At 46.3% G+C, this 61041-nt stretch overlaps 2 protein-coding genes across 6 annotated transcripts; both read left to right on the forward strand.

Annotated features, from left to right (window-relative positions):
* The first annotated feature begins 3230 nt into the window (after positions 1 to 3230).
* tdp1 (tyrosyl-DNA phosphodiesterase 1) lies at positions 3231 to 17338 on the forward strand. 2 transcript variants are annotated; one of them, XM_015953917.3, is made up of 16 exons: positions 3231 to 3365; positions 4605 to 5186; positions 5389 to 5432; positions 5547 to 5602; positions 5735 to 5831; positions 7363 to 7397; positions 7507 to 7599; positions 7695 to 7865; positions 7973 to 8051; positions 11162 to 11338; positions 12082 to 12130; positions 12216 to 12282; positions 15517 to 15624; positions 15715 to 15817; positions 16082 to 16187; positions 17142 to 17338. In XM_015953917.3, the coding sequence occupies exons 2-16, from the start codon at positions 4607 to 4609 to the stop codon at positions 17213 to 17215; spliced, it is 1839 nt and encodes a 612-aa protein (XP_015809403.3). In that variant the 5' UTR covers positions 3231 to 3365; positions 4605 to 4606; the 3' UTR covers positions 17216 to 17338. The 2 variants fall into 2 exon arrangements, with proteins under 2 accessions (XP_015809403.3, XP_070410575.1); XM_070554474.1 differs by lacking the exon at positions 17142 to 17338 and having other exon boundaries at positions 15695 to 15817.
* A 15494-nt stretch (positions 17339 to 32832) lies between these two features.
* On the forward strand, positions 32833 to 59777 carry LOC107397336 (homeobox-containing protein 1). 4 transcript variants are annotated; one of them, XM_054734891.2, is made up of 10 exons: positions 32833 to 32991; positions 43409 to 43912; positions 49813 to 49898; positions 54117 to 54227; positions 54464 to 54620; positions 54696 to 54778; positions 55739 to 55834; positions 58906 to 59000; positions 59083 to 59166; positions 59234 to 59777. In XM_054734891.2, coding segments are annotated over exons 1-10 (1539 nt in total). In that variant the 5' UTR covers positions 32833 to 32989; the 3' UTR covers positions 59555 to 59777. The 4 variants fall into 4 exon arrangements, with proteins under 4 accessions (XP_054590866.2, XP_054590867.2, XP_054590870.2 ...); XM_054734892.2 differs by having other exon boundaries at positions 58909 to 59000; XM_054734895.2 differs by having other exon boundaries at positions 58912 to 59000.
* Positions 59778 to 61041: the final 1264 nt, after the last annotated feature.

The raw sequence follows: 61041 nt of genomic DNA on the forward strand, positions 1-61041 counted from the left end.
CTCTCTCTCTCTCTCTCTCTCTCTCTCTCTTTATATATATATATATATATATATATATATATATATATACATATATATATATATATATATATATATATATATATATATATATATATATATATATATATATATATATATACTCACCTAAGGATTAATACTACTAATATGGTGCTCAGAACTGCCTTAATTCTACGTGGCATTGATTCAACAAGGTGCTGAAAGCATCTTTAGAAATGTTGGCCATATTGATAGGATAGCATCTTGCAGCTGATGGAGATGTGTGGGATGTACATCCAGGGCACGAAGCTCCCGTTCCACCACATCCCAAAGATGTTGTATCGGGTTGAGATCTGGTGACTGTGGGGGCCGTTGTAGTAGTGAACTCATAGTCATGTTCAAGAAACCAATTTGAAATGATTGGAGCTTTATGACATGGTGCATTATCCTGCTGGAAGTAGCCATCAGAGGATGGGTACATGGTGGTCATGAAGCGATGGACATGGTCAGAAACAATGCTCATGTAGCCCGTGGCATTTAAACCATGCCCAATTGGCACCAAGGGGCCTGAAGTGTGCCAAGAAAACACCCCCCACACCATGACACCACCACCACCAGCCTGCACAGTGGTAACACGGCATGATGGATCCATGTTCTCATTCTGTTTACGCCAAATTCTGACTGTACCATTTGAATGTCTCAACAGAAATCAACACTCATCAGACCAGGTAACATTTTTCCAGTCTTCAACTGTCCAACTTTGGTGAACTTGTGCAAATTGTAGCCTCTTTTTCCTATTTGTAGTGGAGATGAGTGGTACTCGGTGGGATCTTCTGCTGTTGTAGCCCATCCGCCTCAAGGTTGTGCGTGTTGTGGCTTCACAAATGCTTTGCTGTATTTCTTGGTTGCAACAAGTGGTTATTTCAGTCAAAGTTGCTCTTCTATCAGCTTGAATCAGTCGGCCCATTCTCCTCTGACCTCTAGCATCAACAAGGAATTTTCGCCAACAGGACTGCCTCAGGGATGCAAGGATAATGTCCTGGCCCAAGTGGAGGAGTTTAAGTATCTCAGGGTCTTGTTCACGAGTACGGGAAAGCTGAAGCGTGAGATCGATAGGCGGATTGGTGCTGCATCTGCAGTGATGCAGGCGTTGTACCGGTCGATCTACGTTCCTACCCTCACCTATGGTCATGAGCTTTGGGTAGTGACCGAAAGAACGAGATCGTGGATGCAAGCGGCTGAAATGAGTTTTCTCTGCAGGGGGTCTGGGCTCTTCCTTAGGGGTAGGATGAGAAGCTCGGTCATCCGCTAGGGGCTCGGAATAGACCCGCTGCTCCTCCACATTGAGAGGAGCCAGTTGAGGTGACTTGGGCATCTGGTCAGGATGCCTCCTTGACGTCTCCCTGGTGAGGTTTTCCAGGCACGTCCAACCGGTAGGGGGCCTAAAGGAAGACCCAGGACACGTTGGAGGGACTATGTCTCTCACCTAGCCAAGGAACACCGTGGAATTCCCTCGGAAGAGCTGGCCCAAGTGGCTGGGGAGAGGGAAGTCTGGGCCTCTCGGCTGCTGCCCCTGCGACCTGACTCCAGAAAAGTGGAAGAAAATGGATGGATGGATGGATGGATGGATGGATGGATGGATGGATGGATGGATGGATGGATGGATAGAGGACTGCTGCATACTGGATGTTTTTCCCTTTTCCCACCATTCTTTGTAAACCCTAGAAATGGTTGTGGGTGAAAATCCCAGTAACTGAGCAGATTGTGAAATACTCAGACCAGCCTGTCTGGCACCAACAAGCATGCCATGCTCTAAATTGCTTAAATCACCTTTCTTTCCCATTCTGACATTTTCACACACACACACACACGCACACACACACACACACACACACACACACACACACACACACACACACACACACACACACACACACACACACACACACACACACACCAATTAAAATAATGCTGATAGCGTGGACTAGAAGCCAGGTGATGGTTTTATTTAAATGATGATCAGGCTGCTGTAAAATGTAATCTCCATCCACATCCAGACAGAATTATCCTCTATTCTTTCTCTAGTTGCTCTGCTCTTGTCTGGGCTGATCAGGTGATGGTGCGCGTGGCGCGCCTAACAGCTGATGCACATTTTACGCATTTGGAGAGGTGGGCTGCAAGCTTTGCTTTTACTGGAAGATGGTCCACTTAACGCACGGGTGTAGACTAAATATTAATGACAAATGAATGAAAATTAAATTGTGAGTTTTTACTTCATATTTTAGAAATAAAAATGACGGGGGAAAACATTTATGACGTCTTTTTAAACTAAATTTTCTAGCGCGACCTGCCTGCTTCACTTAAGTCACTGCTTATTAAGGTCCGTCCAAAATTACCGTGGCCCACCCAAAAATGAAAACCTGGCGCCGCGCCTGTTATAAACCTCTGCAAATTATTGTTCTTCACTTGATCAAACTCAGACTTTGTACAGCTAATGTCAAGATGTAAAATTAGGAATTCAGTCGAGCTCTTCCGTCCCTCCATCTCCTGCTCTCCTTGAACCCGACATCGGCTGTCAGAAGTGGAGGTGAAGAAGGAGATGAGGCAAACAGAGTGAGTGCGACCTAAAGAAACCAGACTGGTGTGGAGGTGAGCAAAACAGAAGGAAAAGTGTGGGTGTTGAATCCCCCACAGATGCGACGCCCATGTGAGCGACCGGTACCGGCTGCTGTCACCTGTTGTGGGCAGCTCTCTGCAGTCTGAGGGTAGGCCCCGCCCACAACGCTGCGGCCGCTGTGGCTCCCAGTGTTTTCTTTACTGTGGGAAACGGGTAATAATGGCTCTTTGATGGGAACAGGTTGCCAATCCCTGGTATAAGATCTGAGCTGGTAAAACAAAAATCCTCATCATCAGGCTTTTTTTAAAGTGGGGGGGACACAGCTGCCAATCATAAAATTTGCCGGGGACATGTCCCCGGCGTCCCCGGTTAAAATGACGCCTATGCTTATTGGTATATATTCTAGAAATATGTAAATATGTTCCTGCGATCTGCGATGGACTGGCACTCTGTCCTGGGTACACCCATCGACATATATACGATGGGTGTACCCCGCCCGAATCGATTGCCCATTGACCGCTGGAGATAGCCACCCCCCACCCCCACCCCCGCGACCCTATGGGCAAGCGGGTTCAGACAATGGATGGATGGCTGTTCCCGCTATTCAAGCGGAACCTTTTCAAACAGATTGAAGTTTCAACCCGGACTCGTGTTTCGTGAGCACCCTCCTCCTGCAGGCATGCTGGATGTAAACAACAGACTTTCTTTTCACAACAGAGTAAAACTGTAGCTGCGCACCTGTCTTGGTAAAGTAAGTGCCGCGGTTCACCGCCACACTTCAGCGGTCGTGTTTAGTTTATTATCTGTTTATTTTATGTATATAACGTGGTATCTGTCGCGGTGTTTTGTAGCTGTGCATGACTGATTTTTAGCTACTTTACAGCAGAAGATTCTGGCTGTTATATTTCTGTTAGAAATCGTTGTCAACTTAGTTCTCTCAATAGTTTTTAAGAAGATAAAATAGTATTATTTCATTAAAGACGCTAGAGGAGGTTTTAAAAACGTTTTTATCTCAGCTTGAACGCCAGCGCTGTGATGCTTCTTGTAAACAGCACAGCTGTCCCATCTTCTATCCCATAATAACTTTAATGCCACATTTTCTCATTGTTTTACATTTTTAACGGGAGCAGGTCCGATAGAGACCCCACAGGATCCTAAAGACTCATTTTTTTCTGCTTTGAGTTGTTTCTGCACGGCTGGGATGGGCTCGTGTTTCTGGCTGTTTGGGTTGTTTACCCTTAAATCACGATTAATCTCAAAGTTGATTCGCTGGTCATTTAGATTCTTCCCAGTATCACTGGAACAGGAGCATCCACACTGTTGGAGACGCAGGTCAGAGGGGTGAAGTTAAAGTATTTGTGTATTTAGCTGAATTTCAAGTCTGCTGAGTAAAGGCCAGCCAGGCTCTGTGGTTCTGTCTACCATTAAAGAAGAATAACTATGTATTTAACAGACGTCATTGGTATTGCACTTTAGCTTTTATATTTTAACAATATTTTTGTTAATGTGTTTTCTGTATTTTGAATTTTCTGTTCTGCATCACGTCAGACAAATCTGAATATAAACCTTTTTTAAAGTGCCGTCTACCAGCATCAACGCCTGTGCTGGATGGCCGAAGTTCCAACATTCTTGAATTAATAACAATAATGATTGATGCTTAATGACCCCCTCCCTGAGGGGCAGTGGACTGCCACTGTGAGGGGAAACTTCAGGTTTTCACGCTCTTGTACGAAGATGCTCTGATCTCCTTTGGCCCGTGGTGAAACGGCTCTTCCCCCCTACCTCCTGGCCACATGCTGCACGCCCAGCCCTAAAGGATCCAGAGTACCGCTTCAATCAGTTCCAGAACCATGGGTTTGGGTTTGTTATACGCCTGGAGGTTTTGCTCTGCTTCTGGCCTCTAGGGCGGCAGACGATCTGAGCTCCAGATTGTCTTTTTGTGACAACATGTGTCTTCATGTGCTCATCATGTTGCTCTCTGCGTCTTCAGGCATGTCTCTGGACAGTCATCATGGGAAGTGGACCATCTCCAGCAGTGATGATGAAGATGAGCTTCTTCCCCCTTCTGGGACTACAGGTGCCAGTTCCCGTCAGACAGCTGAAATCAGCCACAGCTCTCCTCCATCTGCCTCTCCGGTGACGCTGAAGGCAGAAGCAGCCAGGACACCGGTGTCCTCTCGCTCTGTTGGCTCTGAGGCTAGACGAACTGCCACAAAGAACCAGATAAACCCAGTAAGATACAAAACCAGCCCTTCACTGGCTGGGAAGAGAAAGAATGAGGTGTCAGAAGGTACAGGCTGGGCCCTCTCGGACAGCGATGAAGATGATGGAGCTGTGAAACAGAACAATCAGGCTAATCTGCCAAAGCGAGCTCCTCTGAAACCTGAGACTAAAAAGCTAAAAGCAGAGAGCGAGCGTCCTCCAAGTCCTCATGGACGACAGTACTATATAGATGAGTCGGAGGACTTCTTTGAGTCCTGCACTCCTCGTCTTGATGACACTTACAGATTCTACCTCAACAAAGTCACAGGACTGGACCGAGAGTACAACAGCGGAGCTTTGCACATCAGAGGTGAGTTTGGATGGAGGACACCAACCTCTAATGTTCTGTACGTCCTGCAGTGTGTCCTCATGTGTCCCTCTGACACTGACTCAGTGTGAGAAGAAGGTAAAGTTCTCGTTCTCTAGTTTTATGGTGGCTGCTTTCTGTGTGGAGGTCTCACAGGGGACCAGCCCACTCCTCCGATCAGTCTGATGTTCTTTTGTCTCTGCAGATCTTCTCTCCCCGTTGTTTGGAACGCTGAAAGAGTCTGTTCAGGTTGGTTTTATTCTGTTTTCTTTTTAAAATAACTTTAAACAACAACCAGGCTGTTGGCCCGTTCGGTTTGTGTTGTTTTAATGAACTAATGGTGCTCCTCTTTCATTTTTATAGTTCAACTACTGCTTTGATATTGCTTGGATGGTTAAACAGTTTCCTCCAGAGTTTAGGTAAGTCCTGCTTCGTCTTTGCCACCTCCCCGTTCTCGCTGCTCCGCTTCAGATCCTCGTCACACAGTTCTGAAGAACACAAAAGGAAGTCTAGTTGAATGAAATGTGTGTGTGTGTGTGTGTGTTTTTCAGGGATCGCCCGGTTCTGATCATCCATGGAGATAAGAGGGAGGCCAAGGCTCGGCTCCTGCAACAAGCCCAGCCCTTTCCACACGTTCGCTTCTGTCAGGTGCTCACTGAACCAACAATGGAAGCAGCTGTTCAACAGACAGCCCATAATAGTAATGCAGTGTCGAAAAAACCGGAAAACCGATTCTGAATTGATTCTTATAAAAATGTCAAGAATTGATTAGCATCGATTCATAAGTCCAACAATCGTGTTAAAACCTTAATTGTTTAACACAGTTTGCTGTTTTTACGGCTAAAATGGGAAGGAAGGGTCCAGATGGCCTTTTTGAGGTTTAGGTCTGAAAGGGTTAACACAGTTTCCCTCGGTGTTGCACCACATAATTATGGGCATACAACTAACAGTTTACAGCCATACTCTGCAACTTTTCCATATTTTAAATCATTTTCTCGAGCCAATATGTGCTAAAATGACCTTTACAGGGTCAATGAAATGTTACTCAGACCCCACTGCCCCCCCCTGGGCCAGAATACTGCCTCCTGTGGTTGAGCTGACCTACCTGGTGCTGCAGTCTGCTTCCAAACCATTTCCTACATGATTTAGATCACGAACGCAGCCGACTTGTTTGATTTAGTGATGAACCACTCCTGTAGAGACTAAGGAAGGCGGAGGACACATTTAAGCTGTTAGATTAAGGTGTTACGATGACAAACACACAGCGAGGAGGTTTCATTTTTGGTTTGACCACATAAAATTAATAACAGACACTAGGGGGTGCTAAAAGCAAGCAGAACTGCCAAGTGTGCCTTTTTAATAGCACTGTCCCATATCAATATCAAATTGGAACAGATTGAATTGGATCGGATCGCTATAATCGATTCTCACCCTTGAGAATCGGAATCGAATCGATTCTTGAATTTTGAATCGATGTCCAGCTCTACATGATAGTCCGTATGTACTATAATAAAACAGAGTGGTGTTGCAGAGAAGCACAGTTAAAATGATGGTCAGATTGAGTCCGTCTAAAGAGAGTGTTTGGAAATTTCTGACCAAATATAAAAAAATCGTTAAAGGGAAGACTGTCGTCTTCTGATTTCAGCATTACTTCAATGCGTGCATCACCTGAGTTTCAAACTAAAATCACCTGTTTTTGAAAAATGATGTAACTGATGGACGAGGAGAAGAAGAAAAAAAGATGAAAGCATTTAAATTATGTGAGAAATAAAGAAATGAGAAAAGCAGCAAAAGGAATCAGTAATGGGGGGAAAGCAGCAGCAGATGCCAGATTTGTGTTTTGTCTTTAGTAGACACCATGATGTGGGCTGATTAGATGTAATCACCATATTCTGAGATTTAAATGAAGATCATTCTGGTGATGAGACACTCACACACTCAGACTGGTCTCCTGTCAGAGACGGCTGGTAAACACAGGGCTGCAGTAACATTACGTCGCGTTTCCTAGTTGGATTGACGCTCATCATCCCACACAAACGTTTGTTTCCTCTTTCCTCATAAAGGAAGCTAACCATAAACCGGTCACTCTGGTTTAACACTTAAAATCAGGTATCTGGATGTGGTTCCTCTCAGTTTTGTGCGGCGACTCTTCCAATTACATGTGTTTTGCTTTTTACAGGCCAAGCTGGACATTGCTTTTGGAACTCATCACACGTAGGCATCACTCTTTCTCACCAGCCGACCAACCTGTTCTTTATTTAACTTATGGTTGATGGAATTACCGTTGAAATGAGGTTTTATTCTGCATCATGTCCGAGTGCAGGAAGATGATGCTGCTGTGGTACGAGGAAGGCTTCAGAGTCATCATTCTCACCTCCAACCTCATCAGAGCTGACTGGTACCAGAAGACACAAGGGTGAGTGTTTACTGGTTTTCCAACAGGGTTGGGGGCTGCAGCGCTTCATTTACTGTAAGGTTTTGTTGATAAACTCATGCTAAATCCCTGGCTAGGATGTGGATGAGCCCTCTGTTTCCACGGTTACCAGAGGGGAGCAGACCCAGTGCAGGTGAGTCGCCAACCTTCTTTAAGCGGGACCTGCTGGAGTACCTGGCATCGTACCGAGCTCCAGAACTTGAAGAGTGGATCCAGCGAATCAAAGAGCACGACCTGTCAGAAACGAGGTTACACTTCTTCTCATGTCATCTTCTACCAAGAGAACTGCAGCTATGGTTTCTGTCTGTGTGCAGTATTGGTAAAAAGGCCTGCTCTGGTCCTGTTTCAATATCAGGGTTTATTTGGTCGCCTCGACTCCTGGGAGGTACGTAGGTCCGGACATGGAGCGCTGGGGCCACCTGAGGCTGAGGAAGGTAAAGAACGCGCGCATGCTCTCCTCGGTTTGTGCAGGAAGTAGAGGTGGGTTTGTTCTGTGGCGTCATCAGACCAGGAGAGGTCCTCAGAGATGAACTCTGTGCTGGATGTCTGCACAGATTACCTCTCTGAGCTGTAACTGTAATCTGATTTCATGGATCAGTCGTCGTCGTCTTCCTCCGCTTATCCGGGTCCGGGTCGCTCATGACCATAGGTGAGGATTGGGACGTAGATCGACCAGTAAATCAAGAGTCTGGCTTTCTGGCTCAACTCCCTCTTCACCACGACAGATCGGCTCAGTGTCCGCATCACTGCAGACGCTGAACCAATCCGCCTGTCGATCTCCCGATCCCTCCTACCCTCACTCGTGAACAAGACCCCGAGATACTTAAACTCCTCCACTTGAGGTAGGACCTCTCTCCCGACCCGGAGTTGGCAAGCCACCCTTTTCCGGTCGAGAACCATGGTCTCAGATTTGGAGGTGCTGATCCTCATCCCAGCCGCTTCACACTCGGCCGCGAACCTACCCAGCAAGAGCTGAAGGTCAGAGCTGGATGAAGCTAGGAGGACCACATCATCCGCAAAAAGCAGAGACGAGATTCTCCTGCCACCAAACTCGACACACTCCACACCACGGCTGCACCTAGAAATTCTGTCCATAAAAGTGATGAACAGAACCGGTGACAAAGGGCAGCCCTGGCGGAGTCCAACCCTCACCAGGAACAGGTCCGACTTACTACCGGCTATGCGGACCAAACTCACGCTCCTCTGGTAAAGGGACTGAATGGCCCTTATCAGAAAGCCACCCACCCCATACTCCTGGGGCGTCCCCCACAGGGTGCCCCTGGGGACATGGTCATAAGCCTTCTCCAAATCCACAAAACACATGTGGATTGGTTGGGCAAACTCCCATGCCCCCTCCATCACCCTTGCAAGGGTATAGAGCTGGTCCACAGTTCCACGGCCAGGACGAAAACCAAATTGCTCCTCCTCAATCTGAGATTCAACTATCGATCGGACCCTCCTCTCCAGTACCTTGGAGTAGACCTTTCCAGGGAGGCTGAGGAGTGTGATCCCCCTATAGTTGGAACACACCCTCAGGTCACCCTTCTAAAAGATGGGGACCACCACCCCGGTCTGCCACTCCACAGGAACTGCCCCCGATGACCACTCAATGTTGCAGAGACGTGTCAACCATGACAGCCCTACAACATCCATAGCCTTGAGATACCCAGGACAAATCTCATCCACCCCCGGGGCTCCGCCACTGTGTAGTTGTTTGACTACCTCAGCAACTTCTGCCCCCGAGACTGGACAGTCCATCCCCAGGTCTCCCGGCTTTGGCTCCTCCTCGGAATGCGCGTAGGTGGGATTGTGTAGCTCCTCAAAGTGTTCCTTCCACCGTCCGACTATAGCCCCAGTTGACGTCAGCAGCTCCCCATCCCCACTGTAAACAGTGTGAGCGAGTTGCTGCCTCCCTCTCCTGAGGCGCCGGACAGTTTGCCAGAACCTCTTTGGAGCCGATTGATAGTCTTTCTCCATGGCCTCACCAAACTCCTCCCATGCCCGAGATTTTGCCTCGGCAACTGCTACTGCTGCACCCCGCTTGGCTATCCGGTACCTGTCTGCTGCCTCCGGAGACCCACAGACCAGCCACGCCCTGTAGGCCTCCTTCTTCAGCCTGACGGCTCCCCGAAATTCTGGTGTCCACCAGCGGGTACGGGGGTTGTCACCACGACTGGCACCGGCCACCTTGCGACCACAGCTAGCGACAGCCGCCTCAACAATCGCAGAGTGGAACAAGGCCCACTCGGCGTCAATGTCCCCCACTGCTCTCGGGATGCGGTCAAAGCTCTGCCGGAGGTGGGAGTTGAAGACTGTCTTGATAGGCTCTTCTGCCAGGTGTTCCCAGCAGACCCTCACTATGCGTTTGGATCTGCCAGGTCTATGGCATCTTCCCCTGCCATCTGATCCAACTCACCACCAGGTGGTGATCAGTTGACAGCTCCGCTCCTCTCTTCACTCGGGTGTCCAACACATACGGCCGCAGGTCAGATGATACGACTACAAAGTCTATCATCGACCTGCGACCTAGGCTGCCCTGGTACCAAGTGTACCGATGGACATCCTTTTGTTCGAACATGGTGTTCGTTATGGCCAAACTGTGGCTTGCACAGAAGTCCAATAACGAAGCACCACTCGAGTTCAGATCAGCCGGGCCGTTCCTCCCAATCACACCCCTCCAGGTCATGCTGTCATTGCCCAGGTGAGCACTGAAGTCCCCCAGCAGGACATTGGAGTCCCCTGATGGAGCACTATCTAGCACTCGTCCCAGGGACTCCAAAAAGGGTGGGTACTCTGAACTGATATTTGGCCCATAAGCACAAACAACAGTTAGGACCCTTTACCGACCCGAAGGTGCAGGGAAGCTACCCTCTCGTCCTCCGGGGTAAACCCCAACACACAGGCAGAGTCTTGGGGCTAACAAAAAGCCAACCCCATCCCTCCGCCTCTCACCCGGAGCAACTCCAGCAAAGGAGTGTCCAACCCCTCTCAAGGACTTGGGTTCCAGAGCCAATTCTATGTGTCGAGGTGAGTCCGACTATATCTAGCCGGTACCGCTCAACCTCTGCCACAAGCTCCTGCTCCTTCCCTGCCAGAGATGTGACGTTCCATGTCCCAAAAACCAGTTTCCTTGTCTGGAGATCGGACCGCCAAGGCTCCCGCCTCGGTCTGCCACCCGATCCACACTGCACTGGACCCTTCATGTTCCTCCTGCGGGTGGTGGGTCCACAGTTGGATGAGCCCATGCATCCGGTTCGGGCTGGTCCCGGCCGGGCCCCATGTGCGAAAGCCCGGCCACCAGGCGCTCGCTCTCGGGCCCCAACCCCAGGCCTGGCTCCAGGGTGGGACCCCGGCAACCATCCGGGCCGGGTACTCCTACTCTTTGATTGTAAATCCATGAAAGATCCTCTGAACTCAGTGCTCGATGTCTGCACAGATTACCTCTCTGAGCTGTAACTGTAATCTAATTTCATGGATCAAGGTTAGGATTATATCAGTGTGACTCTAATGGATTTCTTCATCCTGATTTCTTTCCTCTTTGAAGCTGTTGCATGAACACACAAATCCAATTCCTGGCGAGGAAAGGTGGCCCGTTATTGGCCAGTTTTCCAGCATCGGCTCCATGGGAGCAGATAAGACCAAGTGGTTGGCGGGGGAGTTTCAGCGGACCCTGACTACACTTGGGAAATCCTCTCTGCACCCAAGTCCTCCCATACACTTGGTACGTTCCGAACTGCTTTCCATACAGTTGGCTCAGTGTTGCTGATTTAAAAACCCACTGACTGTAGGTCAGAGGGTGAATTTTAGACCTTAAGTTGTCTTAGACATGCCAGATCTTCCACACATGGGCTCAGATTAGGTTTAGTGCCCCCGATTTTATTTTCGTCCACTGTTTGCTTCTTCTGTCAACTTTGTTGTGTGATATTTGAACCCACAGCAGCAACATACCAACTACAACAATCCACAGGAAAAATGTATCCGAGGAGTATTTTAGCGTTTAGTCGGGCAAATGTCTCATCTGTTCACAGAGAGGGGGCGGGGCCTAGAAGTAACCTTGCTGTCAGCCACTAGGGGGGTGCGTTTCTTCTAGTTCTTCATTTATGTTTATGTTTGCGAGGCTGTGGCAAAACTACAAAGCCCATGTTGCAACAGTGCTGTCAGAAGGTGTTGTTGTAGTTTATTCAGTTAAGTCAAACTTTCTAGTGACGCTTCATCATCAGATGGGATCTCGTGGGGGCTTGAAATCCTTGCAATGAGCTTGAATTTGATTTTGCCCCGATGTAAGAAGTCTGCTCATATTTAATAAGGTTTGGCTTCAGAATTACGATGCTGACGATGGTAAAAGTGAAAAATTCCTCCCAAATGAGCAGTTTGGTGTCAAATGTTCACTTCTGCATTTGAACACAGTTCATGCAGACTTCTGCGGCTGGTCTGGAGTAAGAGGCTCGCTTTGTTATTTTGCAGCTGTATCCATCAGTAGAAGATGTAAGGCTGAGCTTAGAGGGATTCCCAGGTGAGACGTTTTGTGCATAAATAGATTTGTTATACATTACGCGTTGTACGATTGATTGGTGTGTGTTGCGTGTTCTGCTCTCTAGCGGGGGGCTCTCTGCCCTACAGCATCCAGACGGCGCAGAAGCAGCTGTGGCTCCACTCCTACTTCCAGTAAGTTAAATACAGCTAATGAAACTTTCCTGCCAGTTGCTTCTGAGAAGCCTTTTGTTGCAGGCAGGAGTGAAATGAGCTGCTGCTGTTTATTATCAGACAAAACCTCTCGACACCAAGCTTCATCATAACTCAGGTTCAAACAAGCTGTCACACCCTGTCCTGTCTCTCCATTTGGTTCAGCCTGTGTCCCTGTTGATTGCTCCCACCTGCCTCTTGTTTCCCAATCACCCAAGCTCCCAGCCCTCCTGTATTTAAACCCCTCCAGTCCTTTGTCTCTTGTTGCTTCATTGTTTCCATGTCCTGCGTGCGTGAATCATTAAAACCCTTTCAGTTGTCCAGTTTGTCTGCCTGCCTGCTTTCTCCCCTGCATTTGGATCCTCACCTCCGCTCCACTCACCAGCGCACCCTGACAGAATGAAGCAACCCCCAGTTGAAGGACCCAGCGGGGAGATTCTCCCGAGGGAGTACCTGCTCCAGTGGCTCGCTCCAAGCCACCACCCGGCTTCTCCAGCTCCGCCTCGCCGCGGACGACGGCGTCAGCGTGCACCCTCGGCCTTCCTCTCCACCCTCCCAGCGCCTGATGAGAGACCGGATCGCGAGACGCGTTCGGATCACTCCAGTTACGTGGGCACCCGTCTGGCTGTGTGCTCCCCCGGCGTTGGTCCACGGCGTGGGGAGAGACGCCGGGCTGCCCCGCAGTCCTGTGTACCGGGATGGAGTTGTGTGCCCGCCGCTGCCCCTGCTCTGCGCAGCAGTTTGGACAAGCCCCCGGCCAGACCTCCGACCCAATCGGCGCCTCCGTCATCTGCTGAGGGAGGAGCATTGGCCGCAGCCCAGCTGACTGAGCTCGTCAGTCTCCAGGCGGAGCTTGGCCGGTTCCGCCAGCTCATCAGCTTCCAGGAATCCCGCCTGGACGCTCTATCCTCCTCATCTCAGGACCAGACGAGCGAGCCCGGTGTTCACCCAGCGGAGCTCGCCGATCTCCGGGCTAAGCTGGCCCAGCTCCATTGGACCCTCAGCCTTAAGGAGCGTCAGCTGGACGGTCTGTCCTCCCTGCTTTCACAGTTCTCAGCACCACCTGCTCTGTCGCAGCCAGCTCCAGCAGTGGCCCCGGTGGACGCTCCGCATCCAGTTCCAGCGGTGGTCCCGGAGGTCGCACCGCATCTGGTCCAGCCTGGCCAGGCAGCTCCTCCTGCAGCAGCTCTGCCTCCAGCCCAGAAACTGATGATACCGATCCGGAAGCAGGCGGTCCCGGCCCAAAAGCAGAAGGTTCGGGCCCCGAAGCAGACGGTTCCGGTTCCGGCCCAGAAGCCGAAGGTTCTGACCCCGAAGCAGATGGTTCTGGTTCCGGACCAGAAGTCGACGCCTCCGGACCCGAAGCCGACGTCCCCGGACCTGAAGTCGATGGAAGTCGACGCTCGTTCCTGTCCTGAAGTCGACGCTCGTTCCTGTCCTGAAGTCGACGCTCGTTCCTGTCCAGAAGTCGACGCCCGTTCCTGTCCTGAAGTCGACGCCCGTTCCTGTCCTGAAGTCGACGCCCGTTCCTGTCCAGAAGTCGACGCTCGTTCCTGTCCTGAAGTCGACGCTCGTTCCTGTCCAGAAGTCGACACCCGTGCCTGTCCAGAAGTCGACGCCCGTTCCTGTCCTGACGACGTCGCCTCCCAAGTCTGCTCGTCTGACGACGTCGCCTCCCAAGTCGGCTCGTCTGATGATGTCGCCTCCAATCCTGAAGTTGGCTCGTCTGACGACGTCGCCTCCCAAGTCGGCTCGTCTGACGTCGGCTCGTCTGACGACGCCGCCTCCCAAGTCGGCTCGTCTGAAGTCGGCTCGTCTGACGACGTCGCCTCCCAAGTCGGCTCGTCTGAAGTCGGCTCGTCTGACGACGTCGCCTCTGAAGTCGGCTCGTCTGAAGTCGGCTCGTCTGACGACGTCGCCTCGTCTGACGACGTCGCCTCTGAAGTCGGCTCGTCTGACGACGTCGCCTATGAAGTCGGCTCGTCCGATAACGTCACCTCCTCCTCCGAAATCGGCTTGTCTGAAGTTGCCTCGTCTGAGGATGCTCTCTCCTGTCCAGAGGTCGACGCTCTCTCCTGTCCAGAGGTCGGCGCTCCCTCTAGTCCGACGTCTCCACCGTCTCCAGTGCCAACGGTGGTTCTGGAGGTCATACCGTATCCGGTCCAGCTCTTCTACGAGTCTCCGGTCCAGCCCGTCCAAGGGGCTTTGTCCCCGGCCCAGCCTGCAGAGACTCTGTCCCCGGCCCAGTCTACAGAGCTCCTCTGCCATAGACGCCGGCCCCCAGGAGCCCGTCGTCGCCTCCTCCTCTGCCCCAGGCGCAGGCCCCCAAGAGCCCGTCGTCGCCTCCTCCTCTGCCCCAGGCGCAGGCCCCCAAGAGCCCGTCGTCGTCATTGCCTCCTCTGCCCTGGGTGCAGGCCCCCGGACTCTGCTGGTCCCTGCCTCCTGATCATCTGGCCCTCTGTTCTTCTCGGCCCTCCATCCGGGTCCCCCTCCTCCGGCCCTGTTCTGTGTTCCTGTGGGCTTCTGGAAGCCGCCCTTTGAGGGGGGGGGGTACTGTCACACCCTGTCCTGTCTCTCCATTTGGTTCAGCCTGTGTCCCTGTTGATTGCTCCCACCTGCCTCTTGTTTCCCAATCACCCAAGCTCCCAGCCCTCCTGTATTTAAACCCCTCCAGTCCTTTGTCTCTTGTTGCTTCATTGTTTCCATGTCCTGCGTGCGTGAATCATTAAAACCCTTTCAGTTGTCCAGTTTGTCTGCCTGCCTGCTTTCTCCCCTGCATTTGGATCCTCACCTCCGCTCCACTCACCAGCGCACCCTGACACAAGCAAAGCTGGGTTGTTTTTAAATTAGCTGAAAAAATGGAATGTTGCCTCAATCCTTACCTCTCAGCTGTTAAACAGAAGTTAGTAATGGCTCATAGCCTTTGAAAACTGTTTCCAAGCAAAAGTTCAATAATTTATGTTTTGTAATTAAAATTAATGGATAAAGACTCAAATAGTTTTTCTTCTCACCAAATGTCATAAAAAATCTAAATTGTTGCGTATCATAGGAACTGTAGCTGAATACTGGGGTTTGTCATTTTCTGTGTGTGTGTGTGTGTGTGTGTGTGTGTGTGTGTGTGTGTGTGTGTGTGTGTGTGTGTGTGTGTGTGTGTGTGTGTGTGTGTGTGTGTGTCTGTGTGTGTGTGTGTGTGTGTGTTGTTCTCCTTTTCTGTAGCCGTTGGAAGGCGGATCGCTCAGGGAGGAGTCATGCCATGCCACACATCAAAACCTACATGAGAGTGTCACCAGATTTCACTCAGCTTGCCTGGTTTCTCATTACAAGGTGTGTGTGTGTGTGTAATCTCATTGTGGGTTATGGTGACAACCGCTCCTCGTGTATGTTTCCACTGAAGCTCTTCCACGTGTGCATCAGTGCTAACCTGTCTAAGGCAGCGTGGGGGGCTCTGGAGAAGAACAACAGTCAGGTGATGGTGCGTTCATACGAGCTGGGAGTCCTCTACGTGCCTTCGGCTTTCGTAAGTTTAAATTCCGGATTATTTGTGTGTGTGTGTGTGTGTGTGTGTGTGTGTGTGTGTGTGTGTGTGTGTGTGTGTGTGTGTGTGTGTGTGTGTTCTGAACCTGACACAGTTCATCAGCCCATCACCGTTGTCCTCCTGTACAGCATTCACTTCCCGTTTTCTGTGAGATTTGCTTTTCAACCAACACAAATCAATGCTGGTCGGCTTGTTTTGGGCTAAGTACTGTGCTGATATGTGGTGCAATAATCCGTTTTCTTGCAGGACATGAAGACATTCCCCATTGATGAAACCCCCTTTCCTGTCTCCTCTTCTACCTCTGGTTTCCCTGTGCCCTTTGACCTCCCTCCTACAAGCTATTCTCCTAAAGGTACAGAGCTTTTTGTTTTCATCACAGCAGCACAGTGCGGTTTAAATGCAGTCTGGATTCATTTGTTTTGCTTGAACACAAACATTATTTCTGTTTGTTTATATTGAGTCTTTAAATGCATAAAAAGCAAAAAATAAATCCTTATTGAGCTGTCAGAAATCACAAATATGACCACCACTTGCAATACATTTCACGTAGTTTTATTTTAAAGTATCATTGCACCTGAAAAACCACAAACTTTGGTTCAGCAGCTCTTCTCTGCTTTTATAGCAGTGGTGACGGTCCATGATTTGTTCATGTGGCTGATCCATGAAGGAGATAATGGCCATTTACTGTGTGTGTTTCGGGGGGGGGGGGGGGGGGGGGGGGTGTCATGTGACAGGAAATGTATAGAATGTAATGTCAGTAAATATTGGTTATCGGCCATAATAGCAGCATTGATGTTGGATTTCAGTACAAATTTTCGTATCGGTGCAAATCTGGATGGATATCTATGTTTATATTTGGAGATATTCACTCAGAATATACAAATATATCAGGCTAGAAAACTCGGTAATGTGAATGCAGATCATACTGTACAACGTATTGCGCTCTACAGTGTGATGGTGGGACACTCTTATTTTGACAAGCTGAATCTCAGCATTTCTGGTGTGAGAAATAACTGCAACATATTTCTCAACTGAGTCAGAAATAATAAACTATGACAATGTTTGTTTCTTTAATCGAGCTGCCTTTGTAGAATGTAAAATTAATGAAATATAATAAAACTTATGTTTTAATTATTTGTCTTTGATTATGGAGCTAAGAGTAAAAAAAGAAACACAAACTTGATTTTAGCTTTTATCTAAACTGAGAACTAACTCACATGCTTCCAGTTTTCAGTATAATGTTGTTTTTATTGTAAATCAAGTATTTCTTTGTTTTGTTCTACCTCTGATCTGTCTCTGCTCTCAGATCAGCCGTGGATCTGGAATATCTCCTACAGCCAGGAGCCAGACACCCATGGGAACATCTGGGTCCCTTCCTGAACACTAGTGTGTCTGGTGCCCATCTGTTCTTTTACCTCTCAGTGCTTTGTTTTACTGTTAGTTATAGTAATTTCATTTTTATACTGTATTATCCCAGTCCAGTAATAAACTAGATTCACCTTTGTTAGCTGTGGTTCTTGTTTCTGAATGTTGCAAAGGGATTTTAATTTGAAAGGACGTCCTTTACGTTAGCTTGACTCTAAATTCTGATTCATATTTCTTATGGGAGAAACCAGCCCAGGTTAAATGGGCTCAAATGTTGTGTTTGTACTGAGTTAACCTGTAAAAACTGAGTTCAAGTGACAGCTCATTGTAAAAGTCTTCAAAATAAAACTCCTTCTCGACAAGTTTCAAAACTGTTGAATACGGTAAATGGTCTGTAATTGTATAGCGCCTTCTTAGGGCTCTACAACTCCCCAAGGCGCTTCACAACACAATCAGTCAATTCAATTCAAATTCAAAGATACTTTATTAATCCCAGAGGGAAATTAGAGTTTCAGTATACACAATTCTGAGATCAGACATATATACACAGGCAAAGACACATGACAAGAATTGGTGACTGTGGTCATTCGCAACCCGAGTCGCGCTACCATAATAGAGATCAGAGGGTTTACATGAGTATTGGGTCAGATGGAGGGAAAAAAGGCACTTCAGAGTTACCCCCCACAGGGAGGGCAGCTTTGCTATGTAAAAAACACCTCAGACAGAAATGCAACAGACTTCAGACATTACACAACATAAGTGTCCACTAGGTGGGGTGGTAGGGTTTTGGGACTCTCCACACGTCAGCAGCAGCAGCCGCGATAAGCAGCGCTCTTCACCTCAGTCTGGAAAGGGGTGGGAGGTCGTTGGGTTTAGAGGGCACAGTGACTTCCTGGAACGATTCAGTGGCCTTCACAGCTTGCAGTCCCACCCAGGCCGGGATAGGGAGACAGAGTTGCCATGGCGACGGCAGCATTCCACATTTCTTCTGAGGGCGGGGTAAGTTTTTAAGCCTCACAGGCTCAAGGGCTCCAGATTCATATAAGAAATTGTTTTGGGGCCAGACAGAGATAATTTCCTCTCTTAAAGTTCCACTGGTCCTCAACCTCTCAAAAACCAATAATGGCGTAGATTAATCTATCCCAATCCGTGCTTATTCATCCACTCGCTCCTTGATCGCATCCATCTTTTGTGCCAACGCATTAATCTCAGCCAAAGTTCCAAGCTTATGACTCATCGACAATTATATGAGTCTGTGAATTCACGGCACTGTGTAATCCATCCCTGAGCTCCGGGAGTGAGCCAATATTCCTCGACAGCTCGTTAATTTTCTGGTAAGTCAGGTAACCTCCAAGGCCAAAGAGCAGGAAACCTGACACCAACACCACGAATATCCAGACGTCTTCAGAATCCTCTACAGACAGCTGAGATAGGCAAATTAGGTTCCACTGTTTCCAGGAGTCCATGATGTGCCCAACTGGATCTGTCCCAGAGGGGCACCCGGGAGCCCCTTCTCCCGTTCTCATTGTTGAGAAAATTTTGTCAATCGTGTTGAGTAACCAGCTGACCAGGTCCATTTTTAATAATTTCCAGTTTCCAGAAAAAATGTAGAAGCTCCGTACACCCAAAGAGCCTTGGGGATGAGATAGGGAGGAGAGGAGGGAAAAAGCATCTGTAATCTCCAAGAGCCGTTCACACACTGCTGGGGATGAGCTATGATGTAGCCACAGCTGCCCTGGGGTGCACTGACAGAAGTGAGGCCACCAGTCCCTCTGACCACTACCAGCAGGCTAGGAGGGTTAGGTGTCTTGCCCAAGGACACAACAGCAGCATTCAGAGGGGTGCTGCCAGTCATTGTCTCAGTGCCTCTCTCTGTCCTCCAGACAACACCCTTTTCCAGGTATTTTTCTACGCGGGAGTCTGGTTGAAAGAAGTACCGGTAAGTACATTTTATTTATATAGCACTTATCACAGACATAGAATCACAAAGTGCTTCACATTTATTAAAACAAAATAAAACAGTCATATAATCATAATTAGATTAACATCAGAAAAAATTAAGTCACAAAATTATAAAATTTTCATAAACAGATGAAAGACTAAAAATTTGAGTTAAAAATAATAAAAGATTTATGTAAAATCAGCTTTAAATAAAAGGGTATTTAGCAGTGTCCAGACTGTCAACGCTGCGTAAGGATAAAGGAAGATCATTCCAGAATCGGGGTGCAACAAGAAGCGATCACCTCAACTTTTATATCTGGTCTTTGGAACTTCTAGAAGGTTCCGGTGTGTGGACCTGAGGACTCGAGTTGGAGCATAAGGCTTTAACAGTTCAGTAATATAGGGAGGAGCTTGACCGTGTAGAGCATGTAAGCGTCATTAAGGAGGCTAAAATATTCTTTTACTGTATACATTTAGTTAAAGTAAGATTTTAGGAATTATTCAGACATTTATTGTGAAAATTGGAGGATAGGAACTGTTGTTGTGATAGAGTGGGAACTCTGGAAGTTATTTGCTGATCTGACAGTATCTTCAAGATAAGGACTCCGGTCAGAGAGCAAGGCACGGAGAGACAGTTTTACGTATTTAATGACAGTAGAAGTATGGACATCTATACATTTCTGTGGTTCCGTGTGGTCTGGAAAATAAATACAAAGAATGATGTAAAAGGACTTTACAAATGGATCTTCTAGAACTGCCATAACTATAACCCTTTCTGACATAGCCGCCCCCGAATTTAGTTATAAATTCAAAAACTAGAGGAAAGTCTTATCAGGTGTTTAGCCAGAGTCATCTTCATCTTCCCAAGCTGGCAGTCGCACCAGGCGCACAACTGGTCGAAGATAAGTCTGTCCCTTTATCCTCACTTCAGCTGCCCTGACTCGACCGTCCGAGCCTGGATATGTCTTGACAATCCTCACGATCGGCCACTGGGCCCTAGGCAGTTGTGAATCGACCACCATCACAATGTGTCCAGCTGCAAGATTGTCTGTATTCTTGTGCCACTTGTGTCGCTTCTGTAGGTTAGGAAGATGATAGCGAATAAAGTTGGGCTAGAAGTGGTCTGCCAAGACCTGGCTGTGTCACCATTGCCGTCTACCCAGGAGTTCGCTGGAAGCGTAAATGGCTTGTGGAAGCGATGCATCACGACGTCCCATGAGTAGTAAGTTCGGGGTGACTGGGTCTGGATCAGCAGCATCTGAGGAAATATATCCCAGTGGCTTTGCATTGAGAATTCCCTCCACCTCAATCAATTTGTTTGGAGATGGGCTTCCCCACAGCAAGGAGTTTCACCTCTTCCTGGAAGGTCTCACTTTGGGATTGTCATAGGAGATGTAGTTCAGCTTCTTGTACATCTGCAGCTGTCATGGTGGGGCTCACCAGGTCTTTGGCCGCCCCGTGAAGGCTCATATGAGTGGCTCTAACGAGGTCATCCCAGTTGTCGATGTTAGTAACATCCACTTCATGAGAAGGACGGGTAGCTGCTGCACAAAACACTGTCTTGCGTAGCTCATCCTCATCTTCTTCCTGAGCTACTTCCATTTGTAGCTCTGGCCAGGTGTCAGTAGGCTGGTGAAGAAATTGTGGGCCCTGACTCCACCGGTTGGGCTGACTGAGCTGATGGAGTGTCTTCCCGCGGGTAAGGTCATCTGCTGGATTATCAGAGGTGCTGACATTCCGCCAAGTTGACCCTTCAGTAAGTTCTTGAATTTCAGCGACCCTCGTTCCAACAAAAACCTTGTATCGACTTGAGTCTGATTTCAGCCATGTCAACACTGTAGTTGAGTCGGTCCATAGTGTTATCTGCTGGGGAGAGAATGACAGCTCTGTCATTGTGACCTTAGCCAGCTGAGCTCCGGCTAGAGCTGCACACAATTCAAGGCGTGGTATTGACAGCTGTTTTCAAGGGCAAACACAAGATCTAGCCATCATAAATGCAATGTGAACATTGCCCTGGTTATCGGGAGTTTGAATATACTCGACTGCTCCATAAGCTCTTTCGGAGGCATCGCAGAAGATGTGCGCTTGTCTGTTAGGCACTTCAGGGGCCAAGGTTTCTGGAACATAGCATCTTGGGATTTCCACTTGTGGGAGGTAGACCAGCTCGCTCTCCCATTGTGTCTATATTTCCAGTAGAGCCTTGGGTTGAATCTGCTCATCCCAGTCGACTCCCACTTTCTACAGGTCCTGGATGAGGATCTTGGCTCGAGTGGTGAATGGGATAAGATACCCCAGTGGGTCATACTGCATGGCTATCACCTTGTAGATGTTTCTCAGGGTTGGCTGAGAATACTCTACCGGTTGGTGTCTGTAGCCGAGGCGATCAGAGAGGCACTTCCAACGTAGGCCTAAAGCTGGTTCCTCTGGGTCTTGTCGGGACTGGGAAAGCCACAGCTCGGAACTAGACGCTTTGGCTTCAGCAGGAAGGTGTTCCAAAACAGTTGGATCGTTGCTGGCCCACTGCCTTATATCGAACCCTCCAGCAGAGAGCAGACTGCGCAGTCGGTCAACTAGGGCTTTAGCTTTGTCAGCAGTGGTGATGCTTGTTAGACAGTTGTCCACATAAAATGCACCTTCAACTGTATGCAGGATGTCTTCATGCCCCTTACTGTTGTCCTTCACGTGCCTCTGGAGGGCATACGTTGCACAGCAAGGACTGCACGTTGTTCCAAATGGCAGAACCTGCCACTCATATACAGTCAGTTCCTCCTCTCTCTTCATACCTCTCCACAAGAAACGGAGCAGCGGTTTGTCTTCTGGTAGTAAGCGAACTTGGTGGAACATCGCTTTGATGTCACCGCTGACAGCCACACTGTGTTCTCGAAACCGAAGAAGTACGCCCAGAAGTGAAGGACCTAGGGTCGGCCCGGGCAGGAGCTGGCTATTTAGACAGTGTCCATTGTGTTGGTAGGAACAGTTGTAGACAATTCTTGCCTTTCCATTATGGTGGACAACATGATGAGGCAGATACCATGACTCCTGGGAGCTGTCTACTGTAGCTGAAGGAAGAGGTTTGGCATAACCTAACTGTTCAAGTTTATGGATTTCTTGACAGTAGGTATCTGCCAGAGCTGGGTCTTTAGCTAGACGACATTCAGTACTACGTAGCTGTGGGAGCAAAGTGTTCTTTGATGCCCAGAGGAGGGGACAACCCTTGCGCCTGAGAAGTGGAGTAGCATATCTAGTCACTCCATCCACTTCCACTTTAGTGGTGCATTGCTCTAACAGGTCCACAGCCTGTTGACCCTCTTTAGAACGTGTGGCAGTCGTTCACATAAGGCGAGATGTCAACTTCCCACAGACGTTCTACATGGTGCTGGAGCTCTGAGTTGGGAGACATGGTGAAGTAGCAGTGCGGGTGGTCAGCAGAAACAGGACTGAAGTTGGCTGGGCCTTGTAAAGTCCAACCAAGAGGAGTGCACACCGCTAGGGGACTCCCAGGTGGGCCAGCTATTACTGGTTGCTTAGGGATGAGTAGATGAGGTAAATCGGACCCAATAAGAAGTAAAGGCTGCACTCTGTCCACAAGTGGAAGTGGAAGTCTTCCCAGATGGGAGTACTTTAACATGAGTGACTTTACAGGGTAGCTGTGTTCTGAGAGACTTAGTTCATCAGCAGTGAAGGCATGGTGAATGCTGTACTTTACTTTGGGAGTGTGAACTGGAGATGTTTCAAATGAAACTGTTGCTCCCTGAAGGTGAATCACCTCATGGTGGACAGTGCGCAGGGGAAGGTTTTCAGGCTCTTTAGTCAGATGGAGGCGTCGCACTGCTGATGGGAGGATAAGAGTCCTCTCAGACCCGTCATCGAGGATAGCAAAGCCTTCCAGGGAATACTCAGAATTGTGTAGACATACTTTGACCAACTTGAGCATGACTTTATTTGCGCGGTTTGGACGGTCGATGTACACTGTATTGGAAGCAGTGTTGACCATTAACACCTTTTTCGGTTCTTGAGGGCACACATCATGGAGCACAATAAGATGTTGTTGCTTACATAATTTACAGGGCTTCTTTGGAGTGCAAACCTCAGGTGCATGATTCCTGCCACACCGCCAGCAGCTTCTGTGTTTGATCCATGTGGCAATTTCAGCTGCTGAAAGAGCTTTGAATTTAGGACACAGGCTCAGGTAATGTCCTCTGATGTCACATAAGGGCAGTAAAGTTTAGGACCTGATTTAGGCATAGGTGATCCTATATGGCCAGCTGGATCTGGAGGTGTGGCTTTAGCCTGGCTCTCTGTGTTGTAGTACACGTTGGATGAAGGACCCTGAGGTTTCTTCTGATTCCTCAGCTTTGGTTGATCTTGACACATGTAGGCTGCTCTAGCGGAGATTCGCTTGGCTTGTGAGTTCAACTGGAGCCATGTGGAGAAATCTGACAGGGTATAAGTCTTATCAGTCCCAGTTGTCAGAATGCCACGGTTCAAGCTATACTCAACAAAGCTGTCTCTGTAGTTAGCGGGCAATTTGTTAAGTAACCTATCAACATGAGAGCCACATTTGAGTTCGTAGCCATTTTCACCCTCTAGCGATCGGAGCATGCCTACTAAAGCTTGTACTGAGAGGGCAAAATAGTCAATCCATCTGGATCACCAACCCTAACTGGAGGTAAGTTTAGGATGGCTCCTAGCTCACTTTGCACAAGCTGGCGGGATTGCCCGTATTTATCTTGAAGTGCCTGTAGTGCCGATGTGTATGGTTTCGGGTCATAAAGGCTTGTGCTAGTTTGTGAGCACCAGGCAGCTTCAAATGTTGCAACAACACTTGATATTTAAATGGTTCGGTGAGGTGAGCATGTGAGCTTAGCACGTTATCTAGAGCCATTTTGAGCAGTGCAAAGTCTGCCTCTCTTCCAGATGTGAAGTAGGGTAAAGCAGGCTTAGGAAGTCCATATGATGTAGCTATTAATAGCTCCATTAAGTCTGTACTAGGTGCAGCGATTGAGCCTGGAGGAGGAGCTGTCTCTTGTGGCAAAGGTGGTATGCTGGGAGGAGAGTGATGCTGCAGGGCTGCATCAGGTTGTACTGGCTGTTGTTGTGAATAAGACCAGGGTAAATGCTGATGTGGAGCCTGGTTATAGACTGCTGGTAGCTTGTTTAGGGGAGCAGTGGACTGCACTGTTAAGGCTGGTGGTCCAGCACGAGGTAATATAGCACCAACTGATAGTGTCGTACCAGGCTGAGGGATGGTATTATGCGCTGTGGTGGGCAGAGCTATCGTGGAGTATGTGAATTGTGGCTGGGTCGGCAGGTTTACCATGGCAGGAGGTTGCGGTTGAAGGATAGGCGAAGCTCTAGTTGTTAACTGGCTTGTTGAGACAGGAGGATTAGTCACTGCTGCTGTAAAGGCTGGTGGAGGGCCAATAACTGTAGGTGCAGAGTGTGCAGGTCCATGTGCACCTTGTGAGGGTGGTGGTACTCTCATGACGTCAGCTGGGGACCCTTTGTTGGATTCATCTCCACTTTGCGGTCTCGAGGCAACAGAGCTACTCGTTTCCTCCTTTAGGAGGGATGTAATGAGAGTCGCTTTCTCTAACTCTATTTCCTTTTCCTTTAGTTTACGTTGCAGCATTAGCCGTCTGGTAATAGCCTCTTTAGCCTTTAATGCTATTTCTGCGTCTTCATCAAGCTTACGCCTCTGTATTTCTTGTTCTCTTAGGAGTTCCTCTCTTCTTCTGAGGGCTTCCCGAGCTTGGTGGTCCAGATGCTGGTACTGTTCATCCATCAGACTTTCCTCCGTTATCTGTCTTTGCACCTCTGCCAACTCCATGCGCTTTATTCTCTCCTCCAACATGGCTGTCTGTATGTCAGATAACCCATCGATGATTGACCTCCTTGTTGACGAACTGGCACTGTCCTGGGTCTTAGCTTTACTGCGTTGAGAGACAGATAGGCTTCGATCTGATGATGCTCTCCTACTAGGTAGGCTCAGTATGGCTCCCGTGATGGCAGCTGTCATCATTGCAGGTTGATCTGGAGGATGAGCTTCATGCCCAGCTGGAGCTTGGGCTGCTGGATGATGGAGAAGTTGAGGTTGATATCCAACTTCATAGTCCTCCAAATAAGTTGGTAGTCGGCACTCCCGCTGGGATCTAGCATGCACTGCTGGGTCTGCAGATGGTTGTCCTAGCTCCTCCATAATATCTCTAGATGACTGTGAATCCGGCTCGAAGGACCATGTGATAGAGTGGGAACTCTGGAAGTTATTTGCTGATCTCACAGTATCTTCACGATAAGGACTCCGGTCAGAGAGCAGGGCAAGGAGAGACAGTTTTACGTATTTAATGACAGTAGAAGTATGGACATCTATACATTTCTGTGGTTCCGTGTGGTCTGGAAAATAAATACAAAGAATGATGTAAAAGGTCTTTACAAATGGATCTTCTAGAACTGCCATAACTATAACCCTTTCTGACAGTTGTATATTAATTTGATTCAGATGGTGCACCTTAGATTAAGCAGCAAGCTGTGTTAAAAGAAAAGGATAAAGGAAGTTTAAGGGAGCACAGAAGTACCTGAAGTTTTCCTTTCTACCGCTAAGCTTGGGTCAGCCAGCGAGGTGTGTTATTTTTATATTTTCCTGTTTTAATTGAATTTTTGTTGTATTTTAGTTTTACGATGGCATAGTATTTTGACGAAGATAACAATACCAACTTGAAGGTCTGTAACAATACCAAATTCAAGATTGTTCAGCTCACATTAAAAGTAAACATGCCATCAGTAAAAAGAACTCTTTGTTGACTTTTAAGAGGCGGAAGTGATATATTCTCTTCTAAATGGCTAAAAATAACAAAGTGTAGTACCAGCTTTCAGAGATAGCAGCATCTCACAATCTTCCTTTCTATTCTTTAACAAGCGGTCCATTTTGGTAGTTGACCAAATGGCAGGCAACAGCAAAAAGCTGATTGATGCTACGAGTGAGGGAAAGGGGAATGAGTGTACTGAACAGTTTGTGCTCCTTCACCCTCCGAATGACTCGCTCAACGTGAACTCTGAGCCTAGCAATGGACTGCGTCTTTCTGACTTCTGGTCCAGACAGCTGGGTCTTTCTTTTAAGAAAAGCAGGTATATGGACTCTGCAAGGTACAATATCTTCAACCAGTAAACCTTTGTCAACCATGATAGCCATCGATGGGTTCAGCAGTGAGACCAGACCAGACTGCCTCAGAATCTCCCTGTTACTGATGCTGCCTTCGTAGAGAGGAGACACAAACATCACCGGTCCATGAGGGGCTATTCCGATCAGTCCCTTGAATGTGCAGTGTGACTTGTAGCTGGAGAACACTTCGCTCTGCAGGAGGAGAGAATCAGGGGTTTGACAGCGGAGCTCAGTGCAGCACAGGATGACCTAGGTGTCTGCATATTGGTGGAGGACCTCTGGCATTTTCTCTTTGATGGTCTTCTCATCCAGCCAAATGCCCACAGCTCCAAGCACATTGTAAAGGAAGTTAGCCCAGGTGTTGATTATCCGGCTCACTGTAGTCTGGTGTATTCCAAATCTGTGTGCCAAACACTTTTGCATCAGCCCCAAGGACAAGTAGTTCATGAAGAGGAAAAACTCATTGATGGGCTGAAGTGACTGCAAAAACAGTAAGAATGAATATATTACAACATGCAGTTGTGTAATCAGATCCATTCGTTCAACTCATATTAGAGCTTTATAGTTGAACGAACATTAGTTGAACCTAAAATCAAAATCAACTTAATGTTGTGTTCACAGCTTGACGGAGATGATCAGCTTGGGTTGCTGTTTGAGCTCTTGTCACACGCACAATGTCATGAACCGCTGGCTCTATCTGGCACCAAAAGGACATCAGGTGGGCATAACTTGCAAACCTGTGTTTGAGACATTTAAGTTATTGACCAATCCTGCAGCTCCAGGAAAATCCTCAAATTATACAATTGTTCTTAGTTTGGCCTCTGGATGGCACTATTGAACCACAATGTGACTTATTTAGTCATCAAATGCGCAAATCAAAGGCTTTTAAAATATTTATCATTTATGATGGATTACATAAGGACACAAAGACCGTAAGGCATAAAACTACCCAGATATAGAGTGTATATAGGTCTGTGGTCTTCAGACCCACTACAAAAGGCAAAGCAGCTCTAGGCAGCCGCTGAAATGTAACGGAAGTTACGGTGTAACTATGGTTCTGTGAGTTCCTGGATGACTGCCAGTGGCAGTAAACAGAGTAGATGTATCTCCTCACCAGTGGCACGCCTTTCATCGCCGCCCAGGATGTAGTAACACTCCTGGTGGAATGGCACACGATCCCAGGGGGAGCCACTGCACCCACTGCCGCATAAGCCATCGCAATGGCATCCACGACCCAATTCGACAGCCTCTGCTTCGAAAGGGCTCGACCCCTGTTCACTCCTCCGTGACAGACAAACAGCTGGACAGTGTTTGTGGCCACAATATAGAGCTGCAGTGCCCGAACCGGGCACAGCAAATTCGCCCGCCGTTGTCCCTCCGAATGAAATGGGGGAGGGAAATATGCCCCCAGCTCGATTGCGGCATTTACGTAGCCAGAGGGCAGAACTTTGGGAAGAAAGGTAACGTTGGGCCACAGCGTCACCCCCGACCCATCTGCCTTCCACCGCAGGTAGGCGGGGCTGATGTCCAGTGCGTGCAGCTCACTGACCCGTTTAGCCGTTGTCACTGCCAAAAGAAAGGCGGTTTTCACAGACACCACTTCCAACGGGGCGGTAGTCATCGGCTCAAAGGGTGGCCCACACAGGGCCTGCAGGACCAGGGGAAGGTCCCGAGCAGGTGCCGGCCTGCACAAGGGAGGACGCAACCTTCTTACGCCCCGCAGAAACTGGGTCACCGAATAGTGAGCCCCAACGCTCCTGCCATCCACTAAGAGGTGGTTGGCCGAAATAGCCGCTAGGTGTACCTTAAGGGTCGAGGCAGTCCGGCCCTTGTCAAACCGGTGCCTGAGGTACCGCAGAACCTCATGCAGGGAACAAGAACCAGGGTCCACGTCCCTGAAGGAACACCAGGCAGAGAACCACTGCCAGCAGCGAGCGTACGAGGCCCTTGTAGACGGAGCCCTGGCACTATCCAGCACCTGCTGGATTGAGGGCTCTAAGCCGACTGGGGGCTGCCTGCACCCCTCAATGGCCAAACCGTGAGCCGAAGATGATCTGGGGACGGATGCCAAATCCTCCCCTCCATCTGAGACAGGAGGTCCCGCCTCACCGGCAACCGCCACGGCTCCCCGTTCAACAGACTGAGAAGCAATGGAAACCAGACCCTCATGGGCCGGTCTGGCCACCAGAAGGACCTCGTGTGACGAGTCCCTCACCCAATGGAGGGTCGGTAAGATCAACGGGAAAGGTGGGAAAGCGTACAGCCGAACCAACGGCCAGGCATTGGCGAGGGCGTCCATCCCCAGCGGGGCGTCGGCCTCTGCCAGGGAAAACCACAAGGGGCAATGCTTGCTGCTCCTCGAGGCGAACAGATCCACCTGGGCCTCTCCGAACTGATGCCACACCCTCTGCACCACCTGAGGGTGCAACCTCCATTCCCCCGAGGGAAGACCCCGCCGAGACAGGCAATCCGCCACTGAGTTCCTCCACCCCGGAAGGTGCAGCGCCCTGATGGAGGCCAAGCAAGGGTAAGCCCAGGTCAACAGCGTCTGAGCCTCCCTCAACGATCGCAATGACCTGGAGCCCTCCTGATGGTTTATGTGGAACACCGCCGAGGTGCTGTCCGTCCGGACAAGCACATGCTTGTCTCGCAGAAAAGGCAAGAAGCGCCTCAGCGCCAAGTAGACGGTCTTCAATTCCAGGACATTGATGTGAAGCCGTGCCTGACGGGGGCTCCACAATCCCTGGACCGACCTGCACTGCCAATGCACCCCCACCCCCGGGGTGACGCATCCGTCGTGACCACCTCCCGTCTGGCGGGGACCACGCCAAGCGGGACACCGAGACACAGGTAGGCGACATCGTCCCAACGACGCAAAAGAGCCACACAGCTGCTCGTGACCTCCAGCTCGACCCGTCGGTGTCACCGGGGATCCAGGCGGAAGCCGTTGAACCACCTCTGCAAGGGCCGAAGGTGGAGCAGCCCGAGAGGCACCAGTGCAGAAGCCGTGACCAGCATCCCCAACAGTCGTATCCACACCTGGACCGGGGGTGCTGCCCCAAGGCGAAAGGCCCGGAGCAAAGACCGAATCCGGACACTCCTCTGCTCGGTCAGCCTTGCCCGCATGGCCACAGAATCTATGGCAATGCCAATAAAATCCACCCGCTGAGTCGGAGCCAGAGAACTCTTCTGCAGGTTCACCGTCAGCCCCAGCGCCTCGACGTGGGCAAGGACACTGGCCGTGACCAGACCCACTTCGCGACACGACGGCGCACAGACGAGCCAGTCCTTGAGATATGGCAGGACCATCAACCCCGCCCGACACAGGGGGCTCAGGGCTGCCTTCACGCACTGCATGAAAACTTGGGGGGCGAGAGACAAGCCGAACTGCAGAACCAGAAACTGGTACACCCTCCCGATGTATGCGTCCTTGAGATTTATTGTCGTGAACTACTCCCCTGGACAAACCACCTGAAGGACATTGCGAGTCCAAAGCATGCGGAAGGGCAGCACCTTCAGGAACCGATTGAGACCCCTGAGGTCCAGTACTGGCCGCAGGGACCTGTCCTGCGGGGGGGGGGGGGGGGGGGGGGCTGTCCTGCCCAGAGGATTCCCGGGGCGGTGCCTGACCTGCCCCCGAGCATCTCTAAGTCCCTGCCACGGCCACGGTCTGCTGGGTGACCTGCAAGGGGGCGGCTGGATGAAACCGGCGCCGAGGGTCCCGTGCCCCTCGTGGCCTGGACTGTGGCACTGGGAGGACCCCTGCCCCGCTACGCCTACTCCAATCCTCTGCGGCCTTTCTGGACTTCCGCCGACATTCCAACGCCCTCTCAGCCTCGGGCCCGAACAACTGGCCCGGCACCACGGGCAGTCCGCGCAGGCTCTGTCGGCAGTCATCCAACACCGGGGCCTGCGCCAACCAGATCTGACGGCGAGCCATTACCAGTGTGCCCAACAGCCGACCAAGCTCCCTGGACATCAGCCCAAACGCTTGTAGGGCTGCGTTGTTTGTATTGCCCAGTGCCATCCCCGCTGCGCCCAACTGCAGCATCTGGGACTGGGCTAGCAACAGCACCGACAGCGAATTGCTGGTGCGCGCCATCCTTGCCCCGATGTCGTAAGCCCGGCACAGTAAGCTGTCGGTCACCCGACAATGGGTGCTCGGACAGCAGACCCTGTCCCTCAATGCCTCATCCGGGGAGAGCACCAAAGAAGCAACGCAGTGGTCCACCAGGGGCATGCGGTCCAACCTTAGGTTCCTGCCTCCCGCATCGATGCCAGGGTCCTGGCATCCCTACCGTGGTGGGAGAGCTGCCTCGAGTTCTCCCAGCACCGCTGCAGCTCCTCCACAAAGGCCGGCGATGGTGGGACCTGAAACGGGGGCACCGCCGGAGCCCGGTGGAAGAAGGGATTCCCCGCCGGATGGGCCACCGGCACATCGTCCAGTCCAATCCTGGCCAGTGCCGCTCGCAAAATCGCCCGCAACTGACAGGGGTCCTCCGCCAGCTCCGAACTTGCTCTGGTCAGCAGCGCTTTGAGTTGTTCCACCTCCGCCCGCAGAGTGTCCACTTCCTGGCAAGAGGGGTGCGCCACACGCCGCTTCTTGCGCCTCGGGTTGCTGTATTCCTCAGCCGGTCCATCCCTCCGTCTCCCGGAACACGGATGAGGGATACCAGAGGGCGGCAGGTCTGACTCAAACAGGAGGCACTCTACTTGATTTAGCCTGTCCTCCCGCACCGCCAGCGGCAAAATGCTGCAGTTCATGCATGGGCCAGTCAGCGCCTCTCTGAGGTGACCGACGCCCAGACACTTTGGACACAAGTTGTGGCCGTCCTCCACCTGGAGGGGAGCCCCGCATGACGTACACGCCAACATCCCTACCGATGTGGGAGACGCCAGCTAATACACAGGAACTGAGCGAGGACTTCAATGAAAACTGAAGAACGCAATTCAATCCTGGAGTTGTTAAACAACACACAATGTGTGTCAGCTGGGTAATCTGAGCGTGACACCTCCACGGTCAGAACGTCCAGCCCCACTTACCTGTAGCGCTCGCCGGCCGCACCCCCTCCCCTTTCCACAGGGGAAAACAGCGACCGCCAGCGAGCCCTATCCGAGCCGGCAGCGGCAGAAATTCCCAGAACACCGGGACCGCGCCCTTCTTCAGAAGTCTGCGTCGCCCATGTGAAGAGGGCTTGATAAGGTCAGCAGGTGAAAAATGACAACTGCGTTCTCTTGTATTGAGTGTGACCTGGAAGCAGTCTTGTCTTATATTATTTACCCACTTCTTCTGTAACTCACCATCTTTTGGGAAAGTGTGAAAACTTAAAAAAGAGTTACACCTTGAGGATGATGTGCATTTTGGTACACAGCAGTGGTAGCTAGCTGTGCTGTCCCCTCTCTTCTGAAATGAAAATTTAGTCCTCTTGGATGTCATCTTGTACACACACTCCCGTGTATTCAATTTAAGGTAAAAAAAAAAAAGGGAAAAAAAAAGCAATGAAAAGATGAATTTGTGATAATTTTCAAACTAAAAAGAAGACCACAGACTAGCTTTGGCAAGGACCGGAAGAAGGCGTGCCCTCTGAAATTCTTCCGGAAAGTCGTCACGCGGCTCCGTCTGTTGGAAACAGAGTGTTGTTCTATTTTTTGCCAACGGATGCCGCAATTTTCTGTTTTTTGTAAAGCAACAAACAGTGTTTAGAAAAATTTAGAGGAAGTGTTTCTACTAAGTAACTCTTTTAACTTTATTCATCCGGTTCCTTCTCTTTCTACTCCTATCAATACAATAGTGTTATTTTATTTTTTGTCAGCCGGGGGCGCCAATTCCCTATTCTTTCAAGGCAACAATAGATGTTTAAAAAATATTAAAGGAAGTGTTTCAAAGTAACTCTTGTAAAAGTTTATTTAGACAAATGACAAACAGTAAATAAAAACTACATTTGTATTCGGTTTTTGGTTTCCCAATTTATAAACTTTTAATTTAATTACTTGTAATCTAAAATTTGGTTTGATTGATGCCCACTGTAATGTTCTTCAAAAATGTTTTAAATACTAAAAATACTATAAATGAAAAAAAAAATACTCTGGTATTTATTTGTATTGTTTAGGTCAACTGGATGGGAACACAGCTCGGCTTTGAGGTGATCCCCAAGTCCCCAAGATGAAGGAGTGTAAATCACACTTTTCAGGTGTTTATGTGATTTTTAACCATTATACAGTCTGTGTTTTTGTGATGTGTCCAAATAAAATACGTAGAACTTTAAACCCAATGCATTGTTATTTTTAGTTCATGTCATCACCGTACATTGAGTACCTTACATTCATCATGCCCAAAGTGCTTTAGATTATACAATTAATTAGTTAAAATAAACACAGAATTGTATTTCTATTTTCTCCCACAATCTAAATGAGCTGGATAATGGAGTCTTCATCAGTTCATTTGGCTTTTTAGGTCTGCTGCTGAGCTCCGTGGTTTGACTTTCTAAGCTCTTAAAACTACGACTCCCATCGGGCTTTGCGTCGTTGTGTCAACATGGCGTCTGTCTGCTGGACAAAAGGCGGATTGAAGCCCAGTTAGAAGCAAGGGGGAGACATTTTGGGAAAACTGCCGCTGTCTGCGTCTCTGCGCCCCGAGGCGGCGGATTTATGACCAAACAAGCATCTGTGGAGGCTCTCGGACTGGAATAATGTGAGTACCGCCGCCGTAGACGTGCCCCCGCCCGCCAGCCCGGCGCATTTCTCCGGGTTTTATCTGTGCGGTGATGTCTGCAAACTCCTTAAAATCCACCGGAGCCGTTGACGGGTTCCTTGGCGGGTTAGTTTAACGCCTCCCCGTCGGTCTCGTCGGATTACCGGAGTGACATGTATGTAGTTTATAAAGCGGACCGAGTCTGACATGACAACTTTTCTGTGTGGTGGTTAATTACAGGCGAACTGAGGTTCTGCACACGGCCAAGTTCATATGTCAAATTATTACGTTCCTTTTCATTTCGTAGAAAATGTCCCTGATTTCAGGAGAGACCTGCTCAACTCCTGAAGCAGACCGAAAGAAACCTCCTCTTGTTTTCACGTTCCTGTCTGGAGCATGACAACTTTGTGCAACACCAAAGGCTCTTCTGGTTCCGAGTCCAGTTTGAAACTTTAACGTTTCCCATCGTGTCTGCTGCAGGATCGAGCTTGTGCCACGTCTGGCTGGTTCACTGGGTTCAGCCTCTCTGATCCAGTTATTCTTTAACGTGTTGGGACTCTTTGATGAACAACCCAAGTTCAGCAATCATAAAGTTATTTTTAGACAAGCACACGCAGGAACAGTCCAGCGTGCTGTGTGAGGACCGAATCAGACGCTGTTGGACAAACATCTCAAAGACAGTTCTGGTTCTTGTCTTTTCTGGCTGCTCCACTTGTCATCAGACTGTTTGGGTGTAAGAAGTTATGCAGCGTCTGTCCTCACAGCCCGACTCCATGCTTCACCAGTGATCTACACTAGAAGGGCGTTCCAGTGTGTTCATGTCTTTGGTTAACTCTTTAGTGAAGACCATAACTAGATGGAGTTATTCTGGACCACCTTGGTGTTGGTGTAACCCTTCCTTTATTTGTAAAAGTTTGGGGTGCCTCAGGACGCATACGAACCTCCAACAGTTCACCACAGAGTGAGAAGCGGATGGATTCAGGATCGGGACCTTTTTCAGTCTGAGACTGTGGTCCTCAGTCAGGAATGGGTGAGTTTCCAACTCCAGGTTGAGAACGAGCTAGGGCTTCAGGTGGAGGAGATCTTGGAGTCTTGTTCAAAAGTAAGATGGTGGTAGATGAATAGATTAGTATTTAGTCTGTTGTGGTGAAGAGAACGCTGAAAGGTGAAGGTGATGACTTCCAGAGCAACCTACAACTTAACCCTCATGAGCTGTTATGGCTGAAGTGAGATGTCTCTGCTGGCGAGATGAGAGAGGGCTCAGGTATACAGTAGGAGCTCAGAGTCCCTGCTTGTCTGCATGGAAAGAGATGGGGCATCTAGTGAGGATTATATCTATGGAAGGTGTTTGACATGTCCCACTGGGAGGAGACTTTAGGACAGTCTGAGGACTCACTGGTGGCTTGGTAATGTCTCTCTCCTGGTGTATGGAGGGAGGTAGTTGGGAAGAGGGAGGTCTGGGGACCTCCGCTTAAGCAGCTGCTCAGTTCTGGATAGGTGGCAGAGAATAAATGTGTTCACTGAAAACCCATTTTTTAATGATTATGTCTGATTATAATTGGTCACAATGTCACACTGTCACTGAACATTCGTGGACTCACCCATCTTCAGTCAAGACAGGGAAGGCTGTTCTCGGTTTAAGTGTCCAGGGAACAGCAGAGAACATCACGACTAGTAGAAGGTAACTGTTAGCGTTAGCAACTCCACCACACAGCAGGACTCTTCCAGGTTTATGTCATTTGTGGAGATAAAACCTCAAAGAGTCAGTGGTAGAGTCTTGTTGTTATCCAATCAGAGGAGAGACGTATCAGGTAATAAGACCCCAGATTTTGCCATCTTAAGCTCAACTGTGATAGTTACTGGAATACACGGGTATATTCCAGTATCCCCCCCACCGAGTAGGACTCGCAAGCCATTAATTCCTGCCAGAGTCCACAGTAAATGTATTGGTTAAATGAGTGAACCACACCAAAGTAACTACCGGTAACTAAACAAATAAATTAGGATTAAAAAATCAGATCATTATCTCCACCTACTGAAACAGACTATATAACAATAAACCGACTGCTGTGGTGCAGCTGACCTCAGAGTAATATCCTGGGTTTGTCCTTGGATCTTACCTTTGTTTAGGTCATCTAACTGACCAATCACAACAGACTGAGACTTCTAAAACCACATTTACAACCAACATTTATTTTAGCAGTCTGCACATTTATAATATTACTGTATTTTTGGAAACTAAATCATGCAAACCACTCGTTTCACACACGGGTTTCACAGGATGGAGATGGAGAGTCTTAATAGATGTTTCTTTTGCTCGGTGGGGAAATATTTCATTTGAAAGTGCAACGATTGGCTGCAGCTACAGATTGATTTAGCTTTTGTGTTATACCTTGGCTAAACTAATTGCTGTTTTCTAATTGACCCACATATTCTACATAACTCAGATGGATAGTGATCCAGAAACACAGTTTCTGGTATTTTTTCATTTGCACTAGACCGCTGAGATAACCATTTTGCTGTATCTTTGCAGGTCTTTGTTGTTCGTATCAATCCAACTTGATTATACCATGAGTCATCCTCTGCAGCAGGAAGAGAAAGTATGTAGCTTGGCTGCCTGAGATGTAAAATTTTCTTGACATTTTTCCTGAGATACTCACAAACCACACACACACACACACACACACACACACACACACACACACACACACACACACACACACACACACACACACACGCCCTCTGTGTCCATTTCTTATAATCTCAGATATGCCTGCCGTATTAAATTTTCTGCTGTTGCTTTTTTCTCCCTGCAGCAGAAAGAAAAGCATCAAGGCAGATGTGTTATCTCTTATTTCTGTTTATCTCCCTCCTCCCCCCACAGACCAGCTTTGTTGCTGTTATCAAAGCAGTTTTTTTCAGTCCACATCACAATATGTTTAAAGCTGCACAGCATAGCACAGTACAGCTGAGGATATAAATGAATATTTCAGAATGCTAAAGCTGCATGGAAGAGATGGTGTATTTCTATAGAAATCAGGGAACCCAGCACAATAGCACAAATTAACTGAGTCAATTTGCATAACATTATGTGATTACCGCCGGGGTTGGAAACGTCTGTGCTCAAATAAAAAGTCTGATTGAAGCTGAAGGAACGCACTCTATATCTGGAAAGCAGCTGCTGAGCAGTGTTCAAGAGGTGTGTGTGTGTGTGTGCGCTTGTGTGCGTGCATGCATGTGTGTGCAGTCTGTAAATCTGCTGGTAAGAAGCTGACAGATGTGTCTGTACTGCAGTTTTTCTTATGGTGTCACTGTTTGTATTTCCACGATGTATGCAGATGAAGCTCATCTGTGATTTTTCTGGAGAATTGTCGCCATGTTGCTTGAAATGCTCTTCACACACTGATGAAAACCAATAATTTAAATGCTTGGTCACAAAAAGGAATAATTTTAATCTCCTCTGAAATGTACAATCCTGGGAAAACTACAACCAATTATCACACTGGTCTCCATCTCAGTGATTGGCTCCTGATCATGGACCACCCCCTACTTGCCTCTTCATGCATGAATGATGCATTCTCGACTTGAAGCTGTTAAACAGGAAGAGAAGCTAAAGCTGGGCTGCCTCATGTGTCTGACGGAGTGTTCTGTTCTGTTTTCAGATGGCATTTGAGGTGTTGCTCTGTTTAGAGTCTGGTTCTGTTCTTGTTGGGAGATGTTTAGGTGATGGACTTGTTTTCTGTGAATGCAGCGCTGGACGGTAGAGCTGTGGTTCAGCCAACTCAAACTGTGTGTGTGTGTGTGTGTTGGATTGGGGATGGACTTTTGGATTGTGTATTTTCCAAAAGTTTCTTGCTTAAGCGGCTTTTCAGGAACTCCCACCTTACCTTTAAGTAATAAGATACAGACATGTAATTTTAAAAATATTTGTAACTTATGTTTTGCATCTAGAAATAAAGTACCGGTAATTAAATTACATTTCTGTGTTGTGTAACAGTCAGAGTGATGTTGCAAACAAATGCCAGTAATAGTTATACAGAACAAAGTGACAGCTGTCTACTTTAGCCTTACAGTTCAGAACATTATGAGCATATCTCAATGTTCTTTTAAGGTAATCATATAAAAATGAAGTGAAATGTCTCTGTGAGCATTTGCTCCCGAGAGATAATAAGATAAAGGAGGTAAGCTTTCAACTTTCATATGAAGGTAAATTAATCCTTAACAGAAGAGATGTCCCACTTCTATGAAATGAAGGGCTCAGATTTCACTGTTGGAACAGAAGACCTCATAGGTGATGGAATACAGAACACATAATGGCCAGGTCAGCAGGACACACCGTCAAACAAAATGGGACGTGCAATACCCTAAGTGCAGGTTTTACCCCCCACCCCCACCTGAGTCACATTGCTGTCAACCAAATAAACAAAACTGTAGTCTACCTTAGAGCTGGACGATGCAGGAAAAAACTTATCGATAAAAAAAATCATATTGATCGATATCAATGTAATGTACCAAGTGGTCAAATCTTCACCAATAAATTGACCAGAAAGCAACCTTTCATTTGCAGACATAAACCCACCATCTGTCTGGCCTCCAAATCCAGAAAATTCTGCCCAGTTATTGTTTCCGTACAAGAAGACAAAACATTCTCACCCAAGGTCTCATGCAGGAGCCAGACTGCTGCAACCCCACTCTAAATAAATGTAAACCTACTTGAAGTTCCTACGTGACTTTACAACTTATAAGTTTGAATCATTAAATGTGCTGAATGAACAAGATGTTTAAATCAAATCTGTGCTTTAATCAATGATGGTTTTAAAATTAAATAGTTCCTGCAATGATCCATTTCAGATCTTATCTACACCAGATCAGCATGTGTTTGATTTAACAATTAACCTACCAATATACTTATACACACTATAATAAGATAATTATAAATTTTAACATCCATTTCACATAACTGTTAACATTCTCTCACAAAGGGTTAACCATCTTTGCATCTGAAGGAAGGCAGGACGTCTGAGAAATGTTTTGGTAAAGCTCTCAAACGTGTCAAATTCTGAGTTGCCAAATTTATAAGCAATGTGATTTTAATAAAACAGTAATTACTTCCCGATTAATTCAGTTTCCTACTGACTCCCCATTCGGTCAAATTGGGGAAGAAGCAATTTTGAAACCATCCTATCTTTTGACCTCAGGTCAAAGCTTTTCTGCAACGCTGTGGGTGATATCAGACAGACGTCTCTTCTAAGAGCCAAACAAACAGACTTAGATGCAAACAAGTATTCCAGCTTCCTGTCGTCACCAGGAGAGATCGCAGACTAGACAGGTCCTATCGGAGCTAATCTACGCGTTCCTGATACCGAGAGGTCCACTCCACCGACAGTGACTATCACGACCTCTTGACCGCCTGGATCGCACGAGAATCTTCGGATAAGGGTGCGTAGATTCGACACAGATTGCGTCGGATGGGTTTTATAAATAAATCTGTAGTTTACCTAACATACAGCCAAATATATGAAACATGTCAAATATATTTTTTAAATTCAGCCCTGGCCATCTTAATCCATTACTTTATGATAAAGCAAGTTGGTTTCATTACCAGACTTTTTTATCGATTCTCTGTTGCAAACCACCATTGCTTGCTTTTTGTCAGACTTGTAAGAATGAAAACATCGCCACACTGGTGAACTACTCTAACCTTTTTATGGGACAGTTTCTTCCACCTCTCTGCTGCAACATCTTGTTTAAGTCCCACTGCTGTCTGTTTAGGTTTGAGAGGGGAGGGCTTGGTGATGGCGCGTGCATGGGTCTGTGTTTTTGATTGGTTTGATGTCAGTAATGACTCTAGTATGAAGCTATTCAATAGGAAAAGGAAACCTATATTGAAGTTGTATTAATCCATTTTCTTTCTATTGAACCACATGTCTATTGATCGATATATATATATATATATATATATATATATATATATATATATTACAGCCGGGTCCATAAATATTGGGACAACGACACAATGCTAACATTTTTGGCTCTATACACCATCACAATGGATATCAAATGAAACGAAGATGTGCTTTAACTGCAGACTGTCAGCTTTTATTTGAGCGTATTTACATCCAAATCACGTGAACAGTGTAGGAATTACAACAGTTTGCATATGTGCCTCCGAATTGTTAAGGAACCAAAAGTAATGGGACAGAATAAGAACCATAAATCAAACTTATACGTTTCAATACTTGGTTGCAAATCCTTTGCTGTCAATTACAGCCTGAAATCTGGAACACATAGACATCACCAGACGTTGGGTTTCATCCCTGGTGATGCTCTGCCAGGCCTGTACTGCAACAGTCTTCAGTTCCTGCTTGTTCCTGGGGAATTTTCCCTTCAGTTTTGTCTTCAGCAAGTGAAATGCATGCTCAATCAGATTCAGGTCAGGTGATTGACTTGGCCATTGCAAAACAGTCCACTTCTTTCCCTTCAAAAACTCTTTGGTTGCTTTTGCAGTATGCTTTGGGTCATTGTCCATCTGCACTGTGAAGCACCGTCCAATGAGTTCTGAGGCATTTGGCTGAATATGAGCAGATAATATTGCCCGAAACACTTCAGAATTCATCGCGCTGCTTTTGTCAGCAGTCACATCATCAATAAATACAAGAGAACCAGTTCCACTGGATGCCCACGCCATGACACTTCCAGCACTATGCTTCACTGATGAGGTGGTATGCTTAGAATCATGAGCAGTTCCTTTCCGTCTCCATACTCTTCTCTTCCCATCATTCTGGTACAAGTTGATCTTGGCCTCATCTGTCCGTAGGATGTTGTTCCAGAACTGTGAAGGCTTTTTTACATGTTGTTTGGCAAACTCTAATCTGGCCTTCCTGTTTTTGGGGCTCACCAATGGTTTACATCTTGTGGTGAACCCTCTGTATTCACACTGGTGGAGTCTTCTCTTGATTGTTGACTTTGACACAGATACATCTACCTCCTGGAGAGTATTCTTGATCTGGCATGCAAATTGGCGCTCCTCTGTTTTCATCACACTTAATGGTCAAACAAAGATCAGAATAAATTCACAAGCAGTAAACAACTAGCAATCATTGAGAAGCAAACATAATGTGGTGGTAATTCATGGTGTTGTGCTAATTAATTATGTAATGATTAAATTTACATATTGTTTAATGAACCATAAAATGTGAGATTCCGTAGGAAATATGAAACCAATCTTATGGATCTTTGGATAACTTAAACCAGAAGATTGGAACTTTTTATTGCAGGGATTATGTAACTACTTCGTATTAACTCAGAGACAAAGAGTCAAGTTTTAAAAGTTTAAAGATTGAACAGATTAAAACTAGACTAACTTTAAACACTAAATGTATGGTGTAACTAAGGTGAATTGAGATGGAGAATGTTGTAGTGTGGAATGTTGTTCAGAACCAGCAAATCCGGAGAAACGATTAGTTCTGATGGGAGTGAAGCTTTTGGTTTGGAGATTTATAACACATTGAGACGCCATTCTGCCGGCCTACGTACCCTTTCGGAAGTCCCCGTTAGATCAGGAATGTCGAGGTCCAGCTTGACCTCCTCTGGAACCGAAGCCGGTAGGAAAAGCAGCTGTTGCCGACCAGGCAAGTCTTGAGATACTTCCGGGTCACGACAGTTTTATTGACATCTAGCAAGACCCAAAAAGGAGTCGTGATTCAGCTTTTATTCTGAAAGGAACGGTTGCAGCAGTTGGAACAGCAACAGATTTATCCAGCTTGTCGTTGGTTCTTTTGACTGAAGAGGAAAGTTACGGATTGGCCACTCTGACAACTTCTCTAGAAAGCTTTGAACTGAAGTGTAGGCTGATGTGGGCATAGTTTTACAATTTGGATGTTTTGATTTACGGTCGAATCAAAAAGGGACAGATTTACCAAGCACCAACAAAACCACTCCTCCGTCTGATCTGGAAGATTCTGACTGGATCATAAAAGGAAATGTGTCATGTGACTTAACATTATGCGTGATCATTCTAGTGGAAACATATAAAGTTATTTTACTTATTAAAATCTACTAATCATAAACCTTTTCATTTCAGATTGGTTCACATTTTATTATTGGACTAACACTTTGTTTGATTAGCTTTATTAGAATAGAGTTCTTTGATTTATTAAAAGGAGAGTCCATTCTTCATTCTTCTCTTGAGCTGGAAAGAAGCAGTTTTAGAAGCAAATGCATGACCTTGAGACAGTCTCATGCAGATTAGTTCTTCCTGAGGAGAGAGTAAATAACCTTCGGTGGAATAGCTCCTTCATCACGTTACAATAAGTGTGCTAATTAAATTAAATTAAATTATACAACAGTTAGTTCTAACCAAGTAATTTGATTGGACAAGAGACATTCCTTGAGTGCTGATATTGGAGTACAACAGCACTGGGACATTTTACAGACAATATCAGGCGTTAATGTTGTATTTTTGTGTTTCCTGGCAACAGCTTTCTAGTTGGAACTATTTGTGTTGGCGGAGCTAAATAAATGATTGAATAAACTAACAAATTATATCTTATGTCGCTTAATATTGTTAAGAAATTTTGCTCTTAGAACTGTTGTATAAAAGCAATACCACTCAAGAGGGAGTGCTGTTGTGCCAAATATCAGTACTGGTGTGATTATTTACGTATTAATGATTTGAATCACACAAATGCATATATTCAACACAACAGCACTCCCTCTCGTGTGATATTTGTTAATTATGAAATTTAAAATGACAGCCTACCTACAGCAAAGGAGTGAAGTTCCCAGCTGGCATCGATGAGGTGTGCAGTAACACAGAGGTAGTTATCATTATTGACAGATGTCCAGTGGTCCCCAGTCAGTGCTACACAAGTTGCTTCCACCAACTTCTCATCTTTCGCGGCTTTCTCTGTTGCATGCTGGTCATGTATTTTCCTCACGATTGTTCGCCTCGCAGGTAGTTTTTAGGATGAGTCACCTGTGGCCGCCTGGAGAACAAGCTCGAGCCATGTCGGCGCGTCTCGTTTGAAGATTCCTCTTGCATTAATGATGTCTCTTTCGCACCCTCAGGTATACATCCGCACCACGCATCCGCGCCAACCAGGTATACATCTGCGCAATGTGAAAGTCATCATAGCTTACTTAGTATAGACCTAGATCCCAATCCAACTTTGAGAATAGATTAATGGCGACATTTTTTTCATCGCGCGATCACTGAAACTCAATTTCGTTTCTCTGTATGTCTTGCACATGTGGTAGAAATGACAATAAAATGACTTTGACTTGAATTGATAAGAGACTGGCTTTGCCGCAGCACGTTAACGCTGATAAAGGCCCACCCCTTTTTTTATATATATGTATATATATATATATATAATATTGTTATTGAATTGTTGTCCAGCCCTAGGTCCACCCTACATCTTTCTCTGGACTTGTTAGGACTCAACATCGGTATTTATCCCTTGCTGCTTTTGAATGATGAGAAAAAATAGTTCCTGAATAATGAATAAGACCAGTGTTTGAAACCCAGCTGCCCATTGGGTCATTGAGACAGAGGCTCATTTTCAATTTTCTGATTAGAGAGCTGTGTGGGATTTGTCCAAGTTGTATAATGGGAAACCAGATCTTCACCCTTGCTTGGTTTCTGAAGGGGTTATGGGAATTTGGTTTTCCAGTTCACATGCTTATGACCACATTCTCGTCCGGTTCACTGTTGAGGACCATCAGTTGCTTAAAACTAAAGGTAGAAATGTGTCAACTTGGACTCTGCACCTTGTGTGAATGTGGAGTAGAACCACCATTCCACAATAAGATGTGTCAGTCAAAACCCACCAGCAAGATCATAAACTCTGCTAGGTCTGGGAACATTTAATGATCCCATGGATGGGTGGGCAGATGAATGTGTGTGTGTGGGTGTGTGGATGAATGAATGGGTAGATGGATGTGTGGGTGGGTGTCTGTGGATGGATGAATGGATGTGTGTGTGGGTGGATGAATGGATGTGTGTGTGGGTGGATGGATGGATGTGTGTGTGGGTGGATGGATGAATGGGTAGATGGATGTGTGGGTGGGTGTCTGTGGATGGATGAATGGATGTGTGTGTGGGTGGATGGATGGATGGATGGATGGGTAGATGGATGGATGGATGAATGGGTAGATGGATGTGTGGATGGATGGATGAATGGATGGGTAGATGTGTGGGTGTGGGTGGCGCGGGGGGGGGGGGATGATCTGAAATGACTCAGACTGGACATGATGTGTATAATTTCTGTTTTATGACTATAAAACAACCTCCCATCAGTCACTTACTGGTGAAGCAGTCAGCCCAACTAAAGCTAGATTTATACTCGCCAAGCTGACCCTCGTGAATGCAATAAAAAACGATGATTTGGTTTCTCTTTTGATATTCATTTTGCAGGATGTTCCAGCAGTGTGAGGAGCCTCGCTTTACCATCGAGCAGATCGACCTCCTCCAGAGGCTCCGGAGGACGGGTATTTCCCAGCCTGAGGTCCTTCACGCTCTCGACACCCTTGACCACTTGGACCGGCAGCATGGACAAAAGTTGAACCATAAAGCTTCCTATATGCCACCCTCTTCTTCCTTGTCTTCTTCCAACAGCACCTCTGCCTCTTCGTCCATGACGTCCGCCTCTACTCAGACAACGTTCCCTGATAATCAGCTCTCCCTGTCACCTAGAAACAACTTTGGCGCCACTACTCCACCTCTGGCCGTTCCAGCAGCCTCACCAGTTGCGATGGCAGCAGTTGTGCAGAATGGTCTGGTTGCCATCACCAACGGGAAGCTTTCTCCTCCTCGGTTTCCTGTGGGTGTGATTAGTGGTGGAGTAGCGGCACCAGGGTTTGGCTTTGAGGCCAGTGAAGAAGACATAGATCTTGATGAAAAGGTGGAAGATTTCATGAGGTAAGACAGTTAAGTTTGGTTGAAAAATCAAGCACAACTGAACAAGTACAGCGGGTAGAGAAAGTATTCAGACCCCCATTGGCACTGAGCAGAAAGCAGCCGCGGGTGGTGGTGGGTAAAGGTGGACAGCCGAGAGTACCGAATGATGCAGAGCAGCAAGTTGCAAACAGCCTCCTGCTTTTGTATTTGAATGGTTCTCCATTTCCTCTGCTTTCCCTACGTTTTACAGACTGGATGGGGTCATGTGACCAGCTGTGACCTGGACTCCAGTGGTCTGTGTCACAGCTTCTTAAAGGGACATGGACATCAGCAACCCACTCGCATTTAAAATGTTTTAACTCCAGGCATACCAACATGAACTAAACGATGTCTGTAAAACTTCGGTAATGGTTTACGGCCCAACCCTAAACCTAAGTATTCATAATTTAAAGTTCTAATCACATCTAAACCAATGAGTTATGTAATGATTTAGATTACATGTTATTTAATAAGCCATAAGGCGTAGGATTCCATAGGCAATATGAAATCCACCTTACGGATCTGTGAGGTTAAACCAGAAGATTGGAACTTTTTATTGCAGGGATTAGATAACCGCTTCGTATTCACTCACAGACAACAGAAGAGAGAGAGAGTCATTTTTAAAAGTTAAGAATTTTATTACTAACAAACAGAGGCGGTTTTACCATTAGGCATAGGTAGGCGGCCGCCTGGGGCCCCCTTGTGTTGGGGGGCCTCCTAGCCCTGACCGCCGGCATCCCTCTGTTAATGCCACAATATTCTTATTACCAACCTGTGGCCGCAGACGGTATTGGACATGCTTCTCATTATCGTAATTCCTGAACCGTTCAAGATATCATTAAAATTCCAAAAGTGCTGAAAAGATTAAAAATGGGGCTTTTCGTGCACATACAATACATTACGGTAGCCACCGGGATTCCCTGTCTTGAGCGCAACCAATCACAACACAGATTCAGAGACGTGCTGAGTTTGTCATCCAAAATGCTCGTTTTATAACTTTTGAATGGCTGATCAAATTCAAAAAATTCCAACGGTTCCTAAAAGTACATAAAAGCAGCTTTCCAACGATTTATAGCATGAAGCAATCAGAGTTATGGAAAATATCGCTACGAGGGGAAATCCTGCTGTACAGCCTGATTGAAACGGGGCGCAGCGCCTCGGTGAAAGTGGATAACGGAACAGGGAAGCTAATTAGCATAAAAACCAGCATGAAATTATGGAAATGCCTCAAAGAAAATCAACACGATCTATTAGTTGTCCCAGAAGGCTTTTATCTGAAGACAGTGACCACGAAGAAGGACAGATCTCCAGTGAACCAGGATATGAACGTTTGTTCAGTCTTTATTTTTTATTTTTTTATTTGAACAACCCTCAACTATTTGCTAATTGTAAGATTCAGCTTCATTCCAGAATCATTTATCTTTTTACAATAAATAATTATTTTTGCTAAAACAAAGGTTTTTGGTATAGCAGTGCACGGTGTGCCAGAGAAGCACCCCATGGCAGTGTGAGGTGTGCAGGACTCTGCCTGCAGCTGGAGAGAAACCGCTTCAAGGCCTACCACATCAAATAAAACCGTCTGAAAGTTTACAAAAATAAATGGTCTTAAAAACTGCTAAAAAAGATACCAAGGTTCTAACTTTTTAAAGAATAGATGCATTACAGTTCAAAGTTTAAATTGTTCATTCCAAATTGTTTGCCCAGTAATTTAGAAGTTCCTGTTCAGTAATAAATGTAAAAAATTCAAATCCGTTTTTTGCTTTTTTTCACTTTTAAACTGATTTTTTTAAAGGCTTTAATATAAATAAATTCTAAATACAAACCATACACTGAAAGCTGAGGTTGTTCTGAAAAAAGAAGAGCTACACACACTTTGTATTTTTTATTACAATTTTACAGCCATAAGATTAAAAAATACCAGGCGGCCCTGTTATAATTATGGTCATAAGAGGGTTATTAAGACGGCAATGCACAAACAGGAAGTGGTTGGTAGTCATTCCACTCCAATCCAGTTGGTGGCGGTAATGCACCAAATTATTGTTTGCCAAGTGCCATAAGACCACAAATAAGAAGAAGAAGAGAGGCGGGAGCATTCGTAACAAACTCAAAGCGATAGTCATAACATTAAGCATGAAATGGAGTTATCCTAGTGGCTCCAATAAGAGAAAGAAGCAGCTTGCTTCATAAAAGCTTTTATCTTCACTTCTGAAAGTGACGTCATTTTTCGATGTAAACATCAAAAGGAAGCAGAAAGGAAAAACCATGGAAAATGTTTAAAGGGAGGAAAACATAGACCAAAATGGAAAATAGAAAAAAATAACTAAGGCTAAAGCACAGGAGCACTGACAGGAAAAAGAAAGCAGAGCAAATATTGAAAGCACTCAAAGGGAGGGAAATACAGGAAAAAAGAGGAGGACTAATAAAAAGGGAAAATAACTCGTGTCAGAAGAGGAGAGAGTTTCGCAAATCCAGTTAAAGGTAAGATTGTCAAAAATTTAGTGTAAGGGGCCCCATGTCTGTGTTCGCCTTGGGCCCCCAAATAGCTAAATCCGCCCCTGCTAACAAATTAAACTAGACTGACTTTAAACACCACATGTATGGTGTAACTAATGTGGATGAGACGGTGAATGGATGACGTGTGATGTTAATCAGAACCAGCAAATCCGAAGAAGCGATTAGTTCTGACGGGAACTGAAGGTGATGTCTTCGCGTTAAGCTTTAGTTAGGAGGTTCATACTCGCATGAGACACATTTGCCGGTCTACCTACCCTTCAGGAAGTCCCCTTTAGATCAGGAATGTCGAGGTCCAGCTTGACCTTCTCTGGAACTGAGCTGGTAGGAAAAGCAGCGGTTGCCGGCCAGTCCAGTCTGTGAGTTACTTCCGGGTCACGACAATTTGTTGGCGTCTGGTGAGACCTGAGCCTGGGTCTTGATGGTTCAGCTTTTATTCTGAAAGGAACTGTTGCTGCAGTTGGAATAGCAACAAATTTTTCAGCTTGTCGTTGGTTCTTTTTGGTGGAAGAGGATAGTTCAGGATTGGCCACTCCGACACTTTCTCTGGAACACTTTGAACTGGCCTTAGAGATGACGTGGCTTAGTTTTATACTTCGGATGTTATGGTTTATTGTCGAATGAAAAATTACCAAACACCATCAGAACCACGCCTCCATCAGATGTCAGATTCTGATTGGATCAATGAAAGTAATGTGTTATGTCTTTTAACGCTATGTGAAATCAGTCCTGTTGGAACATTTAAAGTCATAGTACCTTTATATTCTATAGGATTATAATAAAGTAATTAATATTTTGATTTCACATATCGGTCACATCTCATTTATTGACTAACACTTTGATGGATTAGCTTTATTAAAATAGAGTTCTTTGATTAATTAAAAGAAAAGAGTTCATTCTTCATTCTTCTGTTGAGCTGAAAATAAGCAGGTTAGAAGGAATGCATGAGACCTTGAGACTAGAGCTGAAACGATTCCTCGAGTACCTCGAATAATTCGAGTACAAAAAATCCTCGAGTCAAATTCTCTGCCTCGAGGATTCGTTTAATTCATATTTAATTAATTCATGGCTTTGCAATCGCCCGGGGTCATGTTTCACCCGGACCGGAAACACAATACCAATTCTGTTGTTATAATTAAGATATTAAAGATTCTCAAACGATCCCACCTCTCTCTCTTTTCTTGACTCAAAGTCAATACAGAGTGTTTAATTAAACTCCCTGATGATAAAAACAGCCTATTCTTCTGTTTATAAAAAGTGAACTACTTACAGTGTATTAAAATACAACTCCAGATAGTTACATCACTTCAATTCCGTGACGCACATGCCCACTGGACTGAATGCACACGCGAGTAGCGAATATAACTTAACTTTCTCTTAAGCCATGGCGGACAACTTGAACCCCAGTGGAGTGCGAAAAAGACAGAAAATGTCAAAGTTGTGGGACCATTTTTCACGTCGTAAGGCGGAAAACGTAGTCCAGTTTAAATACTGTAAAATGGATTTAGCCTACCACAACACCACATCCTCCGTGCTGCAGCACCTGTAAATGTCACTTCTGCAAGCGGACTCGGAGCCTCTACAAGATAATGCATTTTAGCCTGTATTTCTATATATTCTGCGGACTATGCGACTTTTTCGTTTGTAGCGCTCAGTTTCAGCTCACACCTTACATCTGGTAGCAACACGTTGGACTTAAAATGTGCTAAAAAATAGCAGTTTTTACACAATATGTCGGACTTTTTATTGTGTTATTGATGTCTGTTGTCCCTCGGGGTTTCTGCAGGAGGACACGGGTATTTATGAGTGGCGGAGGAAAACGAAAGAAAGTAAATAAATGTTTTGTGATCAGTATAATTTGACAAAACCACGGCAAACATGCTTTTGGCAATCCTTGTTAGTGTGAGACAAAAAGTGTAGAAATTAAAACGGACGTGTGTTAATAGGGAAACAGCCGGCGAGCTGTTTGCGCCGTGAGCGGTTCTGGTTCTGTTTGGGCCGCAGCCGCTCGCAGCGCTACTTCAGCAGTTATCCTCCTAGTTTTTGTCTGGCTTGCAGGCTAGCAGATTCTCGCACGAGGGGAAAATCGGCTCAGGTTTACTTATTTTTTGCACACGCATTTGTTTACTGTGAAGAAAAGTTGAAGTGCTGAAGTTATGCAAACTAATTTTGAATAAAACTTGAAGAATAACTGGCAATTGCTTGCTCATTTTAAGAGGTCTTTCATAATTAACATGCTATTTGATATCAAATCAAATCACTTTTATTGTCACGTCACATGTGCAGGTACACTGGTACAGTACATGCGAGTGAAATTCTTGTGTGCGAGCTTCACAGCAACAGAGCTGTGCAAAAATACAGTAATGTAAAAACAAGTAAAATATAAAAATGGCTAATCTACGTATACAAATGAATAAAGTAAACAATAAGATAAGAGATATAAAATGTACAGAGGTTGGTATGTGCAAAACTGTGGCATTAATGTACAGTATGGAGCGTGCAATGTTGGAACTTGGTGGAGCTCGCGACGAGGCAGCCATACTCGGCGCCATCTTGGCTCATCAATATATGATATAAAGGTTTACAAACACAAAAGGGTAATTTATTAGAGTACTCGATTAATCGAAAAAAAGATTCGATAGAGTACTCGATTACAAAAATATTCGATAGCTGCAGCCCTACTTGAGACCATATCTCATGCAGACTGGTCCTGTGTCAGAGGAGGGAAAAAGAGTCATTTCATTCTGTTACAGGTACAAAAACACTTTTCCCTATCAGAGGTGTAAAGATGCTAAATTTGACACATTAAACCTAAAATATTTTTTTCTACCTTTCTGGATCCAGCCCCCAGTGGATGGGGGCTTCACATCGGGCAGCCGGGGTTTGCCCCTTGGCTTCCACTAGCTTTTTTTCACTAATAACCGCTCTATGTAGAAGACTGCAGGTGAAGTAGGACACACTGGATGTTTCTCACAGAAAACGAGGTGGTGTGTGTACCCATGTTTTTTCCTAGCTGTGCGGGAGGATATTTGGGTTTACGCAAAGACAGCTACGAGTGCACATGGCCAGAGAAGCATACATCTGGCCTTTGAGCTTGCTTACAGCCATTCTGTCGCTCTGGCTGGAGATCCTTCAAGGATTACTGGCACTGTTCTCACGTGCAGTCTAGTACCTCTCATCTATAGTCTGCAGCCAGACAGAAGCAGTATTGATTAGAAAATGTGTGGAGATGAAATCGGATCACAGTGGGGTTACTGCCTCTGCTTCCTCCATGCCTACAGCTGGTTTTACACTGGTAATGCCTGGTGTTTAAAGATAGAGCCAGAGTTTACCATCGCCGTACGTTCAGATTTATGGATGTGTTATTCCAGGAGGGACAGCGCTGTGATAAAAGAAGAAATCAAGTCCTTCCTGGCCAACAGACGGATCTCCCAGGCGGTCGTTGCTCAGGTAACAGGTGAGTTACAGACCTCTAATTTATCAATACAGAGATGAGACTAGCGTCAAAGTCACCCAGATCCGGTGCTACAATCAGGACCGGTGCTAGAGCTGGCTGTTTAAAAACCAGTTCAGAACCAGTTTAGTTTTCCACAACCTGAGAACCAGCTCAGAGTCACGTCATCACATCACGTAAAACTTATTCCAGCAAAGGTTTGGTCCTTCTGTTGAATTCTGAGTCTCTCTAGAGGATCACAGTGAAGGGAGACAGTTTATCTATGCCCAGGTTTCTCGTCCTCAATGCTTCCAACCTGCAGGTTTTAGCTGGCCTGCTCTGACACACCCAGTTTAAATAGAGGAGTGAAAATCGGGCTTCTGTAGAAATCAATATGGTGAAGAGGTCATTCAAGCAAAACTAAACATTTTTCTGCTTCTTGCTCCTACTGGTTTAAAGCAGAATTACAACTGTCCTAGCAAATGCTGCTGCAGCCTACTGTAGCTAGTGCTAACAATGAGCTAATGCTAACATAAATCAATTGATTCTAAATACAGTCAGGTGCTGGTCATCAGATTGGAATATCATGACAAAGTAGATTTATTTCAGTATTTCCATTCAAAACATGAAACTTGTATATTAGTTGCATTTATTACACACAGACTGATATATTTCAAATTATTTTAATGTTGATGATTAAAACGGACGACTAATGAAAATCCCAAATTCAGTATCTCAGAGTATTAGAAATCAATTAAGACCAATGCTACAAAGACATTTTAGAAATGTTGATCAACTGAAAAGTGTGAACATGAGAAGTATGAGCATGTACAGCACTCAGGATTTGGTTGGAGCTCCTTTGGCCTGGGTTACTGCAGCAATGCAGTGCGGTATGGAGTCCGTCAGTCTGTGGCACTGCTCAGGTGTTATGAGAGCCCATGTTGCTCTGATGGTGGCCTTCAGCTCTTCTGAATTGTCGGTCTGGCATGTTGCATCTTCCTCTTCACAATACCACATAGATTTTCTATGTGGAACTCCTGCTTTGAGGTTTTCTGTTGTACCAAACTATGTTGTTAGAAACACACAAAACATTGCTGTTTATTTATAAATCTATAATATTCAGTACATTTTTGACATACGTAGGACGCCATGTTTTCTCCAAGCAATGCACTCTGGGGGCGATGAGGTATATTGGTTGTACTTGGAAGAATAGCTATTGATGCTAGTGTTTGTTTACGCGCTCACCGTATTAATAATTAAGTAAAATGCCGCATTGTGCTTCTTTTGGATGTAATTTCCAGCCAAAGGGCAACAAGGGGAGTGATGTGAGTTTACACAGCTTTCCCACTGGCAAGAAGAGGAGAAAGCAGTGGGAAGATGTCTGTGGACGGACACAACTTCCCAAAGACTGGCTGTGTTCCCAGCATTTTTCTCCTTATGCGTTTGAGGCTTCTAGTCGACCACAACTACTTAAAGAGCTCACCAGAGCAGCTGGGTATGAGAGAAGGCGGAAACTAAATGCTTTACCGACCATTTTCCCACACGAGGAGCCTAAACGCCCTCGGAGAGACAAGAGACGCTGGACGCTCTCCTGAGCCGACAACCCGCTCCTGCAGCTGCCGCTTCTGTCATGTTGGGCGAACCATCGGACACGCCACTCGCCACGGATGAAGCTGGACATTCACCTCTCCCGTCAGTAAAACAAGCATAAGTGTAGCAACACAGGGTTCTCCAGATATGTAACAGAAGCAGGGACCTGAAAAGGCTCAACAGCCTAATAAAAAAGGCTGGTTCTGTTCTGGGGACGACTGTGGAACCACTGGAGGAGATAATGCAAAGAAGGATTCTCCAGAGAATCAAGAAAATGATGGACAACCCTGAGCATTCTCTTCACAAGACTGTCCGACAACGGAAGAGTGTCTTCAGTCAGAGGCTTCTTCAGTTTCGCTGCAACACTGACCGCTACTGGAGATCCTTCCTGCCAACAGCCATTGTAATATACAATAACTCTTTGCTGACTTGATTATTATTATTATTCTGAGCTACTACAGCAATCAATTTCCCTCTGGGATTAATAAAGTATTTTTGAATTGAATTGAATTGAATCTGCAAAAACGATTAAAGTGGTTTCACTGAATATCCTAATCATCTATAAAGCACACGACAGCTCTGGATGCTAAAATTCTCCAAAATCATTCATAATTAAATAAGTTTGATCACACGATAGCTTACCGTTAACTTCTGCTGACAAAAATGTGAGCACTCTCCCTCTTGGTTACCATGGAGACACATTTGCTGCACACGCCCCACCGGTTTTGTCCTGCTCTCGCTTCATCCCGCCCTTCTTGCTCTTCATGTTGATGCTCGTTTTGTGAAACATGGTCAGTGATGTCCTCATTAATGTTTCACTCTGGTTCAAAGTGAAAAGGCTGAACAGATGACATGTTGATGTCGCTGAACAGTCTCTACAGGGTCCCAAAGCCAGCCGGTGCTACCGAGGTACAACCATATGATGTCATTACCCAGAGTGCATTGCGACGCTAACGACAAGTTACAACAATAAGTGACCTACGAGTTAAACTATTTTTACAAATTTTATAAAAATGAAGAAATTAAGAAGGTTTTTTACACCATTTTAATATAAATTATACTAACATTTATCTTTTAAGAACCACAGAGTTTTGTAACCTGGGTTCCTTTTAAGGTCGTGCAAGCTCTCTGGCCAATCAACAACAGGGATACCTTGGTCCTTAAACCAGGTGGTAGCTTTGACACTGTATGCAGGTGCCAAGTCCTGTTGGAAATGAAATCTGCATCTCCATAAAGGTGGTCAGCAGCAGGAAGCATGAAGTGCTTTAAAACTTCTTGGTAGATGGCTGTGTTGACCTTTGACCTCAGAAAGCACAATGGACCAACACTAGAAGATGACATGGCACCCCAAACCATCACTGACTGTGGAAACTTAACACTGGACCTCAAGCAACGTGGATTCTGTTCCTCTCCTCTCTTCCTCCAGACTCTGGGACCTTGTTTTCCAAAGGAAATGCAAAATTTACTTTCATCAGAGAACATAACTGTGGACGACTCAGCAGCAGTCCAGTCCTGTTTGTCTTTAGCCCAGATGAGACACTTCTGACACTGTCTCTTGTTCAAGAGAGGGTTGACACAAGGAATGTGACAGCCGAAACACGTCCTGCATACGTCTGCATGGTGGTTGTTGAAGAACTGACTCTAGCTGCAGTCCACTCTTTTTGAATCTGCCCCACATTTATGAATATATTATGTTCCACCATCCTCTCCAGGGTGAGGTTATCCCTACATACACTTTTTTCTACCACATCTTGTCCTTCCCTTCACCTCTCTACTAATGTGCTTGGACACAGAGCTCTGTGAACAGCCAGCCTCTTTAGCAATGACCTTTTGTGCCTTGCCCTTTCTTTGCTTTGGTCTTCTTTGATATTCTAATATTCTGAGATCCTGAATTTGGGATTTTTATTTGTTGTCGGTTATAATCATCAAAATTAAAGAAATAAACATTAGTAATACTGTGTGTAATGAATGAATATGCAAGTTTCACTTTTTAAATGAAATTACTGAAATAAACCAAACTTGTCACGATTTTCAAATTTTATGACCAGCATCTATAATTCACCAAGTTGAGATCCAAACTCTTTTATCTGGTGGCACCATTTAGTGGCTGACAAGCGTATCGCACCATGACATCGTTTTACTTCGTATTCACGGCCGAAAGCAACGCCTCTCATGAGCGCGCTCCTCTAGCCGATAAAACGGCTAAACATGTTGATTCACAATCATTGTGCTCATGTTGTGTTGTGTTTTCATAGATTTCTATTTTAAAGACTTGTCCATGAGAAAGGTCGCCAACTCTGCATCAATCGAGGTACATGCTTAAAAACTCGAGTACGCTCTGATTGACGTCTGTACGTAAGCAGGCTGAAGTTACTGGGTAATTAACAGGTTCATGCTGACAGAAACAGCAGCTGGTGACATTAAAGAGCAGGGTGTTTTACAGGGAAAATCACTTCTGACCTGCTTTAACTGCAAATCAATGAGTCGGAATAAGCTGATAATGCTGACAAAGGGTCAGTTCAGAGGTTTTAGACATGGAGCTCACATCATTGTAATTGGTCTCCTTGAGCCCTCCTGGTGAGCTCTGGCTCCAGTTGAGAGCCTGTTTGATGGAAAAACCATTGTGAGTGACACCGGCCCCTCATCTTCCAGGAATCAGTCAGAGTCGGATCTCCCACTGGCTCCTGCAGCAGGGATCGGACCTCAGTGAGCAGAAGAAACGAGCCTTCTTCCGCTGGTATCAGCTGGAGAAGACTAACCCTGGTAACTCCACCATCAGGCCCACATGCACAAATGCAACACTTCAAACCAATGTTACAGATTCAAATGAAGTGAACTTTTATTATTCATAACCTGAAAGCCTGGCTGGATTTTGTAGGTGTCTGTAGCTCGCACGGGTTTCTGTTGTTGACGAGCTTTTATCAGACTTTGTCGGCACTAATAACTCAGAGAGAAAAAATGCTGATTCATTCATGTTCAAACCATGATTGTGACAACAGGTGCCACTCTGGCCATGCGAGCTGCCCCCCTGGCTCTGGAGGATGTGATGGACTGGAACCAAACCCCACCCCCATTTGCCTCGGCCCCTGGGGGCTTCCGCCTGAGACGAGGGAGCAGGTTCACTTGGAGGAAGGAGTGCCTGGCAGTCATGGAGAGGTGAGGGTGAGGAGATGGGCAGTGTGATGGTGGTAAAAGGAGGAAACTACAAGTGGTCTGTGTGTGTGTGAACAGCTACTTTAACGATAACCAGTACCCAGATGAAGCCAAGAGAGAGGAGATCGCCACTGCCTGCAATGCGGTCATTCAAAAACCAGGTAGGACATCGGTTTTGATGTTTTATTATTTTTTTCTGAAAGAAAATGCAATGAAAGTTTCAATTTGAAAAGAGCTGAGCTGTTAATCAGATCTGTAGTTAAAGTACGGTTCTGGCTGCCAGTGGTCACAAAAACAATGTCATAAAAACAAACTATTACTGTGCCCCACTGTGGTCATAAATGAACATGGGCAAGAGTACGATGTGGGTCACAATAAATACCCCTTCAGTTGTGAGGCCCAGTCCCTCAGTGGTGCTGACGTTCCCGTTTATAACGATCGGCGTTCCTGGAGGAAAAAACAACTGTCTTTATGCCCACTGCTGGGACATCTGGGCTCCACTAGCAGCTCTGCTGCCTGGCCAGTTTTCTTAATCCAGGGTATCCGCGGGTCCTTAAAAAGTCTTAAATTTGCTTTTCAAAATTTAAGGCCTTAAAAATCCTTAAAAATGACAAATAATCCTTAAATACAGATTCCAAAGGTCTTAATTTACCAAAGACCCACTAAACAAGATTCTTTTATTTCTATAAAAATTTCGTGAATTTCTAGTTAGTGTTCATGATTTTTTGTGCACGATGTTGGCGTAAGCGGAACCGTACACATTCAGCTGGTTGTGAAAGGGGTCTATTTTTAGATGAGCACATTAGCTGGTTAAGCTAGTGGGAGCTTGCGCCATGGGGAAGTTTAATGGTAACTGGATGGCTAATCCCACGTTTGCGACGTGGTTAGCACCGGTTCCAGGCAATAGCTGGAAATTATAGCTTAAATTTAATTTAAAAATAGCTTAAATTTGGTCAAAGTGGCCTTAAAACGGTCTTAAAAAGTCTTAAATTTGGCTCCCTTAAACCTGCAGATACCCTGTTAATCATCAAGTTTAGTTAGTTTCTTCAGGCGTTGTCTGAATGTCACAAAAACATTTCTTATTTGGTGTGTTTTTATGCTTGTGTCTGTTTGCCTTACAGGAAAGAAGCTGTCTGATTTGGAGAGGGTTACATCTCTGAAGGTCTATAACTGGTTCGCCAATCGCCGCAAAGACATCAAGCGTCGTGCTAACATAGGTAATGTTTATCTCTGTGTTAAAGCACCTCCAATCGAATCCGATTCTTGAAGTCCACCGAGTTGTCCCTTAGTACAAAAGAAACCCGCCGCCTGTTAGGTGTAGCTGCGTTTTCATGTGGCAAATTTCCTCAATCCGATTGAAATCTTGGTTGATCGGAATTTCCGAATCTCTGTTCACATGGACACGAACTGAAATGATCCGATCATGCCGTGCGTACATACGCACCAAGCATTTAATCCGATTAAATAGGTTGAGCATGCGCAGAGTTGCCTTTGCCGAAAGAAAAATTGTAAACAAACGCCATGAAACGAAAAGAAAAATGTAAAAACAGAAATAACTATTCTTCCTGCTTTCCTGATCCATTTATTCAATTTAATATTTTTATTTAGCTCATAGAAGTGACGTTTTCTTCAGTGAATAACTGCAGATATATGCTTTGCTGCATTTTATTGTTGATTAAAATAAGGGAGGGTTATGTCTGCCTCTTGATCAGCTAGTCCGCGGGTCTGAATTGACAGCTGTTGCGCTGCGCTGCGGCACAGAGCGGGGGTGGGTTAGCCTCATGTTTTATTACTGAGCTCTGTTGTGGCTTATTATTAATAACATGTGACGATCAGCTGAAACTGTTGAGAAAAATTTGTTCAAACAAAATAACAGAAGATGTTCAGAAAGTTTAGAAGCCTGTGTTCATCATTAACGAACCGCATCTCAGGTCATCTGCGTTTACGTGCTTCTAACACGGACTTTACTGTCGTCCAGAGTGTTTAACCGAGGACGTTTTCCTACCCAACATCAGCCTCCAATCAGGTCTGTAAAACCCAGATTATCCTGTCTTCTTTACAAGCGCGTCTCCATCACCTGCTGCAGAAGCTGCTGCGTTCAAAGCTGACAGAAACGGGGATCCGTGCGCTGCAACCCCCGCGATAAACCTGCGTATTTCCAGTACAGATTTGAACATGTTTGTCGAATGATTTGTGCAATAATCAGATTTTTATTTTACTTCCACAAAATGCAAGTTCTGAATTAAATATTACTGAAACGGGGACGGCTTGTCGTCGGATTTAAAAGCCACCGCTCGTTAATTACACCGTCATTTTTGAAGTCAGGCAGTCCAAATGACAGCGGAGAGGCCCGCTGGCTGTTGCACACATGCGCAGTGGGCATTATTTTACCCCAACAATCCGAATGGCTGTGTACATGCACGTCAATCGGAATGAAGAACGGAATAAACCACCTCTCTCAATCGGATTGAAATTTCAATCCGATCGGGCCGAATCGGATCAGAATATTCCGATTGACATGTTTACATGCAGAATTTTCAATCTGAATGGGCATTCAATCCGATTAAATATGCGCATGTAAACGTGGCTAGTGTTAGCAGCAGACCTACCTGCAGCCCTGAATCACCAGCCAGCTTCAGTGTGGTCGGTAAATAGCAGACTACAGTCCAGACCTTCACCCCAGAGAGCAGCCGTGCTTCCATTCTCTCTGAGAAGAAACAACGCAGCTCTGGAGGGAAATAAGAGGCTTATTGAACCAGTGAGACGGAGAATGTGTGCTGTAATCAAACCGGACATGTTTCCTAGTCATATTCAGGTGTTTTAGATTCATCTTTGCTCAGCAGCCCCACCCAGTGGATGGAGCTCTATTTGATCCAAACTGACTAAAAGCCAAGAAAATGCATCAATAAAATAGACCCTTTTACTGTTTGTAAACAATATGACGTCAGCGAGAATGCGCGCGCAGCTTGGCAACAGAAAATGGCGTTGTGTCAGGCTTTATCAAGCTACGTTGCGGGGCAACAGACTCCCGGATCCCTGTGGCATTACGGAATGGGTGGAAGATGTAGGTGCGTGGCCAGATATCCAGTGGCCCGATATTTTTACGTTTTTAAAGGAGAGGCCCAGTAAGTACACACGTGAGAAGCTAGGCGCTTACAAATCGTTAGATGCATACAACTATGTTGTCTGTGGCCACGTACAGAAAGTAAAATATCACGACATAGACTCTGAGTTTTGCGTCTTGAAGGCAGAAGTCCTTCCTAGCCAAAGACAAGGACACAAGACTGCTACGTACGAGGCTTGGGTCATAGTAAACAAACCAGAGAACTACGTCTTCACAGCCAGCTGTACCTGCATGGCAGGGTGAGTAAAGCATAGGTTTCTTTTTTTAGCGTGCTCAGAGTACATTCGTGTTAATTTTAGAGAAATACAGTTTATACTAATATGCAATGGGAAAATACAGATGAATTAGAATGAAATGTTAATTTGAAGCATGAAATAAAGCGTATAAATTTGTTTAATTCTGTCATGTTGATGTTCCAGACTTGGGTCATGCTGCAGCCACGCAGCAGCAATTTTATTCAAAGTTGAGCTTTGTGTTAGGATGGGAAAAACAGAAAAGTCTGCAGTTACATCTCAGGCATGTGCATAGAAAGGCCTGAGCAGGAAAAATGTAGAACCAGCTCCACTGAAGAAGAACATAATTACCTTACCTGATATAAAATGGGCGCCGCGCTACAAACTCGAGCGTTCGGATCGTGTTTTCAGTCCAGTTTTCATCAACTCTTTTGATGGCCTGCAGCCACAGACACCTCCGATTTTGTTGAAATGGATGTGCTCCCTTCGGAATTCTGTAAAGTTTCATTCCACTGCTTGAAGAGAAGCGATTCTGGCATCCGTACACGCAACAACCCGACATTTTTATGTGCTCAGAACTTCAAAACAAAGGGTTTAAAATGCTGTTTTAGTATCGAGTGTGAATGAGGAAGCCTTCACTCTCGTTGCCAGGCTGCGCGCGCAACTTTTGATGACGTAGGTAGTAAAAGGGTCTATACAAGCTCAGATAACCACACACACACACACGCACGCACGTGCGCGCACACACACAACCCGTCGGGCCCAGAGGGAATAAGAAGCTTAAGATAACATGGAATTGGTGTCCAGTCAGACCAAGCAGGTACCAATGAAGTTGAGGCTAAAGAGCATCTTCTGAACTGGTCTGGTGTTTGGTGTTTGGGTCCTGCCTGTCTAGAGTTGATATGCTATGATGGCGTTTGTGTTTTTGAAGAAGCAGCCATCTTGGAGAGCCATGGCATCGAGGTTCAGAGCCCAGGAGGTCAGTCCAACAGTGACGAGATGGATGGAAACGACTTTCCTGACCAGGTGAGGAGCTCGGACACTTTTGGTGAGGAGCATTTCAGCACCACATGAGCTGGACTGACTTTGTTTGTTGGATGACCTTCAGGCTTGTGAGGTGACTTTGTTCGATAAGAGAGCTTCAACCAGGCAGTTTGCCTTCAGTCGAGCTGACCTATCTTCTCCAACCCAGGTACGCCCCCACCTCCTCCACAACCAAAGATGGCCCTCCAGCTGCTAACATTGTCCTCCCCCTTCAGGTTCCTCCTCAGCTCCCCAGCTGGTTTTCTGCTTTGGCCAGGGGGGGTGCATCCGGACACAGGGGCACATCTCTGATTGGCCGGTCCCTCTTGTCAGGGCTGGGCCCTCAGGCTGAAGGCTCCAGGCTGACGGGCGTGTCCTGGTCCCCCCCTTCTCCGTCCCTCCAGGATGATCCGAGCCTGCTGTCTGAACCCCAGGACCTCGTCAGCTCGGAGAAAATGGCGGTGAGCCGCCGCAGCCCTGCCTCGGCCAATCAGGCGGACAGAGCAGGAGGCAGCACAGGAAACCAGGTCAAGATGGAAACGCTGGAGGGCGACTGAAGGGACCGGCGGATGGTGGAGCTGCCAGGACAGGTGTCATCATATGCAAGCAGATTTTATAGGAATGTAAAAAGTAAGAAAAAAATAAGACCAAATGTTGCATAAACTCCAACCCTGATACCTCCCAACCCTACCTCCAACCACCAACCTACTCTACTATGCTCATATAGCTATTAATCAGATAGATATGATGGAAATAAGACCCATCTTTACTCGTTAGAGTCCCTCTGTGATCTATGAAGGATTTAAAACGTACTCGAGTACAAATCCAATGTAGAATCCACTTTAACGTTCGTCTCACACCTGATTTCTTTCTTGGTTTGAATTCTTTCGGACGCGTGTCGAACGGCAGCGTGATGCTCTGTGCAGCTCTCATGAGAGAACTGCACGTGAAACAGCTGTGATGCTGGGTTTGACCTTCAAACCGTTTCAGGATCTTGCACTGTGATCTCAACGGAACAGCCTCAACGTAGGAAAGAGAATCAGGTTCATTTTAAAGAGATTATTTTAAAGGCTTGGTTGCATTTCGTTGTTCAGGAACGAGTGTGCGTGGGTGCAGAGCGAGCAGGCGTTCTCACAGCTGCAGACGTCTGAGAGGAGTGGTGACGGGAGAGCCGGAGCTTCATAAAAACCACAATCTGTGACATTTAATCACTGTTGAGTACTGGCTGTCGGCTTCAGCAGTACTTCATATCATAGTTGAGCTTTTTAAATTATTGTTGCCATCCTTTCAGTTTTCACCATTTTAAACCACTTCATTATTTTTATATTGTCACTTAAAAGGATGTCCCGCTCCTCGTCTCACCTCGTTTGGTTTTTAATGAGGATTTTTAAAAGTTGAAAGCTTAAGTCATGAATTCCTAAATAATAATCTAAGCATCATTAATGCAGCAGCTTGGTAATAAAATATAATATTTATGCAGCTAGTAGAAGAAGTGTGTCACGTAGTGCTTAAAAGAGCCAAAAGAAAGTGGTTAGATGTTTTTATTCGATTGTGCCCAGCATGATTTCTGTAAGCTCAGCAGTTTAAAGTGTAGTCAGGACAAACGGTTAAGTCAGATGATGTCATCGCCTGTCGTACATCAGGACGACGCTCTGATGACCTCATCAGTGGGAGCTCTTTAACAAAAGCCCACTGGTCTGAAGCGTACCGCGGGTTAACTACGGGATTACAGCCCCATCCTTCTACAGAGACTAGGATTATTCACCTGTGGGAGACCTCTGACACAGCAGACAGCCCTCCCACCTGTCGGACTGGGAGGTGGCCCCAAGAACCAAAAGCTCAAACTCCTCAGGTGGCGAGTTAAAGGTCAAAGTTCACTATGGGAAATTTAGATGCATACCAAACTAGTATGACTGCTCAGCCAGGGGCTGTGAAAGCGAGGTGAACTGTCCATGACACAAATCGTGGTGATGTTGAACATCCTGCTTAGTCGTGGCGTTTTGTCAGACCCTGGAAAGTCCGCGAGCAGTGAGGTAAACACTCT

The sequence above is a fragment of the Nothobranchius furzeri genome, chromosome 9 (genome assembly GCF_043380555.1).
Source record: "Nothobranchius furzeri strain GRZ-AD chromosome 9, NfurGRZ-RIMD1, whole genome shotgun sequence".
Lineage (NCBI taxonomy): Eukaryota > Metazoa > Chordata > Actinopteri > Cyprinodontiformes > Nothobranchiidae > Nothobranchius > Nothobranchius furzeri.

Coding starts and splice junctions, on each gene's coding strand:
- tdp1 (XM_015953917.3), top strand. CDS start 4,607: ATGTCTCTGGACAGTCATCATGGGAAGTGGACCATCTCCAGCAGTGAT. Junction 5,433..5,546: donor CGCTGAAAGAGTCTGTTCAG/GTTGGTTTTATT, acceptor TCATTTTTATAG/TTCAACTACTGCTTTGATAT. Junction 8,052..11,161: donor GCCACCTGAGGCTGAGGAAG/GTAAAGAACGCG, acceptor TCCTCTTTGAAG/CTGTTGCATGAACACACAAA.
- LOC107397336 (XM_054734891.2), top strand. Junction 43,913..49,812: donor AAGGTGGAAGATTTCATGAG/GTAAGACAGTTA, acceptor GTGTTATTCCAG/GAGGGACAGCGCTGTGATAA. Junction 54,779..55,738: donor TGCGGTCATTCAAAAACCAG/GTAGGACATCGG, acceptor TTTGCCTTACAG/GAAAGAAGCTGTCTGATTTG.